The 72,089-nt window shown below is 44.1% G+C and overlaps 3 protein-coding genes and 1 pseudogene across 3 annotated transcripts; 2 read left to right on the top strand and 2 right to left on the bottom strand.

Annotated features, from left to right (window-relative positions):
• Positions 1 to 40,882: 40,882 nt before the first annotated feature.
• Positions 40,883 to 61,283, top strand: LOC136478177 (ATP-dependent DNA helicase At3g02060, chloroplastic-like). Its single transcript, XM_066476524.1, is given in 16 exon segments — positions 40,883 to 41,570; positions 41,904 to 42,129; positions 42,888 to 43,133; positions 43,639 to 43,773; positions 44,141 to 44,265; positions 56,079 to 56,218; positions 56,812 to 56,882; positions 57,469 to 57,630; positions 57,806 to 57,892; positions 58,505 to 58,678; positions 59,424 to 59,468; positions 59,585 to 59,665; positions 59,667 to 59,756; positions 59,837 to 60,022; positions 60,403 to 60,764; positions 60,864 to 61,283. Coding segments are annotated over 15 exon segments (2,475 nt in total). The 5' UTR covers positions 40,883 to 40,965; the 3' UTR covers positions 60,505 to 60,764; positions 60,864 to 61,283.
• Positions 49,974 to 51,186, bottom strand: LOC136474990 (uncharacterized). Its single transcript, XM_066472548.1, has 2 exons — positions 50,519 to 51,186; positions 49,974 to 50,449 (listed from the first exon to the last, which is right to left on the bottom strand). Exons 1-2 carry the CDS (start codon positions 51,156 to 51,158, stop codon positions 49,974 to 49,976), a joined length of 1,116 nt encoding a protein of 371 aa, XP_066328645.1. The 5' UTR covers positions 51,159 to 51,186.
• LOC136474991 (L10-interacting MYB domain-containing protein-like) lies at positions 51,578 to 52,607 on the bottom strand. The gene is made up of 2 exons (XM_066472549.1): positions 52,274 to 52,607; positions 51,578 to 52,178 (listed from the first exon to the last, which is right to left on the bottom strand). Exons 1-2 carry the CDS (start codon positions 52,577 to 52,579, stop codon positions 51,627 to 51,629), a joined length of 858 nt encoding a protein of 285 aa, XP_066328646.1. The 5' UTR covers positions 52,580 to 52,607; the 3' UTR covers positions 51,578 to 51,626.
• A 1,165-nt stretch (positions 61,284 to 62,448) lies between the features above and the next one.
• On the top strand, positions 62,449 to 65,294 carry LOC136474988 (uncharacterized; annotated as a pseudogene).
• The last annotated feature ends 6,795 nt before the right edge of the window (positions 65,295 to 72,089 follow it).

Genomic DNA, 72,089 nt, shown 5'->3' with positions numbered 1-72,089 from the left:
ACATACAAGTAATCTCAAGCAATCACAACAACAACAAGCACGCGGGACACAAGGATTTATCCTGAGGTTCGGCAACTCCACAAAGGAGCTCCTACGTCCTCGTTGTTGAGGTGACCACTAAGGTCAGAGTCTTTTCCACCTCCTTGCCTCTCTCAAAGCGACTACAAAGGTCACTTGAGCTTTCCACTAAGAAATCGAAGGGTGATACAAACTTCCCAAGGCTCTTCCACAAGATGGAAGCTCTTGGGCAACGCCTAGCCGGCTAGGGGCAAAGCCCCAAGAGTAATAGATGCAAAGACAACCGGCTTGACGAAGAAATCAAGTGCTCAAGCTTTCCAAAGTGATGCTCTCACTTAATCCACTCTCCTTTCACTCAAAAACTAAGGGAATCGAAGATTGGAGCAAAGGAGGAAGGAGAGGGGTGCTTTAGTTGCTTAGGAGCTGTTCAGCATGAAGTGAGTCAACTGTGAAATGAGTTCGTAATGGTTAGAAGTGAAGAGAGGAGTATTTATACTCCAAGTGAAAATCCAACCGTTCAGATCTATGTCGGAACTCCCGACGCAGATCCCAGGACTTCCGACGTAAGCAGAAAATACTGTTCATAATGGGTTAGAAGTCCATGGGTGAAAGTCTGTGTCGGAACTCCTGGCAAACGTCGGGACTTCCGACAGTCGGAACTCCCGACGATCATCGGGACTTCTGACATGCACAGTTAAACAGCCAGCCAGCATCGCTGATGCCGGGACTCTCGGCTAGGGTCAGGTCAGTGTCGGAACTCTAGGCGAACGTCGGGACTTCTGATGGTCGGAACTCCCGATGAACATCGGGACTTCCGACGTGCACAGATAGCGAGCAGTCAGAAGCACAGGTGCTGGGACTCCTGGCTTAGGTCGGGACTTCTGACACCGAAAGTCACAGAAAATTATTCTATGTGCTCGTGAAGTGCTAGAGTGACTCTCTTTTGATTTTATTTAAATGCTTGAGCACTCTATCTTCCTCAGACCAACTAAACTTGCATTCCTCTTTATAGTGCGGCAGATCCTAAACTCAAAAACAAAATTAAAACCTTTGGAGATCATTTTGAGTTCATCCACCTTTACAACTTAAAGAATTGAGAGATACCATTTCATCTTTATCAACTCTTTGAATCTTTCATGGGACTAATAGCTGCAACATATCTCATTAAGATCACATTAGTCCCTAATTTGGATGTCATCAATACACCAAAACCCACATAGGGGGCAAATGCACTTTCAAAGACCCACTTGGTTCCAATCACATTATGATCCTTAGGCCTCTCAACTAACTCTCATACTTGGTTTCTTGTGAAGTTGTTTAGCTCTTCATGCATAGCATTGACCCAATAAATATCCTTCAAAGCTTCATCTATCTTCTTAAGCTCAATAGATGACACAAATGAGAAATGCTCACAAAATGAAGCCAATCTTGATCTAGTTTGTACACCTCTTGAAATATCACCAATGATAGTGTCCAATGGATGATCTCTTGCAACATTGATTGGTTGAAGCACTTGCACTTGATTGCTAGCTTTTGATTGATCACTTGGTTGAGATGATAAACTAGCCACTTGTTGATCTTGCCCATTGCCATCACTAGTGCTTGCTTGGATTTAATCATGAGAACCACTAGCTTGCACATTTGAGTTAGAGAGTACTTGATTCTTGTCATCTTCAATATCAATCACCTCTCTAGGCCTTAACTCACCAATATCCATGTTTCTCATTGCCTTGATCAATTGAGTGCCTTTCACATCATCTAGATTCTCATCTTCCTCTTGAGAACCATTTGTTTCATCAAACTCCACATCATGAACCTCCTCAAGAGTACCACTAGCCAAATTCCAAACTCTATAAGCCTTGCTAGTAGTGGAGTAACCAAGCAAGAAACCTTTATCACATTTCTTTTCAAACTTGCTTAATCTAGTGCCTTTCTTCAATATGTAGCATTTACAACCAAATACACAAAAGTATGCTATGTTTGGCTTTCTTCCATTCAATAGCTCATAAGGTGTCTTCTCCATCATGGGGTGACAATAGAGTCGATTGCTATAATAGCAAGCCGTGTTGATTGCTTCAGCCCAAAATGAATGACTCACATTGTACTCACTCAACATTGATCTTGCCATGTCAATCAAGGTTCTATTCTTTCTTTCAACTAAGCCATTTTATTGAGGAGTATACTTAGCCGAGAATTGATGTCTAATTCCAAATTCATCACATAATTCATCAATTCTTGTGTTCTTGAACTCACTACCATTGTCACTTCTTACTTTCCTGATGGTTGTTTCAAACTCATTGTGAATGCCTTTGACAAATGATTTGAATATTGTAAACACATCACTCTTGTCACTAAGAAATAAGACCCATGTGTATCTAGTGAAATCATCCACAATCACAAATCCATATTTGTTTCCACCAATGCTAGTGTATGTGGTTGGTCCAAACAAGTCCATGTGCATCAACTCAAATGCCTTAGATGTGCTCATCATGCTCTTCTTAGGATGTGTGTTACCAACTTGTTTTCCGGCTTGACATGCACTACATAGCTTATCTTTCTCAAAAGTGACATCTTTCAAGTCTCTAACTAAGTCATGCTTAATCAACTTGTTCAATTATTTCATTCTAACATGACCAAGCCTCCTATGCCATAACCAACCCATGCTAGATTTAGTGATCAAACATGTTGACAATTGAGCTTCTCTAGCATTGAAATCAACCAAGTATAGATTCTCATATCTAAATCCTTTGAATATCAAGTTAGAGCCATCTACACTTATGATCTCTACATCATCCACACCAAATATGCACTTGAAACCAAGATCACATAATTGAGCTACCGATAAAAGGTTGAAGTTCAAGCTCTCTACTAGTAGCACATTGGAAATACTCAAGTCATTGGATATTGCAATCTTACCAAGCCCTTTGACCTTGCCTTTTCCATTGTCACCAAATGTGATACTATCAAACCCATTGCTCTTATTTTCATTGATTGAATTGAACATTCTTGAATCACTAGTCATGTGTTATGTGCACCCACTATCAAGCACCCAATGCCTTCCTCCGGCTTTATAATTCGCCTACAAAAGAAGATCAATTCTTTTTAGGTACCCAAACCTGCTTGGGTCCTTGTAGGTTAGTCACCAAGGTCTTTGGTACCCAAATGGCCTTCTTCTTTGGGCCTACAATTGGTGTACAATGAACTTAGCCTTCACACCATTGGCACCCTTATAAAGCATGTAACAAAAATCAAATTTGATTGAGGATACATTAGGTAGCTTATTCTTGTTAGTCTTGCAATTTTGCTCTATATGCCCAACTTGCTTGCATCTATTGCAAAACCGACCATTGTCCTTCATAAAGCTAGATTTGGGAGTGACAAAGGCCGCTTTGCCTTTCTTGGGGGTATAGCCTAATTCCTCTTTGTTGAGAGAAAACCTTTGGCTACCCAAGCACTTTAGCAAGCGGGCTTCTCCACCATGGGCATTGCCTAAGGCATGAGTGAGCTCATTCACCTCCTTCTTAAGGGTCTCATTTTCCACTTTTAGTGAGGCATCACAAGTGGTGGTGCTACAAGGAGTGTTAGTGGGAGCAATAAAAATAGATTCATCAATAAGATCACATGTTAGTCCCACATCACATGATATGATCACTTGCTCCTTCTTGGCTTCCTCCACTTTGACTTGCTCAATGAGAGAGGAGTGAGCCTTTTCAAGCTTAGAGTGAGCTTTGCCAAGCTTCTTATGGGCTTCCATTAGCCTCTCATGAGTGGCATTGAGCTCATCAAAGGATTGCTCACACATGTCCAAGAGCTCCTCCTTGGTGTACTCTTCATCTTCATCATCATCATTATTCCTACAAGAGTCACTTTCACATTCATCATCATTACTCTCATCATATTTTACCTTGGTAGGCTTTTGCCATGAGGCATGTCGATGGAGTGTCGAAGATGGAGAGCTTCTTGTTGATGGCGATGCTTGCTAGTGCTCCTTTGATAGATTTCTTGTCATCATCACTAGAGCTATCACCATCCGAGGAACCATCACTATCCCAAGTGACTACATAGCCTCCACCTTTCTTCTTCTTTTGGAATGTCATTCTCTTCTCCTTCTTCTCCTTCTTTTCATTTTTATTTTTCTTGTGCTTCTTCTTCTTCTCATCTTCATCATTATCACTATTGTTGGGGCAATTCGCTACAACATGATCGGGGCTCTTGCAATTATAGCATCTTCTCACATATTCTTTGCTCTTGGTGTGATCTCTTCTCTTTTTTGCACCATAGCCTTTCTTCTTCATGAATTTGCCCATCTTGCGCACAAATAGGGCCATGGCTTCATCATCAATGTCACTAAGATCATCATCATCACTCGATTCTTTCTTGGACTTGCCCTTATTCTTGGATGATGATGAGCTAGCCTTGAATGCTATACTCTTCTTCTTCTTATCATCTTCTTCCTTCTTGTCATCCTTGTCATCCCCCTCCCTTTCCACACGGTATGTCTCTTGTGTCATGACATCACCTAGTACTTGGTTGGGGGTAATGTCCTTCAATCCTCCTCTTATGATGAGCAATCTCAACATCTCAAATCTTGGAGGTAAGCACATCAAGAATCGATGAGAGACATCATCATCCTTGATCTTCTATCCCAATACCTTCAAGTCGTTGACAATGACTTGCAATCGATGGAACATCTCCGGAATGCTCTCATCATCCTTCATCTTGAAACTTGTCAACTTGTCCTTGAGGATGTACAACTTGGCACTCTTCACCACCGGTGTGCCCTCATATGTTTCCTCTAATCTCCTCCACACTTCATTTGCTCTTTCACAATCTTTGATTTGCTCAAACACCTTGGAATCAATAGCATTGTATATGGTGTTGAGAGCCATTGTGTTACATTGCTTGTTGATCTTGTCTTGGTTGGTGGGATCATCGGGATCGATGATAGCATAGTCATTCTCGGTCACTTCCCATACTTGATCAATTATTGAACCAAGATACATTCTCATCTTTCTCTTCCAATAACCGTAGGATGTGCCATCAAAGAATGGTGGTTTGCCCCCCACATGGTTGAACACAACTTGAGCCATAATTTGACATTGAGGTTGTTAAGCCTTCAATCAAACAGTGACCATGGCTCTGATACCACTTGAAAGGTCCTAGTATGGCTAGAGGGGGGGTGAATAGCCTATTTAAAAATCTACAAATCAACTAGAGCAATTTGATTAGTATGACAAAAGGCAAAATGTAAACATGCTCTAGCTCTACAAGGGTTGCAAGCCACCTATCCAATAATTCTAGTTGCAATGATTTCTAAGTACACAACTTGCAATGTTACTACTCACCAAGAGCTCTCAAACTTGCTACTCTAAAGAGCTCCACTAGATGAACTTAAAACAACAAAGCAAGCTCTCAATTCTAATTACACTAAAGAGCTTGCCACAACTAGTTTGCAAGAATATAAATGAGTGAGTAGGATGATTATACCGCCGTGTAGAGGAATAAACCAATCACAAGATGAAGATTAAGCCAATCACCGGGAGAATGCAAATGACAAGAAACAACTGATTTTCTCCCGAGGTTCACATGCTTGCCAACACGCTACGTCCCCGTTGTGTTGACCAATACTTGGTGGTTCGGTGGCTCAGAGGTGTTTCACAAATCTCGTCCACATGATTGGACACCGCAAGAACCTCCCACAAGTGAGGTAACTCAATGACACGAGCAATTACTAGAGTTACCTTTCGGCACTCCATCGGGGAAGGTACAACTCCCCTCACAATCACTGGAGACGGCCATGAACAATCACCAACTCATGCTGATTCTCCACCGCTGCACCAAGCCATCTAGGTGGTGGCAACCACCAAGAGTAACAAGCGAAATCCGTAGCGCAACACGAATACTAAGTGTCTCTAGATGCAATCACTCAAGCAATGCACTTAGATTCTCTCCCAATCTCACAAAGATGATGGATCAATGATGGAGATGAGTGGGAGGGCTTTAGCTAAGCTCACAAGACTGCTATGTCAATGAAAATATGCAAGAGTGTAAGCTTCAACTGGCCATGGGGCTTAAATAGATGCCCCCATGAAATAGAGCTGTTGTACCCCTTCACTAGGCACAATACGGGCTGACCGGATGCTCCGGTCAGTTGACCAGACACTAAGCCCCCAGTGTCCGGTCGCTCGTAGTCAGCCACGTGTCCTAACTTCAACGGTCATCGGTCTTGACTGGACACTGTGCTTGAGTTGACTGGACGCTGAACACCAGCGTCCGGTCATTTACAGTAAGGTTCCAAAACCGACTTTAGCCGACCTATCATGCTCGACCGGACCCTGCCAGCGTCCGGTCACACTTGTGACTTCTTACTATGCTGACCGACAACACGACCGGACGCAGCCCTTCAGCGTCTTGTCGCTTAGCGACCCAGTATCTGGTCAGTTGACCGATGCCAGCATCTTTGCGACCAACTCCATTTCACCTCTAACTTCTTTACCCTTTGCTCAAATGTGCCAACCACCAAGTGTATCACCTTGTGCACATGTGTTAGCATATTTTCACAAACATTTTCAAGGGTGTTAGCATTCCACTAGATCCTAAATGCATATGCAATGAGTTAGACCATCTAGTGGCACTTTGGTAACCGCATTTCGATACGAGTTTCACTCCTCTTAATAGTACGGCTATCTATCCTAAATGTGATCACACTCACTAAGTGTCTTGATCACTAAAACAAAATGGCTCCTACATTTTATACCTTTGCCTTGAGCCTTTTGTTTTTCTCTTTCTTCTTTTCAAAGTTCAAGCCTTTGATCATAACCATGCCATCACCATTGTCATGATCTTCGTCATTGCTTCGACACTTGGAATAGTGCTACCTATCTCATGATCACTTTGATAAACTAGGTTAGCACTTAGGGTTTCATCAATTAATCAAAACCAAACTAGAGCTTTCAACCTAGTGGACTGACACATCCCTGTCGAGTCGCTCTGAGGGCGCATGCTAGCTAGCATCTCGGTCTGCTATGCCGCCGCACGATCGAGTAGCGTGCGAATCTCACGATGGGCCCGATGATCCTCGGGTGTCATAGGCTCTAGAAGCCCCTGGAGCAAGGTCATCACAGCAACGATGTTCTAGCTTGCCCAGGTGAAGTGTGGGAGGGCTTCATCATCCTCAATGATTCTCTGGTTCACGTCACGGGCCATAGCATGTGCACGCCACCGTCTCCGTGGTGCTCGATCTCTCGCTCAAGCTCCACGCATTTCTGCTCGAGCTGGAGTTATGCTTCTTCAAGCTCTTGGTGCCATGCCCTCAGCTGCTCTACCCATAGGTGAGGTGGGCCCCCTACATCCCCCTCGACCTCATCGTCGAGGTCATCTGTTGGGGTAGCCCCTCCCTCGTGGATGCTTTTGATGTATCCCTAGGGGTACCTACCATAAAACATTTTCGCGAGGGGTGATGGCTCCTCCGCTAGAGTTAGAGTCAGAGGGTGACTCTAATTCTCCCATGAGAAGGTCGTGGAAAGATTCCATGATGTATTCAGTCATCCCCATGAACTCATCGTACGTAGGGATGGGGGCATGTGCTGCACCACAAGGTGGCCAACGGTCTTTGTGGTGTTGCGTAGACCAAATAGGAGCGCTATCGGGGTGCTCTGGATGAGGTATTCTAGGGAGAACGACTCTTCTCTGGCTAGCTGTGTCATGACATTGGCAAACGAGAAGGTGAGACGGCGCAGGTCCTCTTAGGACGGTCAGGGTCCTAGGAAGGCGCCGAGCTGGCTCTCTAGCCTCCCATAATTGAAGCCGAGGAGCTAGTCGCTCTAGGGGGCGTGGGCCTCTGGTGTGTGTAGTTGTAGCTCCTCAAGCGCCTCGGTGATCGCGTCGAGACCAGCGGAGTGGAGAGGTTGGACGGCGGCAGGAACCTGCACCAACTCTCCCTCCATCATAACAATGAAGTCTAGGTTCCTAAAGCATACATGCGTGCCCGAGACCCAGCTAATGCCATGACTAGCCATCCGAGGCCTGATGTGGACATTGAGACACGCAAAAAGCTCCTACCTGACGCACCAACTGTCGGTGTTTTCGGACCACCGACGAGTAAATTTGTATTTGCACGTCTGGCTCGGATGGTGTGCTTGGAGGACATAAGGGTTTATACTGGTTCGGACGGAACGTCTCTACGTCCAGTTCGTTGCTGCTCGTGTTACCAACACTTCGTTTGCAATAGCGGTTACAAACATGTAAGAGAGGGAGAGGATCCCAAGTCTCTGGTAGAAGGAGTGAACGGGTGCTAAGAGCTTACTTGCTGCTTAGCCATGTTCTCATGTCATGCTCTTATGTCAAGATCCCCCTTCATGGGGTGCCATGCTTCCCTTTTTATAGGCGAAGGGAAAGCGTGGGTTACACAGAAGGAAAAAGAGAAGAATGAGAGAGAGAAGAAGGCTTCTAGGGTTACCGGGTCCTTCTTCTCCTTCATACGGGTCCCGCCGATTCTGTAGATGTCAATAGAGACGGCTCCATGTTGTAGCCCTATTCATCACAGGCATTATCTGTCAGTCATGGCTTTTCACTCCATCCCAGTGGATGTCGTGGTGAACTGACATGTCTGTCAGCGTCTGTACGAGGATTAGGCAGAACAGCACTAGCACGCCCAACACTGTTCTTGATGTGAATCCCTAGGTATAGCCCATCATGCCCAAAGGTTATATCGAGGCATGCCAGCCTCTTCCCTGGCATCAGAGTTTTGACTCAGGCCCATACGCTTGGACCTAGAGTGGTTGGCGGCGGTATGGGTCTCCGTCGGACGAGACGAAACCCACGTCCTCGAGGTCGGGCGAGACGGAGCCCTCGACCTTGGGCGAGACGAAAACCGTGTCCTTGAGGGTCGGGCGAGACGGAGCCCGCACCCAAGGGGTTGGTCCAGACGGAGTCCGCACCCAAGGGGTCGGGCGATAGTTACTGTATTCAACAACAGAGAAAAAAGAAAAGGAAAGTATTAAACCTGCTCTAAAATGACAAGTATAGAATAGAGTCTAAAATGAATTCGTCAGAGAGACATAGGAATAGTGTTATAGGTTTAGGTGTAATTCAGGATAAGCTCGAGGTCTCTTTTACAAAAGCGCCATCGTGCGCCCACCGTGGGCCATCTTGTGCGTGGGCTGCTTCCTCGTGGGCTGTGCGTAAATGGGCCACGCGGTTGAAATCATTTTTTTCTTAGGAATTGGTTAATGCTTTTCTAATTTAGTTTCTGAGCTAAATTTGTAGACTTAATATAAAATCGTATGGGTGTCCAAAAAAATTATGAAACCAATTTTATTAGGCTCCTAAAATTGTGATCTACCTATTAGTATAATTCGTTCATACATATCTGTGTTGGTACTAAGGTCTATTAAATCACTTGAAAGTGTTTAATATTATTAGAATAATTATTATAGGAATTTTTATGGTAAATTGGTGATAGCTTTAATACTAAAATTTTTATCGTAGCTTCATTGTATTATTATGTGCTCACTATAATTTTTGTGGCCTTAGACTAGACTAAACATTAGGGTAGTTAAATGTTCTTTGTTTAAATATACATAAATCTTTAATAGAGATAAAGGCATACCATTGATTTGCAAAACTAGGTGCTTGTTAGTTGAACACAACACTTTGCTTGATGAAGATGATAATTAACTTAGTATCTTAGTCATTAGAGCTAGCTTAGTAGCTTAACATATGTATTCTTATTTTAAGAATTGCTGTTGCCTAAATACTAAGTTGTTGCATCATCATTATCGCATCCATATGGAGAATGAGTCGGCGGAGATCGTGACCACCGGCGATCATGAGTTCGAGAAGATCGTCGAGGAGTATGAGGAGGAGATTCTCATGTAGGAGGAGGTCCTAGAGCCGCCACTGACTGACTCAGCTAACACCGCGCCAGCCCAAGGCAAGCCTCGGTGCATAACCTCTATTTTTCATACCCACCGTATATATATGTGTTGTGCATTTATGTTGCAGGAAAATTTTGTGGAAACCATATATATATATACCCTATGAGTTCTACTAGTGCAGGTTCGAGTAGATGCTATGCTTAGGTCGTCGGTAGCGTGAGTAATCTGCTGTTGCTCAGAATAGGTGATTATTATTACTCTCATAATAAAAGGATGAAGAGAAAATGGAGACCGAGTAGGGATATTGCATGGGTTACTGGTGGGCATAACAAGTTGTGTCCAGCGGCAATGAGGCTTACCTTGGTTACACTATTTTCTTGTCCATGTCAATTGAGGACCGTCCGTTGCTGTGGATGGTAGTTAGGTCACAAACTTATTATCCTAAGCATATACTTGCTTATGGGAGTGGAAAGGCTTGTTGCGCTCTTGTCGTTGATTCTGGCTCTTTCTGGACCGACTGATTGGAGGCTAGGAAAGGTGGAGATTTAAGCACCACACTAAGATCGGGTCTCAAGTGTAGGGGCTTGGAGTCCAAGTTTGCACGAGGACCTAGACCCCTCGACAAGAGTGAAATGGGTTGGTCTTGTTTGTGTCTGGGGTACAAGCGATGCGTGTGTTTTGGGGTACCCAGCTAGGATACATTGGTTCGCAAATCGTAGTTTCTGTGAGACGGTATGACTTGGCTATGGTCTAGCACCGTAGTAAGAACTGGAATATGAAAGATGGTAAAATGGTTCTGATTGCTCAACCCTTGCTTGAAGGTAGAACATGTGTTTACCTAGAATGGTTAGCTAATAAAGTAATCATGACTCCTAATAAAACTTGGCCTTAAGGACGCACTATCAGTAACGCATTCCGCAAACAAAAGAAACCAGCAGACCATATTGCCTATCATATCCTTGAGAGTTGGGAAATTATTCCCACTAGTCGGGTAAGTCTTGCGAGTACATTGTGTACTCGGAGTTTGTTTTACCCTGTTTCAGGTGCAGCTTGAGGAGTTAGCTCTTGTGTGGAGGATTCTTCTGGTGGGCACAGATGGATCCACGTATCGTTTCCGCTAGATGATTATTACATTTTCTATAGTTTAATTATCGCACTCTGAACTCGGGTATTATAATAAATAATTTTCAAGGCTCTATGTTGTATAAAATGGACTAAGTATTGTAAGCTCATACTCATTATTGGATTTTGGATGTAAAACGTGGATTGTTTCGAGTTCTCCCATGGGGTGTGCTCGATGGAACTGCCCATTTTAGCCTACTTCTGGGGTGCTTAGTGTCTAGTGGAAGACGAGCGCCTCTGAAAGTGTGTTATTCCAGGCGGTTCTGCCACAGGTGGTATCAAAGCCAATAATAAGTATACGGGTTTAAGAACTTTTTTCAAAAACCTAAGATTTGATCAATAAAAGATTTGTGAAAAATAGGATGCGGTAAATTTATGTAAGTATAAGCCCTAGCAATATGGTCTATCTAGGATAGTGGCATTGATTTTATCTAATCAATTTCTGAAGATACACTAACTTACGCTGCGTAAGAATCGTTAGTGTACGGGAAGTGAGTGTGCGTTGTGCTAAAATTTTATGCGAATGCCGCTACATTCTGGCTTGAGCGAACGAATAGGTCGATGCATGTATCATAAAAAAAGAGAATCTTGTTTAAGCTAAACTCTCCTTCACATATAATTTTTGGGTAGTTAATATGATAGGTTAATAAATAAAAAAAATGCTTCCCCTCTTAATGAAAAGTCTTATCATTCCATAACTTATCAAGCCCTATCATTTCTCTAATATTTTGTTCCTAATCTAGGGCCTTGTCCCTAACGGTGGGTTCCTATCTGTTTACAGATGAACCTGTGGTCTAGTCATGGGAGCACCAGTGCTGGGATGGGTCGTGGTCTTGGTGAAGATCAAGGCGAAAATGGTCATGATGAGGATAATGACAATGCCAATGAAGAGGGCCATAAGGCCCCACTCCTTGGTCCTCCTCCTCCGCCACCACCACCTCGTCCGATGACTCATGCGGAGATGATGGCCAAGATGTTGGTTGCTCGTCACGAGTCGGCCCATGCCTTGGAGATGCTGGCACAGGCTATTGATGGCTTCGCCCGTAGAGGCCCCAGGGGCAATGGCGGGAACGGGGGTGGTGCCTGCGGTCCCAAGAGGCCCTGTTCCTACTAGGACTTCTTGGGGACGCACTTGCCCTTATTCATGCTGACTGCTAATCCTCTAGACGTAGAGCATTGGCTTCGTATTCTAGAGCAGAAGTTTTAGCTGCTCAATGCGACTGACGAGCAAAGGTGCGCTTTGCCGCACATTAGCTTCTAGGATCTGCCAGTGCTTGGTGGGACACTTTTAATGCCATGCAACCTGTGGACCACCATGTTGTCGCAGAACCGACCAATTTATAAGAATACAAGTACAATGGCAATCCGCAAGCGGTCGCACTGTCATACTTGAACCCATATAAACCCGGTAGTCCGTCGAGTACCACGACGGGTCTCGATAAACGATTTACAACAACCAAGATCGTACAGGATTCAACATACACGCCACATATTACATAAAGTTCGTAGATACATTTCATCATCAGAGTACGAATAAAAGTTATTACAAACCAAGTTTGATAAATAAAGCGGAAGCAAATAAGTTTGAAGATAAAGTTTCCAACATAGTTTGATATAGTGCCAAGGAAGATCACGGTCCACAAAAGCAAGGATAGGAATTAATAAAGAAGCCTGCCCAAGGCTTACTCCTCATCCATAGCGGGATAGAAGCAACTCTTGCAATAACCATGATACACAGTGCCATCTGCAACAATGGGAAAATAAACCCTGAGTACGAGAAGGTACTCAGCTAGACTTACCCGTCATGAACCAGAAATAAAATGACTCCAAGGATTATGCAAGGCTGTATAAGTGGATGTAACTTGACAACATTTTGCGAAAAAGGCAACTTACCCGTTGTACAATTATGATTCCTTTATCAAGTTAATTATAACTATCCATTTCTAGATTAGCAACTATCCTATGCCAAACATGTGGTAAATCATTTAGAAGCATACAATAGTAACCATAGCGGTATTGTAATTCCATTTTCATCCGAACCATCATGTTTCATAACACAGTTACTACGATGTTGGGACTAGCCAAGTTTCTCACTATCCGGGAGAGACGGCGATTCGAATCGATTTCAACCAGCTAGGAATTTATTCCTAACACAAACCCAGGTCTACCAGCCACGATAGCCTTAGGTCACCTTTGGTACAACTCCGGTACACATTTCGTGGGTCTGTACTGCGCCGCACAATCTAGAACACCAGATGCCAGGATGCTCAGGCCAAGCCTGCCCTTGGGCTTAGTCTGATCGTTCCTCGGAAGGAGCGCACAACAGAACGGTTCCCGGCCTGAGTTGAATTACTCGGCTTCGCGGTCGGAACGAGTTATCCAGCTAGCTAAGTGAGAGGCATGCGTTCAATCTTGTCAGAAGCGCCAACAACGGTATGGTCCTTAATCGACACAGACAGGGATAAGTCCACACCCAAGACCTCCATGTCTTGTTGCTTCGCTATCGACTTCCCATCCGGTCTCAATTTACTTTTACCTCATGGTTCTGTTCCACGATAGCAGATATAGCCAACCGTGCTCTGATATCCACCTATATCTCGCAGGTGATAGGACATCACCCGACTTCTACCGGTCTAAGCATGGCTAAGCATATATATTCGATCCTAGACCTATACCGATTAAAGGTGTAATATTTGGACAAGGAATGTACATGCATCAATTGGTTTCATTCAATTCTTATAACCTAATGCATCAATCATAAATACGTAAGTAAATATTTGCAAAATACTGGGAGACTTATAATGCTCCAGGGCTTGCCTCGCAGAAAGGAAGTAGGATGGTGGTCAGGGTACTCCGGAAGCTCTTCAGGGTTCTGCTCCACGCCTTTGGGAGCTGCGGCTTGCGGATCCTCCTGCTGGTTCCCTTCCTCTGCTTCTTCGAATTCCAGCAACGTGATCTCTTCCTCCGATCCTAGATGCATGAGTATGGTATAAGTATTACGAATGCATATATGTTAACAAGTGCATCATGTTTATTGAGTAGGTGCATATCTCTTCTTGGTTATTTAATTATCTACTTCCATAATGCATCGATTATACCATAAATTAGCAGCTACTTGTTTCACCCATAACTGGAGTTCTACAAATCCAAATCCAGTGATCCTGGACTTTTTGGAAAGCTTATCAAATTCTCTACAACTTTGTTATTAACCATTTTTACAGTCACATCAGTTTCAATATGCAACTCATCAAACTCTAGAATCAGTCCGGAAATTATTTAATATGCAATATAAAGTAATAATACTTCTACTTCATGTAATCATTCCAAATTTGACAACTTAAAATCTACCAACAGTGTAGGCATACCAAATACATTTTAGATATTATAATGGTGAAGCCCAAACTATTTATTAAATTGCCTTTATTATTTTATTTAGATATCTAGGTTAAATAATAAATATATATCAGATGTGCTTAATAAATTCTCAAAAATTTACAGAGCCTTACTAATGCTATCAAAGGACTACTATAAAAATTTCATGTCATTTTACTAAGTAGAACATCCTATACAAAAATGATAAGGCAGCAAGGCTTGAAATAGCATAAATGGAAAATCCTATTGAAAAGTGTCAAGCAATAGATTTCCTATTTTTCTTAACATACATATGGTACTAGGATTACCTCCAACAAATTTCATGAATTTTGAACTCATAAATAATTTATAAAAATTCATGCAAGGATTGACTAGCCATAAAAGAAAAATCTATAACTATAGTTCTACACATGCACTGGTCTTCAAATTTTTACCAGAGTTCATATATGACAAGAATAGCTTACCACAAAAATTTCATAATTTTTGGAGCACAGAAACTCTAGATATAAAATAAATAAATTTGAATGCATTCAAAAGCACATTTCAAATCCCTATTTAAATCTCCAAAAATTTCTACTGTATAAGTCAAAAACATATTTTTCCTAAATACTACATTTCCTAAGGAACACTCACAAATTTATTTCACAATTTTAGGAGCCATCAAACTAAAGATACAAAAATAACAAAACACACTTGAATCTGGAATTTTTGAACTATCCCTAAAACCTAGAGTCGCTGACAGCAGGGACCCACGCGTCAGTTGGGCCCACCGGTCAGTGAGATCAAAACAGAGCTGGCAGCACAGAGCAAGCCCGCGCGACCACAGCTCGTCGACGGCGAATCCGCCGGCGGTAACATCTTCACCACACGATCTACGTGACCTAGCGAAGCTATTGAGCCACTTGGCCGGCCTTATCGTCGACTCTAGAGCTAACGGCGGCGACCATGGCGGAACGGCGGGGCTGGACGTTGGCGGTACGCCGGTGTGGGCTACGGTGGCTCGAACGGATGCTGCAGCGAGCATCACCAAGCTGCGGCGGAGCTATCTAGTGCCCTAACGCGGCCTGGGATTGACGGTGGCGACGTGGCCATGGAGATGGGGCTCACGATGGAACTCCGGCAAGCTTGCATGTGCTGCGGCGGCTTACCAAGTGCTATCAGTGAGCACAGGGAGAAGCAATGGGGTGCTAGGGAGACGGTGGAGCTATGGCGGTGGTGCTGGAGTGGCCAGGCGCGAGCTGGCATCTCCAATGGCGACGGCAGAGGCGGGGAGGAGCTTGCTGCTGCGCTTGCGGTGAAGAAGGAAGCCAGAAGCAAAATGGGAGCGCTAGGAGGGAGCGGGCGGTAGCTGGCGTGATGAAGGCGCGCCCAGGCGCATCGTGGCCTAGCTGGGCAGAGCAGAGGCGACGCGCGGCCGTTTCTCCTCCACGCGGCGGCCAAGGCCTAACGGCGGTCGGCCACTGAAGCCAATGTGCCGGATTTGATTCAGTTCGTCAGTTAGCCTCGGTACCGATCCTGACGACGAGTTTTGGTGATGATTGATCTTCCAATCCGTGACGAATTAGCGCTAGGTTACTAAACCAACTTTGTAGACCTAAGTACCAGTTACAAATATTGTTCAATGATCGTGTTCCAATTCTCAACGTAAACCGAGTAAAAACATGATCAAAGTCGGCTTATCAGGCTGTCAGTGAACTGGACTTAGAAAAAATTTGTTAAGTGTTGCAATGAGTGTTTTACTGATTTTTGTGATCCAATTTCAAACATGTTAGGAGCTGAATCAGTCCAAGACCCAAAAATCAAAGTTGTTCCTTATGGAAAACACTACAACATTGCTTTAGTGAACTCCTCCATGCAAGGTCTCTAACACCTAGTTCCAAGTTGGTCAAACATGTCACATTTAAAATAGGAAACACATCAAGGCATGGCTTAATGACCAAACTAGCCCTAGCACTAAATACCAAAGTTGTTCATAATGATATCCTAAGCATGTTCAAGCAATTTGCAAGGTCACTTAAGCATTTCATGTAGTAGTCACTCATAGAGCTATTTAAATTAATCACATGAAATATGCCTTAAAGGCTTGATTATGAAAATGACCTTTATGACCCATGTTCTAATTGTGAACCTAAGCATTGCCCAAAATATTTTGGTGACTCAATCTACCAAGTATATGTTTACATTCATGATCATTTGCATATGTACAAAGAAACATGCAATAACAAGCAACGTTGCATATGTTTCAATTCAATGTTCCAATTGTAAATGCTTGTTTATGAATGCGTGATGATCATGCTCATGTTATGCAAGTCAAGTTATGCAAGGCTAACACCCGAGGTGTTACAGCCCCTCCCCCTTATAAAAATCTCATCCCGAGATTTGCAAGACCTACCATTCTTGGAAAAAGGCGGGATAAACTTCTCGTAGATAATCTTCTCTTTCCCACGTAGCATCTTGTTCACTATGATTGTTCCACACCACCTTATAGAACTTAATAATCTTACTCCTCGTTACTCTCTCCATCTCCTCTAATACTCGAATTGGCTTTTCTTCATAGGTCAAATCCGATTGGAGCTGCACGTTGGTGGGTGCAATAGCTTCTTCAGGTACTCGAAGACATTTCTTTAACTGAGAAATATGGAACACATCAAAGATTGCACTCATCTCTGGTGGAAGTTGTAACTTATACGCAACATTTCCTTTTCGTTCCAAAATTTTGTATGGCCCTACATATCTTGGTGAAAGCTTCTTTTTCATCCCAAATCTTTTCACACCTTTCATGGGTGATACTCTCAAGTATACATAGTCACCCACTTCAAAAGTCAGTGGTCTTCTTCTTTTGTCGGCATAACTCTTTTGCCTTGATTGAGCTGCCTTCATATGTTGTTGGATGATACGTACTTGCTCTTCGGCTTCGTTGACAAAATCAATACCAAAGTATCTCCTTTCACCGGGCTCAATCCAATTCAATGGAGTTCTGCACTTTCTGCCATACAAGGCTTCAAATGGAGCCATTTTGATACTCGCTTGATAACTGTTGTTATAGGAGAATTTAGCTAAATGTAACCATTTCTCCCATGAACCTTTTGAAGATATAACACAAGCTCTAAGTAAATCTTCTAGGATTTGGTTCACTCGCTCTGTCTGTCCTGAAGTTTGCGGATGATAAGCTGAACTTCTGATTAGCTTGGTTCCCAATGCCTGGTGTAAGTGCTCCCAGAAACGAGCTATGAACTGTGGTCCTCTATCTGAGATTATGGTCCTGGGTACTCCATGCAGTCTCACGATCTAGGAAACATATATCTCAGCGTATTTTCCAACTATATACCGTGTGTTCACGAGTATAAAGTGTGCTGACTTGGTGAGACGATCAATAATGACCCAGATTGAATCATGACCTTGTGGCGTCGTTGGAAGGCCTATGATAAAGTCCATGCTGATTTCCTCCCATTTCCATCCTGGAATAGGCAATGGTTGAAGTAATCCAGCAGTTTTCATATGGACAGCTTTCACTCTACTGCAGTTATCACACCTTGCAACATAGGCTGCGATCTCTTTCTTCATCTTGGTCCACCAAAAACGAGTTCTTAGATCTTGATACATTTTACTACTACCCGGATGGATAGATAATTTGGACGAGTGAGCTTCCTCTAAGATTTGATTCCTTAGCTCACGGTCTTTTGGTACCACTAGCCGGTCCTCAAACCATAATACACCTCTTTCGTCCAATCTAAAATGTTTGGTTTCCTGCTCTTGCATTTTTCTCTTGATGTGACTTATTCCTACATCTGTCTGCTGTAGCTCTATGATTTTGCCCTCAAGCAAACAACTGATTGTGATATTGTGTAGTACAGCAGGATGTTGCAAGTTGAATCCATCTTCCAATAGTGCCTCCACAGTGTTGCAATGGGACTTTCGACTAAGTGCATCGGCTACTACATTTGCTTTACCCGGATGGTAATACACTTCCAAATTATAGTCCTTAATCAATTCTAACCATCTTCGTTGTCTCATGTTCAGCTCTGGCTGGGTAAAGATATACTTGAGGCTTTTGTGGTCAGTATAGATATGACATACATTGCCCAACAAATAATGTCTCCATACCTTCAATGCATGAACAACGGCTGCAAGTTCCAAATCATGTGTAGGGAGTTGACTTCATGTTTTCTCAATTGCCGTGAGGCATATGCAATTACTCTCCCATCTTGCATAAGCACACATCCCAAACCTATTCCTGATGCATCACAAAATACATCAAAAGGCTTTTCAATGTCTGGTTGTGCTAGCACAGGTGCTGTAGTCAACAAAGTTCTGAGGGTGTGAAAAGCTGTTTCACATTCTGGTGTCCATTTGTACTTCTCATCTTTCTGAAGTAGTCTGGTCATAGGCTTAGCTATCTTTGAGAAATCTGGAATAAACCGGCGATAGTATCCTGCTAACCCTAGAAAACTCTGAACTTCATGCACCGAAGTTGGGGCTTTCCAATCCATGACCTCTTGTACTTTTGATGGGTCTACTGAGATTCCATCTCTTGATAAAATGTGACCTAGGAAAGGTACTTTGCTCATCCAAAATTCACATTTGCTAAACTTGGCATATAGCTTATGCTCCCTCAGTCTGGATAGGACAATCCTCAGATGCTCCTCATGATCTGACTCATTTTCTGAATAAATCAATATGTCATCGATAAACACGACCATGAACTTATCAAGTTCGGGCATGAATACCGAGTTCATCAGGTACATGAAATAGGCTGGAGCATTTGTTAGTCCGAAAGACATAACCAAATACTCGTATAAGCTGTACCTAGTAGAGAAAGCAGTTTTAGGTATATCCTCCGGTCTGATCTTTATCTGATGGTAACCTGATCTCAAGTCAATTTTGGAGAATACCTTTGCCTTCGCTAGCTGATCGAACAAGATGTCGATGCGGGGCAATGGATACTTGTTCTTGATGGTCACAGCATTGAGTGGTCTGTAATCTACACACATCCTTAGTGACTTATCCTTCTTTTTCACAAACAATGCTAGACATCCCCACGGAGATGAGCTAGGTTGGATAAGACCTTTGTCCAATAGATCTTGCAATTGAACCTTAAGTTCCGCTAACTCATTGGGTGGCATTCTATATGGCCTTCTGGATATGGGTGCGGTACCTGGCACTAATTCAATCTTAAATTCCACATCCCTATCCGGTGGTAGACCTGGTAATTCCTCTAGAAATACATCCGGAAACTCACAAACCACTGGGATATCACATATTGTGGTGGCTTGGATGACACAGGCTAAATGTTGGGGTTTGAAATCACGGGAGAGTGGGACTAGAAAAGCATTCCCTCCCATGGGTTCTCTCAACATGATAGTACGGGTGCTAGTGTCAATAAGAGCACCATGATACTTCATCCAATTCATGCCTAAGATTACACTTATCGACAACCCCGGCAATATTATCAAATCTGTTGTGTACTCCCTCCCTTGTATCGAGATGAGTACGTTTTTTACTATCTTTTTGGTAGTAACAGTTCCCCCTGCTGAACTTATGTTAAAACCCCCTTTGCTTACTTCAATTATCTCTTGATCATGTCTAGATGCAAATGCTTGACTCATAAATGAATGAGAAGCTCCTGAATCAAATAAAACAACAGCGGGATACTTGTTGACAAGAAACATACCAGCCGTGACAACTTCTCTGGCGGGCACCTCTTCTACAGCGGTATAATGCACTTGTCCCTAACGTGCCCTGGCATTCACCTGCCTCTGATTATTCTGATTTGGGTTGCCATTCCTCTTGGGGTGGGGGCACTCCTTGGACCAATGTCCCAGTTGGTTGCAGTTGAAACATGGTTGATTACTTCTGAATCCTATGGAGCTGTCCTAATTGCCATTTCCTTTTGGTAAGGCAATAGTGAACGCCTTACGGAATGGTTTATGTGGCCTATTATTCTGAGCTTTTGGTGGTGGAGGCCTAAACTTGGGTGCAGGTGGACGGAATTGTGGCCTAGCTGTGATAGGCGCCTTCGACTGGAAAGATCCGGATGCACCGGCCTCATATGCCCTCTTGCGACCTTTAGCAACTGCATGCATGTTGTTGTGGTTTTCTTGGGTCAAGGCATCACTAATAAACTCATTGTACGTGGCACATCTAGAATTTGCCATAGTCTTCATCAGTTTAGTACCCAAACCTCGCTTGAAACTCTCTATCTTTTTCTCTTCAGTATCCACGAAACTTGGAGCATATCTTGACAAGTTGTTGAATGCGTGCATGTATTCTGTGAGTGACTTTGTTCCCTGAGTGAGCCTCATAAATTCGGCTGCTTTCATGTGCATCAGGCCTGGGGGAATATGGTGTCCCCTAAAAGCCAGCTTGAACTGTTCCCAGGTAACTCGCGCATTAGCAGGCAAAGACGATAGGAAATGTGTCCACCAGATCCCTGCTAGTCCTTGCAATTGATGAGAAGCATACTCTGCTTTCAGGTGCTCTGTGACCCTCAACAGATGGCATTTCTGCTCAATGGTATTCAGCCATTCATCGGCCTACAGTGGTTCCTCCGCCACCTTGAAGATCGGAGGCTTCGTATCCAGAAACTCCTTGAACATACTGTGCTGATTTGGCTCGGCCCCTGGTTGATGTGGGTGGCCACGAGCAGTGTTTTGCACGATAAGGCACAAAGCTTCTTCCATGGTCCTCTGGCTACCCAGGAACTAGGTAAAGAATTCCTGAGCAGACGGTGGCGGTGGGGGTGGCAAGTCATCGTGGTTGCCATCCTGGCTGCTACTAGCTCCTGCACGGGTGCACGTCATCTGCGAAGTTGCAACAATAAGCGATTATTGGTTGAGGTCAAGAGATTGCAGATGAATTAGGTACTCATGCCAAACTGAAATTACTGGAGAAAATTCTCAAAAGCACAATAAAAATAGAGGCATAACAATTCATTCTTGCAACATGACATCACCAATTTGACCACTTATCGTGCTCATAGCGCATGCAATTAAAAGCGTGATTACCGACAAGGAACTGGAATAACATTGATGTTCAACCAAACGTGCGCTTAATCAACATTACATGATAGTCTGGTTACTAATGCCAAATTCGAGCTACAGGTCCATTACATGAATAAAGGCGATACATTAGTCCTTCCACTAAGTGCTAAGCGATCTAATTCTCATCATGATCACTATCGAGGTCAGACGCAGAATCATCTCCGTCCTCAGGTTCTACTTCTTCTTCAGGCTCCACTTCTTCTTCTTCCTCGTACCCTTCTAGATCCATTTTTGCGGCTCCAGGTGGGACATAAGGGTGGAGCTGATTGTTTAGTAGATGAACCTCTTCATGCAGATTATCATTGTATTCTTCCGCATTGGCCAGCTGCTGTCCCAGCTCAAACTGTCGAGCTCTTAGGACATCTTCCCTAGACCAGGCTGCATTCCGCTGGTGAGTTAACTGAGTCATTTCTTCAGTGAGCCTTTCAATCTCGGCATCATGCTCTCTCTGAAGCTGACATCGATCCTCACGGGCATGACCAAGAGCACCAGACACATGTCTGAGGCTACCTTCTACTCCATCTAACACTCTCATCATTGCGAACATGGCGCTCATGGCAGGGTTATCGCTGTTCTGCCCTTCTACTGCACCAATCTCCAAAGATCTTCCTCTTGCCTGCTGCCATGAGTCAGTGGAGGGGTTACCTCTTGGAAAAACTCCAACCAAAGCGGCTGCTAGCTCCTGAGGAAAACGATCCATTATATCTCTCAGGATCCCAAAGGCTGCCCTGCCAGCTGCTTCTTCAGCAGTTCTGCCAGTTGACTCATAACACTAGCCTGTCCACTCAGAATCGTCACCTCAGGGACGAACAACGGCCTCCACAGTAACTAAGAGACCTTCTCCCAATCGCTCATTCGCCCAGAAGTAGCGGGGTTCCATTCCATCAGGATAGCCTACATAGCTGAGCACTCTCCACAAGAGTGTAGGCATCCCAAACTCTCCAAGGAACGTGTGACGTTGACGGGTACGTGGAGCAAGCTGTCGGCTAGGAGCTCTGCCTCTGGTGGACTTGCGAGCAGTCTGCTTGGTGTGTGCCATCTGCACCATTAACATGTACCCCTTGGTGAGACAATGCCATAATGGATAAGAGTTACATAACTGAGTAAGAATTTTATAAGGGGCGGAACAATATAATTATGTGAATGGTAATTTAACATGATGCATGCTCGTGCCGTACGTCCTCACAAACTTAGGAATTTTTTTTTCTAACGGTAGACACGGTGGCATACATACGTTCTCTCATAATTAGCGTAACTAGTCGAGCTACACGTTTTGTTGTTAGTGTACCTGCATAAAAATTTCATTTCAGCCCTAAACTCGTAATGAAATATGCAGAAGGTACTTGTAAATACTTCCATATATGTATACCCATACATATACTTCCGTATCAATCTACCCGACAATAATTTAAACCCACAATTAAATACGTACCATATACACATGTAAGCATGCATACATAGCCATACCACAGCTAACTCTTCCCGACTGCACGCTCACATCTTGCGGTCATACACTCATCTTACCTTGGCGTAGAGGCATTTGATCCATACATTACCACTCAAGTGAATGGCATCCATACTATAGCACGCCGTATGGACGACGAAGTAAAAACCCCCATGTTAGTATTTAAATAGCCACCTAATAGTCCTTAATTTGGGCATAAGGAAAGTGATCATTGGCATACTTTAGATTTCAAATACCTATTATATAACTATTAGTTGCTAGAGAAGGGTTTTTGGAAAACAAAAACTTTTGTTTTAAATACACTTGTGACAATTAACGTTGAATCTTGCTCCGATACCAGCTATCGCAGAACCGACCAATTTATAAGAATACAAGTACAATGGCAATCCGCAAGCGGTCGCACTGTCATACTTGAACCCATATAAACCCGGTAGTCCGTCGAGTACCACGACGGGTCTCGATAAACGATTTACAACAACCAAGATCGTACAGGATTCAACATACACGCCACATATTACATAAAGTTCGTAGATACATTTCATCATCAGAGTACGAATAAAAGTTATTACAAACCAAGTTTGATAAATAAAGCGGAAGCAAATAAGTTTGAAGATAAAGTTTCCAACATAGTTTGATACAGTGCCAAGGAAGATTACGGTCCACAAAAGCAAGGATAGGAATTAATAAAGAAGCCTGCCCAAGGCTTACTCCTCATCCACAGCGGGATAGAAGCAACTCTTGCAATAACCATGATACACAGTGCCATCTGCAACAATGGGAAAATAAACCCTGAGTACGAGAAGGTACTCAGCTAGACTTACCCGTCATGAACCAGAAATAAAATGACTCCAAGGATTATGCAAGGCTGTATAAGTGGATGTAACTTGACAACATTTTGCGAAAAAGGCAACTTACCCGTTGTACAATTATGATTCCTTTATCAAGTTAATTATAACTATCCATTTCTAGATTAGCAACTATCCTGTGCCAAACATGTGGTAAATCATTTAGAAGCATACAATAGTAACCATAGCGGTATTATAATTCCATTTTCATCCAAACCATCATGTTTCATAACACAGTTACTACGATGTTGGGACTAGCCAAGTTTCTCACTATCCGGGAGAGACGGCGATTCGAATTGATTTCAACCAGCTAGGAATTTATTCCTAACACAAACCTAGGTCTACCAGCCATGATAGCCTTAGGTCACCTTTGGTACAACTCCAGTACACATTTCGCGGGTCCGTACTGCGCCGCACAATCTGGAACACCAGATGCCAGGATGCTCAGGCCAAGCCTGCCCTTGGGCTCAGTCTGATCGTTCCCCGGAAGGAGCGCACAACAGAACAGTTCCCGGCCTGAGTTGAATTACTCGGCTTCGTGGTCGGAATGAGTTATTCGACCAGCTAAGTGAGAGGCATGCGTTCAATCTTGTCAGAAGCGCCAACAACGGTACGGTCCTTAATCGACACAGACGAGGATAAGTCCACACCCAAGACCTCTATGTCTTGTTGCTTCGCTATTGACTTCCCGTCCGGTCTCAATTTACTTTTACCTCATGGTTCTGTTCCACGATAGTAGATATAGCCAACCGTGCTCCGGTATCCACCTATATCTCGCAGGTGATAGGACATCACCCGACTTCTACCGGTCTAAGCATGGCTAAGCATATATATTCGATCCTAGACCTATACCGGTTAAAGGTGTAATATTTGGACAAAGAATGTACATGCATCAATTGGTTTCATTCAATTCTTATAACCTAATACATTAATCATAAATACGTAAGTAAACATTTGCAAAATACTGGGAGACTTATAATGCTCCAGGGCTTGCCTCGCAGAAAGGAAGTAGGACGGTGGTCAGGGCACTCCGGAAGCTCTTTAGGGTTCTGCTCCACGCCTTCGGGAGCTGCGGCTTGCGGATCCTCCTGCTGGTTCCCTTCCTCTGCTTCTTCGAATTCCAGCAACGTGATCTCTTCCTCCGATCCTAGATGCATGAGTATGGCATAAGTATTACGAATGCATATATGTTAACAAGTGCATCATGTTTATTGAGTAGGTGCATATCTCTTCTTGGTTATTTAATTATCTACTTCCATAATGCATCGATTATACCATAAATTAGCAGCTACTTATTTCACCCATAACTGGAGTTCTACAAATCCAAATCTAGTGATCCTGGACTTTCTGGAAAGCTTATCAAATTCTCTACAACTTTGTTATTAACCATTTTTACAGTCACATCAGTTTCAACGTGCAACTCATCAAACTCTAGAATCAGTCCGGAAATTATTTAATATGCAATATAAAGTAATAATACTTCTACTTCATGTAATCATTCCAAATTTGACAACTTAAAATCTACCAACAGTGTAGGCATACCAAATACATTTTAGATATTATAATGGTGAAGCCCAAACTATTTATTAAATTGCCTTTATTATTTTATTTAGATATCTAGGTTAAATAATAAATATATATCAGATGTGCTTAATAAATTCTCAAAAATTTACAGAGCCTTACTAATGCTATCAAAGGACTACTATAAAAATTTCATGTCATTTTACTAAGTAGAACATCCTATACAAAAATGATAAGGCAGCAAGGCTTGAAATAGCATAAATGGAAAATCCTATTGAAAAGTGTCAAGCAATAGATTTCCTATTTTTCTTAACATACATATGGTACTAGGATTACCTCCAACAAATTTCATGAATTTTGAACTCATAAATAATTTATAAAAATTCATGCAAGGATTGACTAGCCATAAAAGAAAAATCTATAACTATAGTTCTACACATGCACTGGTCTTCAAATTTTTACCAGAGTTCATATATGACAAGAATAGCTTACCACAAAAATTTCATAATTTTTGGAGCACAGAAACTCTAGATATAAAATAAACAAATTTGAATGCATTCAAAAGCACATTTCAAATCCCTATTTAAATCTCCAAAAATTTCTACTGTATAAGTCAAAAACATATTTTTCCTAAATACTAAATTTCCTAAGGAACACTCACAAATTTATTTCACAATTTTAGGAGCCATCAAACTAAAGATACAAAAATAACAAAACACACTTGAATCTGGAATTTTTGAACTATCCCTAAAACCTAGAGTCGCTGACAGCAGGGACCCACGCGTCAGTTGGGCCCACCGATCAGCGAGATCAAAACAGAGCCGGCGGCGCAGAGCAAGCCCGCGCGACCACAGCTCGTCGACGGCGAATCCACCGGCGGTAACATCTTCACCACACGATCTACGTGACCTAGCGAAGCTATTGAGCCACTTGGCCGGCCTTATCGTCGACTCTAGAGCTAACGGCGGCGACCATGGCGGAACGGTGGGGCTGGACGTTGGTGGTACACCGGTGTGGGCTACGGTGGCTCGAACGGACGCTACGCCGAGCATCACCGAGCTACGGCGGAGCTATCTAGTGCCCTAACGCGGCCTGGGATTGACGGTGGCGACGTGGCCACGGAGACGGGGCTCACGGCGGAACTCCGGCGAGCTTGCATGTGCTGCGGCGGCTTACCAAGTGCTGTCAGTGAGCACAGGGAGAAGCAATGGGGTGCTAGGGAGACGGTGGAGCTATGGCGGTGGTGCTGGAGTGGCCAGGCACGAGCTGGCATCTCCAATGGCGACGGCAGAGGCGGGGAGGAGCTTGCTGCTGCGCTTGCGGTGAAGAAGGAAGCCAGAAGCGAAATGGGAGCGCTGGGAGGGAGCGGGCGGTAGCTGGCGTGATGAAGGCGCGCCCAAGCGCATCGTGGCCTGGCTGGGCAGAGCAGAGGCGACGCGCGGCTGTTTCTCCTCCACGCGGCGGCCAAGGCCTGACGACGGTCGGCCACTGAAGCCAATGTGCCGGATTTGATTCAGTTTGTCAGTTAGCCTCGGTACCGATCCTGACGATGAGTTTTGGTGATGATTGATCTTCCAATCCGTGATGAATTAGCGCTAGGTTACTAAACCAACTTTGTAGACCTAAGTACCAGTTACAAATGTTGTTCAATGGTCGTGTTCCAATTCTCAACATAAATCGAGTAAAAACATGATCAAAGTCGGCTTGTCAGGCTGTCAGTGAACTGGACTTAGAAAAAATTTGTTAAGTGTTGCAATGAGTGTTTTACTGATTTTTGTGATCCAATTTCAAACATGTTAGGAGCTGAATCAGTCCAAGACCCAAAAATCAAAGTTGTTTCTTATGGCAAACACTACAACATTGCTTTAGTGAACTCCTCCATGCAAGGTCTCTAACACCTAGTTCCAAGTTGGTCAAACATGTCACATTTAAAATAGGAAACACATCAAGGCATGGCTTAATGACCAAACTAGCCCTAGCACTAAATACCAAAGTTGTTCATAATGATATCCTAAGCATGTTCAAGCAATTTGCAAGGTCACTTAAGCATTTCATGTAGTAGTCACTCATAGAGCTATTTAAATTAATCACATGAAATATGCCTTAAAGGCTTGATTATGAAAATGACCTTTATGACCCATGTTCTAATTGTGAACCTAAGCATTGCCCAAAATATTTTGGTGACTCAATCTACCAAGTATATGTTTACATTCATGATCATTTGCATATGTACAAAGAAACATGCAATAACAAGCAACGTTGCATATGTTTCAATTCAATGTTCCAATTGTAAATGCTTGTTTATGAATGCGTGATGATCATGCTCATGTTATGCAAGTCAAGTTATGCAAGGCTAACACCCGAGGTGTTACACATGTGACTTGGCAGGAGTTTACCACTGCTTTCCATCAGTATTATATTCCTGCTAGTTTGCTGAACAGGAAGCTGTTTGAGTTTCTAGAGCTAACACAGGGAAATATGACTGTGATGGAGTATGTGAACAAGTTCAACCATCTTGCACAATATGTTGTGACTCATGTGGATACTGATGAGAAGAAGATGGACCGTTTCAATCATGGTCTCTCTTGTATCTTGCAAGAGAAGTTATATACAGGAGGCTATCAGACCTTTGGAGCATTAATGAATGCTGCTATTGCTATGGAGGGACTTTAGTGTGACTCTCTAGCTAAATGGAAGCGCAAGAGGGTGATCTTTGGATCTTCTAGTCACCCATAGTCTCAGAAGGTACAGGTTGTGAGGAGGGTGTCCTATCACTCTCTGGGAGGATAGTCGTCCTATTAGACTTAGTAGATTCACCAAGCACTGCCCACTCAGTGCCGTGCACCTACTTAGCAGGTGCAGCAGCCTCAGGGATAGCAGGTTCTGCCTCATTAGGGATAGGAGAACAAGCCTCATGCCTATTTCAAGTGTGGCAAGGAATGTCACTATGCCCAGGAGTGCCCCTAGAACTAGCCTCCCTAGTCTTCTCAGCCTTCGGCCAACTCTTGTCTGGTCAAGAGGACTAACATCAAGCAGAAGGTGCCCATGAGCCGCTCTAGACAGGTTAACTTCACCGAGGTTGAGAAAATTTCACTGGGTGAGCATGTGATGGCTGATATGTTTACCATTGATTCCCATAACACTATTCCTATGCCTACGCCTGCCATGGGCCCAGCCAACGATGGCCCCCTCTCTTGGCCGCCTAGCCACACACGGTGATGGGCGCTTACAAGTGGAGATGGATGATGCTATGGAGATGGAGGATGGGGATGTAGAGGATGGGCGCGGCGGTGGTGAAGAGGAAGGTGGGCGAGAGACGAGGTGGAGAGAAAGGCGGACGGGAGGTGCAGCATAGTGCAATCGCATCAATGCATGAGTTTTTTTAATAAACTACGGTGACTGGAGAGGAGCGGATATGAAGAGATAGGATGGCCTTCTGGACATCAGGGTCCACCAATAGGGGCGTCCGACACGAACGGACATCTACTTCGAAGCATTACCCTTTTAACTATGTAGTTAGATCATGACCTAAACCATATAGATGCCTAAATAGACTGCCTGGACCTAGCCTTGTGAAAGCATGCCTTAACGGGCTGCCTAGACCCAGCCTGGTGAAAGCATGGCCTGATGAGACCAAGCCAGGCATGGCACGTCGGGCCACTAGGTTGTGCCTAAGGGGGTTTCATGCTTGGCTGTTGGTCTAGGCATGGTCCGTCGGGCTAACTTTTGAGTCGGCGCGACCTGATGATAAGCATGGCTTGGTGTTGCTTGGGCCAACCCGAGGCCCATGTCTCCATCGCCGATGATAGCCGACTATCAGGTCGATACGGTTAGAGTTTCACTATCGTTTGTTTTGGAGCCAACAGTGATAGAGTCACTGCCGATTAGTGGCTATAATCCACAGTAATAGGACACCGGCAGTAATATCGATCATGACTGAAACCAACAATAATATACTATATATGAACCGACTGCAACCAACAATGATAGACTGTATATTATCACTAGGAGACACGAACCAACAATAATATCATAACTTTTTTATATGAAGTCGGATAAATATAAACTTTAATAAAATTGTAGAGTTTAAAGGGATCTAACCTAAACTTTATAGTAGATAACTTTTAAATTTGAGATGATTTACATGTCTAAATACATATCAAATTTGAGATGATTAATGATGTCAAATGAAGACAAAGTCAACAACAAAACTATAGTACTCGACGAGATCTATAACTTTACAGTTAACAACCTTTTCATCTAAAATTGTTTGGAGTGTTAAATATACAATATAAGATTTAAATAGTATAATTAAAAGAATAGCGTTAGCTATGTAATCACGTATATCGCGAACTTAGATGTCTTGAGTTCGAATCTTAAAAACATTTTTTACCAGTTATCACTATCCATATGGTAGTGATGGGAGTTACAACTCGGTAGTGATTTCCTGCTCTGACATAGTGAGATCAAACATGTGATTGAAGATTATGAACATCTTATTAGTGGATTAATTTCAATTTATATAACCTATGCATTTACTATGTCCTTGTGGTAGGCACAGGATCTAAAATTGACATCAAAATTTGTGCATCTGTACAGATGCATCTATCCAGGAGTGAAAGAGTTGTAGCCTTAGCAGCAATGGCCATCAAAATTGACAAATTGTTGGCCACTTGGCCTTGATATTGTCACAATAATGAACTCAATTCTTGTTGGCTGCTAGATTGAAACATTGTAGAAATCAAAATATTGTTTTGCTGCGAGAGAAAAACACTATACCATGCTGATAAGTTCAAGCGAACAGGGCCATTTCTGAAAGTGTTGTCCATTGATTTTTTTCTTTCAAGCTTTGTAGTGAAATAATTTCTAATGCAAATACTGTAGCTCAAATTTTCTTGTTGTCCTCTCTTACTTTTACATCGAGTAGAATATTTTGTCAGGTGTCATTAACCATTGAGAATCTCAGTGGCGGTTTTTGTCAGTAACCAGTCTTGCTCCTAGGCAAAACATCATGCACATGGTGTGCATGTTCATGACTGAGGCACCAGTGGCGAAAAGTACGGCTGTCTCGAACAACAATGAGCGTTTAGTGTTGCCACCGCCGACTCCGTCGACGTGCTTGACACCACCACTGCCCCGTTGTTGTGTCCAGCTGACCCTTGCATACCAGCAGGCAGCAGCCAAAATTCAGCAAATATTTCCCCTGCCCGTGCAACCGGTCCACGCAAACCCCCAAGAATTACCCGTTGCCCATCGGCCACTATCCAGCATCCACACAACCCCTCGGCTTAAACCCCTCCTTCCCCTTCCAATGCCCTGGGCCTCCCCATAGCCTCGACGTCCCTGTCCCTCCATGGCCGCCCCACCACCTCACACCCCACCAGTGATGGCTCCCTAGCCCCACCTCCACCACCACCACTAGTCCTCCACATCTGCATCCGCCTCTGACCCCGTGGCCTCCACCTCGCGAGGGCGCCCGCGCCCACCGCCACCGCCACGGCGGTAGCCATGGCCTCCGTCACCCCCAACAACATCTCACAGCTCAACCACCACCTCCACACCATCGCCCGCTGCCACCTCCGCCTCCCCGTCCTCCTCCCCCGTCGACCCGGCCTAGGCCGAGGAGTACCTCCGCCTGATCCGTGACTAGCAGCGGCTTGGCCGGCGCCAGCTCCACCGGGACGGTGAGGGCGACGGCGACGAGGACGGCGCCGGCGGCGAGGAGCAGGCGAGGAAGGGGGTGGCGACGATGAGCTTGCTGGGGCATCGGGTGGACCCGAGGGAGCTGGAGCCCGATGAGTACGTTGTACACAAGAAGGCCGGTGTCGGGAAATTCACCTACATCAACACCGAGGACGGCGTCGACTACGTCTTCATTTAGTACGCCGACGACATGGCCAAGCTTGCCGTCGACCAGGCCACGCCCATGCTCTATAGATACAACCTGTATGATCTCCTCCTTGGTCCTCAGTCCTCAGTTCCTCACCCACCCACCATCTCTACATACGCGGCTTCTATGCTTTGCAACCATTCCAATTGGAAAAATGAAATTGCGCTCCTTCAATCACTGTGCTCCAATTGGAAATCCTAATGGGTCCAAGAAACCAAAATTTGAAACTGTCACTTTCGTGATGGACGCGGATTTGCAATTTCGATTGGTGGAGCCCTCTCCATCTTCGTCGTGCCATCCTGTCGCCTCCGCCGCACGCTCTCTTCCCACCAGCGCCATGCATCATCAACTAGCCAGGGGCAGCCACGTCCAACAGTGTGCATCTGACAAGCATCTGACAAAGGAGCCGGTAAAAGCTCGTTTTTTTGCTCCGACGGACTGCACTCGCCCCTGAGAGCGCAAAACCCAGGGCTTCTTTGTCGCAGCACCTCAGGTTGTGCCCGTTTGGCAGTGGGACCCAAAAAATAGCTCTAGGAGCTGGTTCACAATCCCTACCAAAGGGGCTCTAAAACAATGAGGTACTGCCTCCGTCCCTAAATGTTAGTCGCCACGATTTGCGTGCCGATAACTTTGACTCGATTTATAGAAAATACGTGCAACATTTCTATCTCTAAATAAATTTATTAAAAAACTAGATTCAAATATCTATCCAATAATACTAATTATGTGTCATAAATATTAATATTTTTTAATATATATTTAGTCAAAGTTGTTTCTCGGGAAGCGAAAATGATAGACATTTAGGGACGGAGGGAGTACATATCTGTGATAGCATTTATTGCTTAGAGTTACCTTTATCGCCCTTGAACATCGAGAATCTTTAGAGGCAATTTTTTGTCAGTAACCAGTCTTACTGTTAGGCCAATCTTAGTGTTGGTTTCATAGCCCAGTTTTTAACACATCTCTATTTTTAAAACAGTGCAGAAGAGTTTTATCCACATGAAACTATCTCTACTCCCATAAAATTTTTATCATCTCTCTTCATTAATATAGTGCAATATCAGCATATTTAATGGTTATGAAACTCTGATGAAACTCCATTGAGACCAGTGACTGGTTATATGTGCATGAATGAATGAGGACCGGTGAGTGGCTATCTTGAACAACAAGAAGCATTTAGCATTGCTATCGTCAACTCCGTCGACGTGCTTGACACCACCACCCCATTGCTACGTCCAGCTTCAGCCCCTACCCCGCATATACCAGCCAATTTTTTTTTTATTTTTAGCCCTTTTTTATTTTTTCACAAATATGCCCCTGGAGGTAAGATTTCAAAATCTGGACCCTTAGCTCGGCGCCACCATTGTTGGCGCCATGGACGCTGACATGGTAGCCAGCTCAGTGTCGTGGATCTTAGCGCCGAGCTCAGCGCCAAGCCCTCTTACGTATGGGCCCGAGGTTCCTTTCTCTCTTCCTCTCTCTTTCTCTCTGCCATCCCCGCCCACACCGTTCGTGCTGTCCCTGCCGCACCGCCCACGCCACCCCGGCCGTAGCCGCCGCACTCGCTTGAAAGCTCTAGTTTGGTTTTAGTGAATTGATGAAACCCTAAGTGCTAACCTAGTTTATCAAAGTGATTATTAGATAGGTGGCACTACTCCAAGTAATGAAGAAATTGTGAAGATCATGATGATGGTGGTGCCATAGTGATGATCAAACACTTGGACTTGAAAAGAAGAAAAAGAAAAACAAAAGGCTCAAGGCAAAGGTATAAATGGTAGGAGCTATTTTGTTTTGGTGATCAAGACACTTAGAGAGTGTGATCACATTTAGGTTCGATAGCCGTACTATTAAGAGGGGTGAAACTCATATAAGAATGCGGTTATCAAAGTGTCACTGGATGCTCTAACTCATTGCATATGCATTTAGGATCTAGTGGAGTGCTAACACCCATGAAAATGTTTACAAAAATATGCTAACACATGTGCACAAGGTGATACACTTGGTGGTTGGCACATTTGAGTAAGGGTTAGGAACTTCACTGGCGGAGTGTCCGATGGTGCCACCAGCATCCTAGACAGAAAAGACAGAGGTCACTGTAAGTGACCGGACGCTGATCTCAGATGGACCGGCGTGTCCAGTCAGTGGCAGCAGAGGGCATAGCGTCGGTCTCTGATCGGACGCTGGTCACTTAGTGACCAGATGCTGATAGGGTGCGTCCAATCCTGCTGATGTGGCAGCGCACAGGGGAGTCGTCATGTGACCAAATGCTGGGTGTGTTCGGTCGAGCATGACCGGACACGTCCGGTCGTGAAAAATCATTTCTGGATGCTTACTAGAAACGACTGGATGTTGAGGCCCAGCGTCCGGTCACTTTGTAGCAGCGCATTCGGTCATCACTTGACCATTGGAATCGAGCGCTCAGTATTTGAAGAGAGGGGACATGTGGCACGCATCACATGATCGGACGCTGAGGTCCAACGTCCAGTCGATATGACCGGAGCGTCCGGTCACCCCGTGTTGTGCCCAGTGAAGGGGTACAATGGCTCTATTTCATGGGGACTTCTATTTAAGCCCCATGGCCGGCTCAAGCTCACCCTCTTGGCCATTTGTATTGACATAGCAACCTTGTGAGCTTAGGCAAAGCCCTCGCATTCATCTCCATCATTGATTCATCATCTTTGTGAGATTGGAAGAGAATCCAAGTGCATTGCTTAAGTGTTTGCATCTAGAGGCACTTGTTTGTGTTTCACTGTGGGATTCGCTTGTTACTCTTGGTGGTTGCCGCCACCTAGATGGCTTGGAGCAGCGAGGGTCATTGAGCGGAGGGTGGTGATTGTCTCTGGCTTCGATCTTGGTGATTGTGAGGGGTTCTTGACCTTTCCTCAGCGGAGAGTCAAAAGGTACTCTAGTGGATTGCTCATGGCTTGTGTGATCCTCATCTTGTGTTGGTTGTGCGGCACCCTATTAAGGGTTTGGCATGTGATGCCAATTAGCTCGTGAACCTCCAAGTGAGTCAATCACCACAACGAGGAGTAGCTTGCCGGCAATCAAGTGAACCTTGGTAAAAAATCATTGTGTTCATCATTTGATTCTGAGGTGATTGGTCTTCATTGATATTCATTCTTGTGATTGATTGGCTCCTTCCTCGACATGGTGGTATAAACAAATTGCTCACTCTCTTTACTTTACCACAAACTAGTTGTCAAGCTCTTTAGTGTTGCTAGTTGTGAGAGCTTGTTAGTTTGGTTAATATGGCTCTTTAGTTAGTCTTTGAGAGCACACTAACTTAGTGTAGTGCCATAGCTATTGTGTGGTTAGAGACAATAGAAACTAAAATTGTGGTAGGTGGCTTGCATTTTTAGTAGGCTAGCGCAATACTTGCTTTGTCTCATAATTGTCTAACCGGTTTGTCAAGTGTTGTTGTAGAAATTTTTATTAGGCTATTCACCCCCCTCTAGCCATTAGGACCTTTCACCGCTCCCGTGCCGGCGTCCACGCCCGCCATGCCACTCGGCGCTACGGCCCTGCCCTGCCCTACCCGTCCATGGCCCGCGTGCCCTCGCCGGCTGCCATGCTTGCGTGCCCTCGCTGGCTGCCATGCCCTCCCTGCCTTCCACGTCGTGCGCTGTCCCACCCAGCCCAGCCGCGACCCATTGCGCCCTACCCTACCACGCCACTTGCGCTGCGGCTCGCCCCGCCCCACCCATCCGTGGCCTGCGTGCCCTCACCGACCGTCTTGCCCACACGCCCTCGCTGGCCGACCATGGCCTACCCCACCCTGCACGGTCTACCATGCCATGCCCGCCCCTACCCGCCATGCCAAGGCGCACGGGAGCTCCGGCCTAGGCACGCCAAGGCACTTCGGTGGCTTGCTGTTGCACTCCACCGACTGCACAGTAAAGTAAGTTACTTTATTCGTTTGAATTGGTAATTTAGTACTTAGTTAACAATAGTTAGGGTGTAATAGGTAGATAGATATTTAGATAGATATATAGATACTTATGTTGGTATAACTAGTTTTCATATATAGTTATTACATAGTTAGATACATACATAGGTATATATTTAGTACTTAGTATATATATGTAGTACTTAGTACATAGTATACATTTACTTATCTAAATACTAGAGACCTTCACGTTAGTAGTTAGCGTGTATTTTTGACTAAAGGACATGCGTTTCGATACGTGTTTGAAATAGATGGACAACCTAGTGACCATATATCATGGAGGCACCGTTGAAAGTGATCGCTATGGATATATTGAGTTTGTTGACATGCAAAGCATGCCTGTGCTATTCAATGATAGGCCTTCATTTAGTGAGATGGTTGCAAGGGCTTGGGAGGAGATGCATTGCCTTGGAGATGATGATGATGGCATTGCAGTTGAGGGTGTACTACACCTAGGTTCTCCTCCCAACATCCTCAGGCGAATGATCCCAATTGGATGTGTGAATCAGTGGGAGAACTATGTGAGATCGACTATAAAGAGCCAGCTGTAATGTTTGGACGTGGTTGTGCGTCGGGTGTTAGTTGATCCTATCCCTTATGGGTTTTCCCCACCAATGGGTCAGCAGGCACACTTTGACCCTCCCATCCTGAAACATGATATGGATGTAGAGGTTGCACCTACGGTTCCTGATGCTCAATCTGCCCCCAATGAGGTAGTTGGAGATGCTTGTCAGACTCATGTTGTTGTGGCAGATCCTCCTCATGAGATCCCTTTAACATAGAATGATCCAAGTAAGTGTCTTATCAGCATGGTTATTGGGAGCTTACCCCCTTCCTTACATCTATTTCTTTCATTCTTTCCTTATTTCTCTACTTATGTTGTAGGAGACATTCCTAATAATGTGGATGTGCCCCCTATTGCTGCGTAAGTGCACTGTGGAGATGGATTCCATGGCTCCAATAGTGTTGAAATTATGAATGATTTGGAGGCATATGAGATGGCAAGGGCTCTTGATTCTGATGATGATCGCCCTATTGGAGAGTTAATAGAGAGTGATGTTCAGGGGCTGAGACGTATCTTTCCTGGCCGTCGTGATCTAAGAGTTCATGAGTTCAACGATCTTGCTTATTCCGATCAGACATGTGCAGAAGGACGTGATGATGAGCTTCTAGAAGCTCCTGAGGCCGGTCCTAACATGGTAATTGAAAATGGGAGGGTATTCAAGGACCTCCCTGCATTGAAGAGGTGGTTGCATGCGTTTGCAGTGATACGAAAGAGACCTTACAAGGTCTTGCATTCGTATGCGGAGCGCCGTTACACAGTTGTGTGTGACAAGGAACGCTGCCCATGGAGGATTTGTGCAAGGAAGCAAAAGGTCACCGAAAAGTGAAAGATCACAAAAGTTGTCAGGCCACACAATTGTGCTGACTATGAGCTGACACTGAAACATTGGCAGTTGGCATCTACCCTCATTGCCAAGCGGTTGATGAGAATATTCTAGGGAGAACCCAACATGAAGGTTAGGACAATTATCAGGACCGTTGAGGCGTTGTATGGAGGTTATGTGATAACTTATGGTCAAGCTTGGAGGGCTAAGCAGCGAGCGTAGAAGATAATATATGGGGACTGGGAGGATGGGTACGAGCAGATGCCAGTACTTTTCAATGCAATCGAAGCGGTGAATCTAGGCATGCATTATGAGTACATCCCAAAACCAAATGCATGGAAGGTGGGAGGAAAATATTCTTCCGTGCTTTTCTGGTGCTTCCCTCAGTGTGTCGAGGCCTTTAGACACTATCATCCCGTCTTCTCTATTGATGGTACATTTTTGATTGGCAAATACTAGAGCACACTTCTTATAGCTATATCCTGTGACGCGAACAAGTTGGTTCCTTTGGCATTTGCTTTGGTTGAGAAGCAGAACAATAACAGTTGGGGATGGTTCTTGAGGCTAGTACGAATATATGTGGTTGGCCCTGGCAGGGAGGTTGGCGTCATATCTGATAGGCACTAGGGCATACTTAATGTTGTGTGAGAGCAGATAGAGAGGTATGCACCTTTGCACCACTGTTGATGTACTCGGCACTTTGCCAAGAATCTACTCCAGAAAGATGGTGTGAATGATAACTTTGACCTGTTCCAGGAGACTGCTCGATAGCTTGAGGACAAGTACTTTTAGAAAAAGTTGGAGCAGGTCAGAACCACATTAAATATATAAGGTAGACAATGGCTTACAGGTTTGATGAGGGATTTGGAGAAATGGACAAGAGCTCATGACGCCGGTGGATGGAGGTACAAGTTTTAGTGCAGCAATATGGCGGAGTCATTCAATAAGTTGCTATTGGGGATATGTGGTATGCCCATGAATGCAATCATTCAATTCACCTTTTACAAGCTTATTGTCTGGTTCAACGATAGACACGCCCATGCATTGAAGTTGAAGAGTGATGGAGAGATATGGGCTTTGAAATCAAAGGCACACCTAGAGAAGGCAAATAAAAGGGCTGTCACACATAAGGTTACATGCTTTGACCATGCCACATGGACTTATCAGGTCGAGCATAGGGGCGGTACAACGTCCGATGGTGAGGTCTGAGAGTCGAGGATGCATGTGGTTATTCTCTAGGATTTCAAATGCACTTGTGGTAAACCAAGACAGTATCACTTTCTATGTTCCCATTTGGTGGCAGCAACTAAGCATCGCAACTATAATATCAAGAGCAGGATACCTCATGAGTTTAGTGTTGACACGCTTGTGCACACATGGAGCCCCCGCTTTGTGCCTTTTTGGGACCCTAGAGAGTGGCCTCTATATAAAGGGCCAAAGTATATTGTGGATCTAGCTTACTGTTGGAACAAGCGTGGATCAAGAAAGAGGATGAGGCACATGATGGTTATAGATTAGATACCTGGAAGAACGAGGCATGGGAGAGGTACCCCATTTCTTACTGACCCCGAGCAGTACGAGTGTGGCAAGTGTGGTAGACTTGGCCATAATTCACGCAGTTGTCATTGGTAGATTAGTGAGGTGCGACTATTGGTTGTTTTCATTATTTCATATTTGTCGTATTCATTTAATTAATTATGCATGTCTCAATTTATGCATGTAATTGTGTCAATTACTTGTACATTTCTAAGTTCATGTTCATTGTATATTGAATTTTTAATTCATTAACTTTTTTGGTAGGATGGCTCAATTCCACCTGCTCGACCCGACGTATGAGGCGACCCACCGAGGATGTCTCATAGCGGCGGGGCAGGTATTAATCTATATGTTTTGTTCAAATTTTTATGAGCGTACATGTGTTCGTGAAGTAACAGGAGACTATATTTTATTTCATACAGGACCTTCCTCTCCTTCATCCTAGAACCCACAATGGGTTCTTGGACATGCAGTACGACGACATGTACACACCTTTCCTGTAAAAAGCTAGCCTGGATGTCATCTCTTTTTAGGTTTGTCGTGGGTTGCCCAAGTTCAACTTAGCGGCCATAACTATGTTGTATGATAGGTATTATCTTCAATCATTGCCTCCATTCATGGTCATTTATTCATGTGCTTGCCTTTTTGACATGTAATCTTGCTTTGTCTAAAATATAGGTGGCGGCTGGAGACTCACAGCTTACCGCTACCTTTCGGGGAGATGATAGTCACACTCCAGGTCTGTTAGAAGATGCTAGGAGTGAGGATTTATGGCAACACAGTCACCGGACAGTGCAGGTCAGAAGACTAGAGAGCATGAGTAGAGGCCTTCCTTGAGCATGAGGTTGGTGAGCAAGGGGCTCGCACTTCTGGAGTTTTAATCTCCTGGCTCTGGCAAGAGTTTGCACAATACCTCGAGGAGGTAGATGAGGAGACAGTTGGGTACTACTGCAGGACGTGGATCCTACACCTGTTTGCCTGCGTTCTCTTCCCAACGCTACGGGTGACACTGCATTGTGGATGTGAGTCCACTGTCTCAGTGACTAGGCCTAGACGGGTCGGTACAGCTAGGGCTCTATAGTCTTGGATTTTCTTTACCGGCAGACGTGGACCAGAGGCACAAGGAGCTTGGCCCCTCTCAGCTCTAGGACGCTCCCTTAACTTAGCCTACACAGCCTCCAGGCACTAGGCGACATCGTCCATCTGACCCTTACACTCCAGGTACCAGCATTCTCGGTTACAAGGGTAAAGGTAAGACTAGGAGACAGTGAGGGTTTGTGGTAGATGTTAGTATATATTATTATGGATTTTGTAGTCATTTTTCTGTAATTATTTGGGATTATATGGACATTGTGGATTATTTGGACTATGTAGGACATGTTATGTTGATTGTGATGTTCGTTGTGGTTGCATTGTGCTCTTTGGACGATTAAATATTTGGATTATATAATGATGTCTCTATTTATAACTGTGGATGCTCCTGAAACAAGGGAAACTCTTATGAATTTTTTCATGAATCATTAATTATACTATATTGCTAAAAATGCATAAATGTAGTACACAGATTAAATATAAATTTATTAGAATGTGTATCGTCCAATCATATGGTACAGACTGTCGGGAGTTCCGACGTACGTCGGGACTTTTGACGTGCGTAGACAGCCGACCAGTAAAAACCCAGGTGTCGGGACTCCTGACTTGGGTCGGGACTTCCGACTCACGTCGGGACTTTCAACAGCCACAGTCACTACACAGGCTAAGTGACTAGATGTCAGGACTTCCGGCATGAGTCGTGACTTCCGACGATCGGGAGTTTCGACCTACGTTAGGACTTTCGACATCAACAATCACTAAAACATATTCTACGTGCTTGTGGAGTGCTAGAGTGCCTGTTTTTTGATTTTTTTATGCTTGAGCACTCTATTTTTCTCAGACCAACTAAGTTTGCATCCCTCTTTATAGTGCGGCAGATTCTAAACTAAAAAACAAAAATAAAATCTTTGGAGAGCGCTTTGAGTTCGTCCGCCTTTATAACTTCAAAAATTAAGGGATATCATTTTATCTTTATCAACTCTTTAAACCTTTTATGGGACTAATAGCTACGACATATCTCATTAAGATCACATTAGTCCCTAATTTGGATGTCATTAATACACCAAAATCCACATAAAGGGCAAATGCACTTTCAAATCCTCAGTCTGAAACATACTGAGTAAGCAACTCATCATCCGGATACCAGTCCTCTGCCACAACCTGCAACTCATCATCCGAAGTAATAACGATTCTTAGGTTGAAAAATCCGACTAATATATACCGAATCGATGCGAAAAAACTAGGAGGGGAGCGAGAATACCTTGCTCTCGAAGATCTACGGATCAAATCAAAGTTTTCAAGGTCCAATATGTCGATTCCTGAGGTAGGACGAAGTGGGGAGAGAAAAAACCTGAGAGAGAAGAAAGAAGAGAAAGAAGGCTCGAACAAAAAAGTTGAGGTCGGGGTTAAAACACCACCTCGACACCATAGATCATAGCGTCAAGCTCGACGTCAAGATCTATGACGTCAAGCTGCCTGCCAAGTCACCTCCACGTCTACACCGAGCCCAAGACCTCGGCGCCAGCAACGATAGCGCTGAGCAGTTGCTGACGCCGAGCTAAGGGTCAAGATTTTAAAATATTACCTTTAGGAGTATATTTGTAATTTTTTTTTTAAAAAGTTAAAAATAAAAAATTCGGATATACCAGCAGCCAAAATTCGGCAAATATCTCCCCCGCCCGTGCACCGGTCCACGTAAACCCCCAGAATTATCTGTTGCCCCGCCTCGTCCACCGCTATCCAGTATCCACACAACCCCCGGCTTAAACCCCTCCCCCTTCCAAGTTCAACCCAAATGCCCCGGGCCTCCCCGTAGCCTCGGCGTCCCGTCCCCGGTCCCTCCATCTCCATGGCCGCCCCACCGCCTCACACCCCGCCGGCGGCGGCTCCCCAGCCCCTCCTCCTCCTCCTCCTCCACCACCCGCCAGCACTGGTCCTCCGCGTCCGCCTCCGACCCCGCAGCCTCCGCCTCGCGAGGGCGCCCGCGCCCGCGGCCACGGCCACGGCGGCAGCCGCGGCCTCCGTCGCCCCCGACGACATCTCGCAGCTCAACCACCGCCTCCGCGCCATCGCCCGCCGCCGCGAAGCCGCCTCCGCCGCAGCCTCCCCGTCCTCCTCCCCCGTCGACCCGGCCCAGGCCGAGGCGTACCTCCGCCTGATCCGCGACCAGCAGCGGCTCGGCCTGCGCCAGCTCCGCCGAGAGGAAGCCGAGGGCGACGACGGCGGAGGGGAGTGGGCGAGGAAGGGGGTGGCGGCGGGGAGCTCGCTGGGGCATCGGGTGGACCCGCGGGAGCTGGAGCCCGGCGAGTACGTCGTGCACAAGAAGGTCGGCGTCGGGAAATTCGCCTGCATCAGTGCCGAGGACGGCGTCGACTACGTCTTCATTCAGTACGCCGACGGCATGGCCAAGCTCGCCGTCGACCAGGCCGCGCGCATGCTCTACAGATACAACCTGTATGACCTCCTCCTTGGTCCTCAGTCCTCACCCACCCACCATCTGTGCATACACGGCTTCTGTGCTTTGCAACCATTCCAATTGAAAAAATGAAATTGCGCTCCTTCAATCACTGTGCTCCAATTGGAAATCCTGATTTGTCCTAGGAACCAAAATTTGAAACTGTCACTTTCGTGATGGATGCGGATTTGCAATTTCGATTGGTGGCAAGGAACACATTCGCTTCAATTTTGCATGCTATGTTATGACTTATTATATGAGCCATTATCGCGTTCTCAACTGGAAATTAAAATTTCACGTTAACCATTTATTCAGATCGATCTCTTTTGCAGGCCTCACGAGAAGACGAGGCCACGGAATTTGAGCAAACTGAACGATCCTTCCACCTGGGAGAAGCGGAGGCTGAAAGGGAAGCTTGCTGTTCAGAAGATGGTTGTCAACCTGATGGAACTGTATTTGCAAAGGATGAGGCTGGGAAGACCTCCGTACCCAAAGCCGGCATCCATGGATGACTTTGCTGCTGAATTCCCTTATGAGCCTACTCCGGACCAATGCCAGGTCAACTTGAATCAACTACTATTGTTTTTTCTTCTAAAAAGTTGCTACTCACATTCCTTGTGTTTTTCAAGATGTATACAAATAGAAATAGGAATATTGCAGTTACCCTCTCACTGACATCGATGATAGACAAAATTACACCCTGATAACTGCTGCGATGTGTGTATGTACTACTTTAGACACTGTTCAACATCACAGTATTTTCTGAGCAAAAACCATCTCCTGCCTGGTGGATGCATAGACCAAGGGTGAAATGTTTGGAAATTGCACATGAAGTCTCTTCATGCCCCATGAATATGCAGTTAGATTGTTTCCTTAAATATGACACACATCTATATGGGCTGGGCTTAGAAGTCTTTCAGTTCCCTTTATAGTTGTTTTTCATACCTGTGAAAGACTCATTTCGTGACTAGCTCAGAGATGATCCACTTTGTATGGAATAATATAAGGCATGCACTACTGCTCTGTTGTCAGAGTTGAGGGTCTCATTTGCTATATCCTAGAATTCTAATTGTAGAGCTCTTCAGATGCGGATCTGTGTGGGGTCTAAAAGAGATAGAACCAACTCATTCTGATCACTGTACTTCTCCCCAGGGTTCTTCTATCCGAGTCCTATTAACTTGAAAAACTACCCGGAAGATCAGAAATTCAGGATTCTGTTGCATGTACACACAGTGCAAAACATTATATGGTCCACAGTACAATACATTCTAAATAAACTTGAATGCTGGCTGAAATGGTGCTCATTCTGATGACAGGCCTTTATAGATGTTGAGAAAGATCTGACAGAAAGGGAAACACCAATGGATAGATTAATCTGTGGAGATGTGGGCTTTGGCAAAACAGAAGTCGCAATGCGCGGTATATTCATTGTTGTGTCTGCAGGATTTCAAGCTATGGTTCTCGCCCCAACAATAATACTTGCCAAGCAACATTATGATGTAATGACTGAGCGTTTTGCGAACTATCCAGAGATAAAGGTCGCCATATTTAGTGGTGCTCAGGTATGCCGTGGCAGAAGTTAGTTTAGCCTACAATTTTTCTTGAACGCAGTTTAGCCCACAATGCAACACATTTCATATTTCCCCCTTTCTTTCGGAACAATCTATGTTTGTATTTAATTCTTGACCCTAAGAAATGTTGCACCCTGATCTCCTGATTCTTAATAGACATTTAGCATGAAAAGAATCCTTATATATATGACTTGTATCATTTGCAAAGATAAGATATGTAATGGGTTGCATAGCTGTGGCAGTACTGTCTTGCAACTTAATGTTATTAGTTGTCAGATTATTGTACAAACTTGTTTTAAAGAAGAATATTTTACTCATCCTTCCTTTCTTTAGTGATTTTATAACTTTTGGAATGTATAGAGTTGTGTTGATGTGAAGTGTGTTTCAGCCTTGCTGACCCCCAGCTATCAAAGAGTTATTACATATTGAAATTAATTTACTTAACCTATCAACTCTATCAATTGCACTGTATAACATGGTGACCTCTTCTTTGCAGAGCAAAGAGGAGAAAGATGAGCTAATAACAAATATTAAGAATGGAGATTTGCACATCATTGTTGGCACTCATGCTCTTCTTACGGAAAGGATGGCCTATAGCAATCTTGGTCTCCTAGTGGTGGATGAAGAACAAGTACCTCTGCGAATCTTGCTACATCTTCTTTTTCAATCCTTGAAATTCTGTCTTCTTTTGTTGAGTCATTTGTGTGTGTGTAATTGCTGTTCTAGTCTGGTGGTGTTGTGGGTGAAGGGCAAGTGCCTAGAGAAGAATAGAATTTTGAAAGCTAAATTAGTTCCACTCTTTTCAAAGTCTACTATGTTAAGTTGTCATAGCTTAATGCTGTGATTGGCATCTTGCAAGAAAGTTGAGTCAAATCAAAAGTTATCATATATATATATATATTTTTTATGCATATATCTTCATAGGCCACTTTAAAGGCTTTGTTGTTGTTGTTGTTGTATGCATATATCTTCATATACTCCGTTTAAAATATTTACAGAAGTTTGGTGTTCAACAAAAGGAGAAGATTGCCTCATACAAGTCTTCTATTGATGTTCTTACACTTTCTGCAACACCCATTCCACGTACACTGTATCTGGCTTTGACTGGTTTCCGTGATGCAAGGTAAGGTGTGGTTACAGTAGCATGTTCTTTTGTACCTCGTCCATCTTGTTGAGATAAGATATTGTGTCATCTAGAATTTAAATATAGATGATTTATTGCAGAACGTGATGGTAATCGCTACCACTACTTTAAGACCATTATCAGCTAATGATTACCACTAGACGTTTTTTTGAACGGGAAATACAGCAGGGGAGTCCCCCACTGTTAGAAATTATATTAATAGGAGAAAAAGAAAAAAAACTGTTATCACTAGACGCCAACACGAAATTCAGCTTCTTGGATATTACATGCTATCTGCTCTAGTTTTGCTCTATTTAGTCTGTACCACTCTGCTGATACTGCTCACTGGAGTGACATCCATCTGTTGTTAATAACAACATAAAAATATAAAGGACGTGGCTTAATGATATTACTGTATTTTATTTGCACTTGTTCAAAATTAGAGATATAAAAGCATGCCGAATAGGTGGCCTCCCAGGGTGTCCACGTACGTTCTATTTAGTTGGGGCGTTAGATAGAAATTCCACGGCTCAGATGAAGCGTGTCACAACCAGTCTTCCTCCATGCATTCGACAGTGGATAGATGAAGCAAGTGGACGCCTTCAATGAAGCAGTGCTTCCCTGGTGATTGTACGTGGCACGCAAATGGACGGTGGCGCGTAGCAGGGGACGGTGGATTCTCGGTATGCATGGCCGGTGCCTAATTATCACGGTGGTCGGCACGCATGCGAGTACGCGTGTGTGCATGCTGCTGTGGGGCCTTGCTTGCTTTGCATGCATGCATAAGCTATCTGTTTGTGTGTGCGGGTGCACTGCTGACACTTGCTTGCTTGTATGCTTGCTGCTACTACGTGCGTGCATCTGTGAGCCGTGGGTGAGTTTCCCCCCTCCGCCTCCATGCTACCATAAGATAAAAACAAGTTGGGCAGGTGGGCACATTTAATGCCTCTCTTCCTTACCATCAGATAAAAATAATTCACCGACCATGTAGGAACATTTGTACTTACACATGCATCCATGCATCTAAGAGACGGCTTGGGTTGTGTGCACGTTGCTACCGAGGTGGTCGGTGGTTGGGGTTGGTCGCCATTAATACGGCTACCATACTTACATCTGCACCTTGGTGGCCTCTGGTAGTCCCATGATACCCTAAGCAATGCTGAGCACAGGACCATAAAAGAAGTAAGACATGCATTAATGAGTATATTTATTCCCATATCAGAGGGGCTTCGGTTCCCAGCTTGGCTTTGTAGGTTATACGAGATCTACAGCAACAATTTGGATGTTACTACTGATGATCCAGAGGACAACCCAGAGAAGGGAAGCAGCTGCCATCAAAAGTTCAGAAAAACCAACGTAGGCATCAGGCAAGAAGATCCTACAAGCTCCACTATGCTTCTGTTCTTGTAGTGCAAACTGCATTGCGAACAATGGCAGCACGAAAGGAGTTCAGATTTAAGAAGCAATCTACAGGAGCAGTTACAATTCAGGTGGTTTTGGGCTATTTTGATGAGTACGATGGCAGCAGCGTAGAATCTTACGTCTAGAGTCTTTTCAGGATAAAAAAAGAATTTTGCTCTAAAATACCATATATGTATACGTGCTAAATTTTTTCTAAAGATGTTGGATATGGTCGAGAGTACCCAATCGTAGCTGTATGTATATGCACCCCTAGCTTTGTTAGTCGAACATTTGTATATTTTAAACCATTGATCTCCATCAAAATTATATAGATTCATGCCACTATTTATTTGGTGATTCTAGAAATTGATTTTATTACTCCCTCCGTTCCTTAATATAAGCCATATAGATTTCTAAAGAAAATTCCAAAATATAGCATATGCCCCAACCAATCCCTTAGATTTTTCTTAACAGAACAATTGATACTCCGTAGCTTTGTTTCTATGTACATATGCATTCCATCTGAGTCTGGCACGCGCAGTAGCTTTGTTTCTCTCCCTCTCTTTCACGCTAGACTCCATGGACAACTGCAACTCATCTTCCATGCCCAAGGAGAAGACAAAGCAAGTGATCTCGCTTCCAATGGACAAGGACACGAAGACGGCGACCTCGCTTCCCATGCTGAAGGAGGAGATCAAGCTGGTGCCATGTGTGATGTGTCTTCAATTGCCCGGAACGAAGACTGACTTCTCGCATTGGTTCAGAGAGATGGCAAAGTATGAGTGTTCCGGGTGCGGCGAGATGCGCGCTATGTTTGAGCCACCCTCGGATGTTGACGATGGACCGCACCCGGTGCGCAAAACCATGGCGACCACCGAGTAGCGGGCCACCGAGTCCTTCGCGGACGTCAAGGACATGGCCGTGTCCGTGAAGTGCTTGTCCCGCGTCGCCGTGACCACCTAGTCCGGCGTGGCCGTCCCCTTCTTCTCCACCGTTGCCATACGACTCTGTCACTTCTACCTCTGTCAAGATAGCAAATCCGAATTATGCACAGATCGCGAAACGAATGAAGAATCTATTGCACAAACGATGAATCAAAGTGGGAAAACCTGGTTCAAGCCACTCGTAGTCGTAGTTCAACTCGGCAGCATCCTCTGCCTCGTCGCCGAGGGCATTCCAGTTGATCCACCCGGAGCGGCGACCAGCCATTAGAGATGTCGAGCTCGAGCGGGAGACTGGTGAGAAAGCGATGGGGAGAATTTATAGCTCCAGGGTCGCTGTTTACAAAACGAAAATTTCTGATCATTGGCGCCATTGTGATTCCCTCCTCTGCTGGAATTTTTGGATGAGCCAAAAACTTCCATCGCTTTTCAACTCGCCGAGGCTTTTCCCTCTGCATGCCGCGCGGGAGAGAGAGTAAAATACTCACATTCAAAATGATGCTCGTCGGTGTCACTGAGTCCACTGCCTGTCCTGCGCTTCCCTCTGCATGCCGCGTCGTCGCTCGCGGGAAAGGTAGGCGGTGGGTCCAGCGATGAGGGGAAACCAATCGGTGCGTGTGTGATTTTCCTTTTTTTCCTCGGTCCCACATACTTCCCCAAGCCGTGCGTTAATATTCGTGCTAAAAACTATATGGCTTATATTAAGGAACGGAGGGAGTATTATACAGCGGAGGCAATATATTTTTAAATTCACTATGAGAAATGATTTCATAATATATAATTCATAAATTGTGAAACAAAAAAGATATTTAATGATGATAAATGATCATAATATTTGACTTAGAACAAATCTAATGTAATATGTCAAATAAATAACAGAAGTACCCTTGCGTCAGGAGTGAAGGTGTAACACCTCTGGTGTTACGAGCTCACTAATCATTGAGATTATGACCTGAGAGATAAATCTATTAATATAGTGAGTTAGTTACGTAAATGCCTATATGTGTTAATGAAAAAAATCATAACGCGAAGAGTAGAATAAGTAGTTCTAAACATTGGCACAGAAGCAATTTTTATAAACAAAATAAAATATAACCTGTATTTAGTACTTGAATAAAATTTGGAGCGCAAGTTTAATAGATGAAAATGCAACTTTTGTTTCGGTAAATAAAAGTCGTTCGATAGTATTTTGATAGATCATGTTTGTGCATTGTAGTGCACGTATTGCTTGCAGATACGCCATCCATAGGTGTCACGCGTGTCGTATGGTGCACGACTGACTCGTTCCTGTTCTAGAGTTAATGCTAAACTGTGGATTTATGCTTCGCGTCGCCTGTGGTTCATGCCTGCCGTGACCCGCGTCTCCCCGTACTCTTTTCTGCGCTCTTGTCGGAATCTTGTCCGACAGCCGTATTAGTCATTAATGGCCTCGGACATCGCTCGCCTCGAACGCGCGAAAAATTCGGTCGATTCATTTATAGTGATCTCGTGCTGGAATCTTGGTGGACCGCACCAGGACCACTGATCACTCAGCCTTTATAAGCAGGGTCTAGCTTAGCCATTGGTACCACCACTCGGTGCACTTTAGCTCGCCTAGCTTTTTCTTTTGAGCCAGCTTTTCGCTCAGTCATTCCTTACAACCATCGCCAGTGATGGCAGAAGCCTGGGTTAGTAGTTACTGCCTGAACACTGAGGGTTTTCCCAAGATCCTGTATGCCCCCCTGCAAAAGCTCGGAGTCAAAGATCGTCCCGAGTATGAGGGCCGTGAGTATGAAAAGCATGACACTGAGCGGTGTGAAGTTACCGTCTACATTGGGAAGAGTGAAGAGTTCTCCGACATCACTGAAGCCTGGAATGTGACCGCAACCGGGTTTCGCTTCGTCGACACCTACCAGGTTGTGGCTCGCAAAGCCTTGTGTTACCTTTGCCAGATCTATAAAGAGCCGATTGCCCGTACCCCCATGAGGTTCTTTCCACCTTTGGAAAAGAATCGACGGGCATGGAGGGCTCGCATGGAGGCTTTGCAAGGGCGGGATGCGCAAGAAGATAGTCCTACCACGGTGCACTTGACCATGTATCTGCTTGCTCTGGATGAGCAGTATGACCGGCAAGCCTCGGAGCTGAGGAAGTGCCTTCGGCGAGCCGAGGAAGCTGAGATCTTCTCCAGGATGCTCCAGGTGCAGCTTGCCGAAGCGCATGCCAGTGCGGCAGCCGCTGAGAGTCAGGAGACTGCCATGTCGGAAGCTCTGAAGAAGGCTGAAGATCGACATACCTATCAGTTGGGAGAGGCCTACCTTGTCACCAGGGCCAAGCGGAGGACGTTGGCTGCTGAACGGCAGGATCCCTTGATCGTGGAGGGGATCCCTGTCCACCCGCCAGAAAGAAGAAGAACCGGTGTTGCAGTACCGCCAGCACCTCCACCCTCGGAAGTGTCAGAAGTAGAACCCTTGATTCCTCTCGCACAGCCATTGTCAAGAGAGGAGGCCGATCCATAGCTAGGGTGGTAGAAGAATCCATAGAGCCCGGGAATGAAGATGCGTGGTCCAAAGTAGATTAGTTGCCTTGGGATGATGTACCCGTAGTTAGTAGTGTCTTTCGTCGCTGTCCACCGGTATTGTAATCTTTCCGTTGTATTTCGTCCGTAGTTGTTGAGGTAGTCCGATCTTAGGAAAAGTGAACGATGTGTCGAGAATGGGAGAGTAAGTGCTTGTATGTTGTACCAGCATAAGGACGTTCGGAATATGCATTTTATTTATTTCGCTGTGTTATTGCGTCCATCTACCTTAAGGCCCTGTTTGGCATGACTCCAACTCTGGGTAGAGCTGCTCCACTCCAGAACTCCTGGTGGAGTCAGCTCTGGGTAGAGTTGGAGTTGTCTGATGGAGGTGTTTGGCTGGGAGGGTGTCCTCAGCTCCAGACAAGAGGAGTTTAAGGGTAGATTGCCATTGTTGCCCCTGGTTCGATTTGAACTACTTCTCACAAATATGAAATGAAAATAAACGCGGTGAAGTACTACTGTTGTACTATGCCAAGAAGATTTTAGAAGGCACACTTTCGTTTGACTGTCATCGATCTGTGGCAACTACCGTGAAAAATGAAGAGGGTAGCTGCTGCACTAGCTGATTGGTGAAAAGATCTGTGGCAACTACCGTGAAAGTACATGCACTAGCTGATTATTGAAGCTGGCGGCCGGTTCAGAGTGGCAGAGCAGCATTGCATTGCATTTGCATTCGGATTTTCAGATTTCGATTCAAAATTGAATAGAACAAGGCAGTTCAGCAAATGGTTGCAATGATTGATCTGAGTACACATAGATCCAAAATAAGTTCATAGTTCCAAAATAAGGTCGTTACAATAATTATTGCACTAATTCCATGCTAGGGCGACGGATGTAGCCATATTATCACGAAATGTGTCCATAGTCACAAAGCTTGATTCCGAAGTTGATCCATCAGAGGCATGTTGAGACACGGCATACTTGTTGTACCTTTCCGGAATAGTAGGCATGAAGGTAGGATCTCTATCAAAATTAGCAAAGTCCACATCAACACTAGCATGTTCACGTATGAAATTGTGTAGGACCATGGTAGCAGCAACAATCTTCTTTTGTGTGGCCATTGAATAACCGGGCATCTTGTAAAGGATTTGCCATTTCATTTTTAATACTCCAAATGAGCGCTCAATAACATTACGGACAGATGAGTGTATACGGTTGAACTTCTCTTTTGGAGTATTTGGTTCCATACCTCGATGCCACTCGGGTAAGTGGTATCTTTCACCCTTGTATGGAGCTAGGTACCCCGGACGATTAGGATAGCCCGCATCTACAACATAGTACTTGCCTACACATATGTAAAACAAGATAAGTTTGTGCATACAAATATGAAAAAGAACGTAAGCAAAATATTTACCTTGAGGTGGATGTGGGAAGACATCTACATCTGCTTCCAATGCATGATACAATACACTAGTGTCATGCAAAGAACCCGGTTGACCCGCAGCCACATACGTGAAGCGCATATCAAAATCACAAACGGCAAGCACATTTTGAGTTGCAATTCTAGTCTTACCAATATATCTCACTTGTTCTTCAGGTGATAAAAACACACGAACATGGGTTCCATCAAGTGCACCAATGCAATCCTTAAAATGTGGATATGCTCTCTTGTCATTCCTAATCCTCTTATGCACATTGCGGAAATTAGGATCTGTTGGTCTCAAGAAATCTTGTGCCATGGCAACCACACAATCTAAAACTTCATGAAATTTTCTACTAATGGTTTCACCTGAGTGTTTGAACTTATTTTGTCCTCTTCTATTTGACTCACACCCACCACATGTGAATAGGAAAATGGCCAACATCTCATATGTATTAATGTGTTTCGATGGTTTTAATCCGTACCTCTCAACCAACACATCATGAAGATCATGAAAAATAACCTCATTCATCCGAAGCATTCGATGACACTCCCCTGGAGTGTTAACCGTCTCCATCAGCCATCCCATTCCACTTTGTTGTGAAAACATAAACCTCGGCGGTGCCTTGTCCATATACAATTCATGATAACTTTGTGCTAGTTTTGCACTGCTCTCAACCATTTTAAAAAAAAATTCCCCATCACTAGAATCATCAGACTCACTTGAAGACATCTGTGAACATTGACATAAATGAAATGTAAGATACAACTGCCATACAACTGCAAGAAAATGAACTACACAAATATGAACTGCAAGAACTTGAAAACATCAGTGAACATTGGCATAAATGAAAATGAACTACAGAAAGCTTTTTACTTGTCATACAGAACTGCCATACAGAACTACACAAATGAAATACAACTGCCATCGATGGGGAATTTTTCTGTAGGATACAGAAAGTACAGAACTGCCATACAAAAAAATAGAATGTAGCTAGAACGCCATACAAAAAAATAGAATGTAGCTAGAACTGCCATACAGAAAAAATAGACTGTTTACTGCCATACAGAACTGCCATACAGAAAAATCTCACTACCATTTCTACTTGTCATATTTATCATTGTACTTCCTCCTAAGCCAAGTGAACCTAATCTCATTAGTAGGCAAGGTCATGAACATCTCCCTTTGCTCCTTCTTCACAAACAGTTCAGTTGCAATGTAATGTTCATTGCTATCATAGCCGGCCCCACAAGCAATCACAACCTCCATCACTTCATCAATAGAGTATTTTCCATGTCTCTTCGAAACATATTCATTGGCTGAACTTGCCATACTGTTTACTGCTTCTTGAATTAGGAGTGCATTTCCAGACTTCGCCTTCTTGCCACTTTTTTCAACAGGCCTAGCCAATCTCTTGCCACTTGCAGGTGGAGGAGAAATACCAATATCCTCCTCTTGTGTTTCAGGACTGACATCATCATCTTGTGGATCAAAATTGGTTGCCTCCTCTTGTGTCTCATCAACATTTTCAACATTCACAACATGAGGAGACCAATGATCAATACCAATAGTAGTGATGTCAGCAAAACACTTGGCTAAGTCATCTTCATTCTCAAGGCCCTTCTTTTTGAACTTTCCACAACCCGGAATGTCCTGAAATAAGCAGAGCAACACATATTATTATAAAGTATTACAAACAGATTTGTCATATGGAAAACAAATATAGCAAAAATCTTGAACCAACTTACAGCTCTAGCTTTTTTCCACCATTCATCATCCATAGCAATAGTCTTCTTTATAGGATCCCAACCAGTCCCTGTTTGCCTCAGCATTAGTTTCTTCCATGCCTTGAAATCTTCCTTCAACTTGTCCCATTTGTTCTTGATCTGAACCTTGGTAGCCACAATTCCAGTCCTTTCTTTGAACCCTTTCTCAACCTCAGCATAACCAAGTGCATTCAAGTGTGTGTTTGGCCGATTTCCTTTTTCAACTTGTTCGGCAAACAACATACACAGTACTCGAGTGTTCTCCGAGTTCCAATCAATTTCAGGCATCTATCGAACTCACAAATTTCATATTAGACTCTAATCTATCCAACAGGTGATGCCATGATGGGCAATAGAACTTTCACTTCAAACAATTTCATAACAGACAACCAACTTATGGTATATAAATGATGAAAAAACAGTTTGTGTGTAAACAAGAGAGTACTCCATTAGGTACAGATATCATTATAATGCAGTTAGGTAAATGCGTGATGGAAGGATGGAATTTCATCATTGCCAGAATGACACTTCCCAGTTCCCCTACTAGGTGAGGTGAACCGTGAACCACAGCATGTGTTTCAACTTTCAATTCCCCCAACAACCTAAATTTCATTCAAGTTTCAGAAACAATTCCATGGCTACCACTACCACTACCATTCAAGTTTCAGAAACAATTCCTAGGAGATTCGGAGACCTGGCTAGGCGTATCCATTCAAGTTTCAGAAACGAAGACTCTGATTTCCATGGCTACCACTACCAGCAAACAAAAAAGGCCGCCCCCTCACCCCGAGCAGAACCGGTCCCGGACGGGAGGGGGAGGGGGCGCGGCCACGGTGAGAAGACGGAGGAGTTACCTTGGATCTGGATCGAGGTGGGCTCAGCGGGGGAGGTCCGGTAGCCACAGGCGGGGTGAGGGGGCGGTGGCAGCGGACGGGGTCGCCTAGTCGCGAGGAAGCCGCGTGTACGCTTGCTGGGGACGGCGGGGGGCTTCACGTCGCCCTCTTCTCCTTCTTCTCCGGCAGAGATGGAGGCGTCCTTCTTCCCCTTCTCCTCTAGGGTTAGGGTTGGGGATGGAGGAGACCTTCTTCTCTTCTCCACTAGGGAAAAGATGGGGGATGGAGTAGAGGGGGAAGAGAGGCGGGGGAGGGGAGGGGAGGGGCGCCGGCCGGCGATGGCGTCGCTGGGCCGTGGCCGGCGGAGGGTGCAGTCGCCCAGCGCGCGTCGCCCGGTCACGCGGATTCGCGGAGAGAGGGAGGGAGGGAGGGGGAGTCGGCCGCACGCAGGTGTGGGAGGCAGAGCGAATAGAAAGAAAAACGGTTCGAGTTGTGTAATCAGTGGCAATTGCGGGTAATTTCACCCTAACTCCACGTCTATATCTATTTTGGCCAGTTCTAGAGTAGGAGAAGAGGTGCTCCGAAACTCCACCTCTATTTGCACTACAGCTTCATGGAGTTGGCAGCTCCATGGAGTTTTAGAGCTGGGGTGTTTGGCTAGAAAATTGGTTGGAGTTGCTGGAGTTTAGCTCCAGAGCCATGCCAAACAGGGCCTAAGTCTCGTTAGACGTGCTTACGGTTTTCGAGGGCGATGTTAAGTGGGTTACAAGAGAAATTACCATTCGGATGCCAGCAGACCAGCCGTGATTGGATAACATAGGACACGGTATCGACTAATTGTGGATGTCCCAGCAGAACACTTGAATCTTTTTAAATTAGATCCGTTGTTGGATTTGAAGTCCGTGTCCCTTGTTGCGAAAGGAACCCTGGTTTCAATCTTCCCTTGCAATACTTCTTTGATTCTATGGTCTATGACCCTACCGTCTTCATTGCGTGTAAGTTGGTAGTAGTTGCCTGGTTAATAGCTTATGGAGCCGCGACGAAACCGAGGGCCCCTGTGGAACAGCTGCCACATGGTGACGTTGCTCGGCACACGCTGATATCGAGGTTGTTGACTAAGTACCTTTACCAAGTTATACCGCCATACCATTTTTGATACAAATATTCGGCTGTTTGAACGGGAATCCACAACGGGTTGATGAAATAGTGTTCTCTCAAAGTAAACAAGAGGAGGTGGTTTCGGAGGAATCATGTATGTTGCGATCTCACTTCATACAAAGGTTGGCGCATATTGTGGACAAGGAAGGGAACGAAAGAAGAACACCTGGGAAAAGTTAGCCTTGGGTAGTAGGGAGTGCTTAGAAAAGCCTGAGTGGATACCAAGTCCCAAGCACTATGCCCAGCTCGACCACGCTACGCACGTCGGGTCGCTATCACCGCGTGCCCCGCGGACACCGTCGGTGTCGGGCCCATTAGCACCCTGTCCTCGCATGGCCGCAACATCGTGCCGCACTTGTCGTCCTCGTGCACTGTGCGCTTCTCCTTTTCTCGGCCTCTGGTCCGCTCTTGATCCTCGCCCTCGTCCCCGTACCGGACCCCCCCTCCCTTCTTAATTCTTTTGGGGACACGGCCGCCCGCACGCCTCTCGTCGAGCGAACCCTCTCTCCTCTCCTTTATTCCCCCCTCCGCTCGCTTGCGCAGGGAGAGCGCCATGGCCGACTTTATCCCCACCGCGTGAACCGGCAGTGTATCCCATCCATGTCGTCTCCACTTCCGGTGCGCTGCGCCCCATCTCCAATCGCCACTATAAGACGTCCTTGGTCCTTGCTCTTCTTCATCCCCATCCCTCTTGAATCCGAAGCAGAGCTACAAGATCCAGTCGTCATTATGAAACTAGGTTCGTCTGACAGAGGTGATGGTGTAATCTGAGAAGAAGGGATCTGGTTTTCGAAGAAGTTCAAGTCTACCGTTGGTTAGTTTGGTCTTAGGGTTCACGATGTTTGACTTCTCAGTCTTCTGTTTCTGGATCTGTTGGTTATACACCATGTTTTGGATAATCATTATCTTGTTGTTTCTTCATTGCCCTCGTCTATCCCGACTTCTGGAGTAAGCTTTGGTTGTACTAGGTTGCTCTTAACCATGTAACTTTAAATCCCGGTGTAATTCAGTGTTCGACGCCGTGTAATCTTTTGTGTAATTCTAGATTTACGAAATGTGTTGTAGTTTCGCCTAAGGGGAGTGGATCCTAATTTACTCTTTTGTAAACCCTCGCGTTAGGAGACGTACTTGTGTTGTAGTTTTTGCTCTTTCCACCTATAATGTAATCCTAGCCAATGTTATGCTTTGAATCTAAGTGCGTTAGTTGCTTGAGCCCAACTCCATCAAATACTTCTTTCCACTAACATGTCATTGATTTGCTGGCCTAGAATATGCACCATGTAGTGACAACCAACCTCTATGTTGGTTTACAATATTGTAATGAAAAAAGCCATGTTACCTTTTCTTCCCATATTTTCTCATTTAATGTACCAAATAGACGAACCTTTCGTAGCAACGCGATGAAAAAACATATTAGACATGAACCATATTTTCTAAGATTTTTCCTATACCAAGCATATCACCCGCAGCGAAGTGTGGGCAGCAATGGCTAGTATGAGTAATAGCTAGCACTTCGACCTTATTGCTCAAAATAAGAAACCTCTACCATCTATGGATTTTCTTTTACCATATTAGATTCCATGGACGAATGGACTGTTATAGCTTGCAAAAGATTAATAAACAATTAATGCTACTGTGGTGCAGGTAGATTATATGCTTGACAAATTAGTGTTATCCTATAGTAGACTAGTAGTTTTTATGCTTGCATGGTTCTCCATAATGTAAACACTTTAGTTGCATTCAACTTGTATACTTTATTTTCTGTTTTTCCTATTGAAGTGTATTTCTACTTCCAGTTTGATGTCTACACCACCTCCTGAAAGAGTTGCTGTAAAGACATATGTGTCAGCATTTAGTAAAGAAAGGGCCCTATCAGCTATCAAGTTTGAGCTGCAACGTGGTGGTCAAGTCTTTTATGTTGTGCCTCGAATAAAAGGTCACAATTCTGTTAGCTTCATATGATTTTTTTCATGATAGATCCTCATGATGCACGAAGTATGTTTCTTAATAATTCAGTTTACTTTTCTTTAAGTTTGTTCTGTAAACATTTGACCTGCTTGAGCTAAATTCTTTTTTTTTTCCCTTCTCGGAAACGCTGGAGAGCTGCGTTTCCTTGTATTAAGAACAAGGGGTGAGAACCTTTACTACACACACATACACACGAACACACACCAAAACGTATTCCGTTGACAAGGTTACATAGATCGCCGATGACACATGTCAAAGCGACCTGACCAAGACTAAGCCTAGCTAAATTCACTGAATTATGCTGTTAACAAGATAAATTCTGGCTACAAATCTGGCTTGGTTAAATTGTATTTAGTAGTTAGCCTGTTTAATAAATATCTCATTTGAATGGTTGAACAGTATGAACCTGACGCTTGGTTAGCCGTTTCAGCTGAATCGCTAGAAGTCTAGTCTTACAACTACGCATATGATTTGTCTCTATATGGTCCTTTTGGATAAACAATGCACTATTACATTTTAAAATACATATGCATGTCTCATATTTAATTCATCATTCAACAGCAATAGACGATGTGTTGCAGTTTCTCAAGGACTCTCTGCCTGATGTACCAATTGCTGTTGCTCATGGAAAGGTAGGTTGACTAAGTTGTTCAAGAAGTTGGGCATCCATTTCACTGTGCCATTTTGTAACTCCTTAGTTCTCAGTAGACATTATCTATATTTGTGTATCTTGTGTTGTATTAAAAACCAAGATGCAAATGAGAATTTCCTACTATTTGATTTAACATATTCCACTGTGGGCACAAACCCTGTGTCACTGGCGGACCCAGGGCCTGGTGACCGTGGGTCTCCACCTGGGCTTCTCGCAGTTCGTGTCTATTAGGTCCAATTATTAAGTAGCCCACATATAAGGAGATAAGGTCTAATTCATTGCTTAGCCCATTAAATCGTACGGGCTTCTGAAAATTCTTGGGCTCACCATTACCTGTGTGGTTGGTTATTGTCCAAATTAATTCAAATGGAGATTCTGTCTGCTCCTATAGTTCATATCATTTTATGCTTAATTCATTTACTTCAGCATAACATGCCAACTTTTTTGAAGTCATTATCTTAAATTATTAAATATTGCCTGTAAATGTGTTTATATTCCAGTTGCATAGATGAATGAAACATTAACCTCATTGACTAATCTTATTTGTTAAAATTTATTTCCTACAGAAAATGTCAAAGAACATACAACTTGCTATGGAGGATTTTGCTAGCGGGGAAGTCAAAATTCTTGTATGCACACATATCATTGAAAGTGGAATAGATATTGCAAATGCCAATACAATGATTGTCCAGTTTGCTGAACTATATGGACTTGCCCAGCTGTATCAGGTAGCTTTTATTTCCTTGTATGTTTTTTCTTTGCCTTGTTAGTAGAATTTTTTAATGCATATGATTAATTCATTAAATGCTAAGTCATGCTCAATTGACAAATATTCTAATAAGAATATAAGATGCATGTATCTACTCTCTAAATTTCAAGTTCATTGTTTTGCCTTTGCTTCAGTTACGAGGAAGAGTAGGAAGATCGGGTAGAGAAGGCTTCGCATACCTTTTCTACACTGATAAGTCTTTGCTCTCGAGAGTTGCAACGGTGAGCTCTACAGTACACCTTATAGTTTGTTATTGGTATCCATCATTTAATTTATTTTGTCTCATACTGTTTTACTGTATGTGATGCTGAAAGCATATTTGGGGATGTTGTACAAGATGTTGAAGTCCCAATAAGAAACAGAATCTGACTTTTGATTATGCCAACATAGTTTGTGCTTGTTACTTGTATTTTACTAAGGCCAATTCACAGTACAGGTGGTACTACCTTATTAGCTGTTTGGGCATTTTTGTAGATGAGACCTACTCTCACAATCGGTAGAATACTGACACTGCGACAACCCCTCCTGCAGCCGCTTAGGCAGGATGTGATGTCATTAAGATAGAGACAGGCTATTTAGTTGGTGAGAGCAGATGGGAATTGCATCTGTTGTTATTCCTAATTGAGAGATTGGATACAGAGTACATTTTATAGAGACTTAAGGCTAAGAAATAAAGAGGCAACACGCCAGGGGGAGAACTGTGTGTTTGGGAGACTCTACAAGGAGGAGGTTTATGGTTGACAGAATCATGCACAAATGAACTTCAAAAGAGTTCATGTATACCCAGCAGATCATGGACTTCTACATTTGTCACTTAATATTTTCGTCTACAGGACAGACTTGGAGCTATTGAGGAGCATTCAGAGCTTGGCCAAGGTTTCCATGTTGCAGAGAAGGATATGGGTATCAGGGGATTTGGAAGCTTGTTTGGTGATCAACAGTCTGGAGATGTTGCAAATGTTGGCATTGATCTATTCTTTGATATGCTTTTTGATAGCTTGTCAAAGGTATCTTCACTCATCCGGACACATTTACTAATGATTTCTTCTCATTTTGTTTTCTACTTAGTAATCATGGCATTGGTTATCTAATATTATGGTGAGCCTTAAGCTATTAAATCTGCTGCATACGAAATTTCTTTCTTACAAATAGTGTTACTGATACAATATGGTGGTGCAAATGCACTTGTAATTGAGCTTTTCTGGGAGAGAGAAGATAGAAACGTCTACGTGGCTACCAACTTCTGAAAGGTTTCTCTTACCACATTGGTAACACTGAAGTCAGATATGACAAACTTCACTAATAATTCATCTAATCATCTGCTACACATTTGCAAATTTGCATCAGTAGAGCTAACTGCTTCTCAGAATTGTGAGATGCATCTTACATGGCCGAGAAGATAATTCCTGTTCTGAACTACTAGCTTGTGTACAAGTCTCCTTATCATGTCCTCCCCTTTGCAAGGCAGTCTATTCTTTGCTTGATTCATCACGGGTGCACATTATTGTATTTAGAATCTTCAGATTACTTGAAGGATAGTTAAAGCAGTTTGGCTAGTCCTTCAGATTACTGAAAGGATAGCTAAGAATATTTGTATTTTGCTATTTCAGTTTCCAACAGTACAACTATTGGGGATGATTGCTTTCCTTTATAAAGCAATTGAGTAATTTCTTAGCTAAGTTCTAGCTATAAGCTCTTCATGACATGCTATTGCCCATGATAATTCTGATAGGATTACTCTAACTCTTTCAGGTTGATCAGTTTTGCCTTGTCCCCGTTCCGTACAAAGATGTTCAGGTGAACCTGAAAATACTTCTCAATTTGAGTTGCATAGCTTTCTAATGCAAGCATTACATAATGATATTTTGCAATTTTGTACGAGCATTGTTTGAGTGAATCTTTTCTTGGGGCAGCTGGATATAAACATTTCTCCACGTCTCCCCTCTGAATACATAAGTTATCTGGAAAATCCTGTTGAGTTGCTCAATGAAGCAGGCAAAAGCTGCAGAGAAAGACCTATGGACCTTGATACAGTTTACAGAAGACCTCCGTCGACGATACGGAAAGGAGCCCCGTGATATGGAGGTTCTTCTTTATGCTATGATCAGGGCTCATGATTTCAGTTTAGTGGCTTACTTTGTTGTGTTATGTGCTTTCTCTTGCAGTTACTACTGAAAAAGCTCTATGTAAGACGGATGGCTGCAGATCTTGGTATCAGTCGGATATATCCATCTGGCAAGATGATATTCATGAAAACAAACATGAACAAGAAGGTATTTAGGCTCATGACAGAAGCAATGACTTCTGAAACACATCGGAATTCCCTATCATTTGCTGGAAAGGAAATTAAGGTAAGGGTCCATGTGCCCCAGTATGCAATTTCCTGGAGCAGATGAAACTGAGGAAAATCAGTCCTAGTAATGATTTTGAAATACTATAAGCAAAGCAGTATTTTAGTTGTGATGGATAGGATTAAATTTGGGATCTTGTAGGTTTTATGCCCAAAATCCAATCAAACAATATTCTTAAAGTACATGACCTTGTCTATTATCTATATAGCATAAATTAATGTGATCTTTAGTGTTCGTGCACAGCTAAGTGGTTAGTGGTTTAGTGCAAATTCTTCTATTAACCATAAACCATGTGCCTGGACGCACGTCTCTCTTGTGTCGTTCAAGAAAAAAAAAATTTCCATGCGTCGCCTTTCTTACAATTGTACTCTTTTCGACAGGCTGAACTCCTCGTGAGCTTGCCAGATACCCTACTTCTGAACTGGCTTTTCCATTGCTTATCAGACTGCTATACTGTAATACCAGCCCTTGTGAAGTACTAGATTATTATTATTTCATAAGAACTGAAGGCTTTTGCCACCACCATGAAAGGGGACAATTTATCCATGTTTGAAGAGAATGGTCTGTCCGAGAAAGCAGTCTTGGCTATTTGATTCATCTGCGAAGGATGGCTCTTCATTATGTTGGTATTGGCAGTCAGGCTCTGGCAGGCCAAAGCAAGCCCATATGCACTATTGATTTAGGAAAAGGTCTGTCAAAATTGTCAACATAACGAGCATACTTTAGTCCTATACATAAACTGGTATTATCTTGAGCCCCAAAGTTCCCTTTTTTGCAGTTCTTCACTAAATCCTTCTCACACTATCTTCTTTATTGGTTGTCGTCCTGCCAATTCTTTCAGGAGAATGCTCAACACAAAGCCACATATTGCAGTTTTCTACATTCGCTGATAGCAATGGGATGATTGCCTGATGCATAATCGCTAAATTCAGGTGCAATGCAAGTATGAAACATGAAATCAGGAAGCTCAGAGAACTAGTTCAGAATACCTGACAATAGATACGTTCAAAATTCTTCTAGGATTTTTGACATGAACTATTGAAATATTGCTCGATAAAATGGTAGGTATGGAACTAGGGATGGCGTTAACCATACACCATTTGTCTGACAAAAATCATTAGGAAATTTGGGGCCAGTTAGTCTGTGAGTTAATAGTTGTTGTAAATGCCTATTCAAACAGATTGTGACAGACTGACAGAGACAATATTAGTTGACAAAATTTCACGGAACTACAAGTATTTTTACATAATACACGCAGATCCATAATATTTGACACGTATCACAAAACTTCAACTATTTTGGGCCTTTTGGCACTTGGACCACAGAACCTGGTCCCTAAATAGTTGGTATTTTTTTGCAAGAAAATTGTAGCTTTGTGGTAACAAGTGCCAAAGTAGTTCTATGGTACATGCCAATTATTGATCAACTCATTTGGTCAAAGTAGTTATGTGAAACTTGATGTATTGGTTTTATACAACTAAGTTGTGTAGCAGTTTAAGATTTGTGCTTTAACATTTGAAGCTTAGCATAGTTTAGCCGAAGACAAAAAAGTAATAATCAGCCTGTTCGGCAGGTCGTAAACAATCGTGGATTATTTACTCCTGGCTGGTTTGATGTGAGAGAAAAATACTATTCCAGCTTATAATCCACGATCGTATACGAGCAAGCGAACAGGCTGAATATCTCAGGAAAGCTCTGATATGTTAGAAGAAACATTATGCTTGATAAGTTCACCAAAATGTGAATTGAAAATAACATCTGGATATCCGATGTGAAATCAAATCGTGGGGTCTCGGTCTTCATTTAAGCAACACTTCTGTCCAAATGTACAAAATGGTGCAAATGAAATTCATTGCAAAGCATGTCTAAGGATCTGCTTGGATCACTGTACTAAACTCTATAATCACCTAAAGTTTAGTCCTAGGCCATCTAAACGGGTAAATTAAAAGGTGACTACTATTTGGTCCAGTCTAATTTACCTTCAGTCGATTTCAATAGTTTACGTATTCAAAATATAGGACTAAACTTTACTTGACTGAGTTGGGACTAATGACTAATCTAGGTGATTCAAGAAAACTCTAAAGGCCTATATGTTTTCTTGGAATTGAATATTTTTTTAAGAGTCAAGAATCACATTACGTTTTAGATCTTAATTAAAGTGTTTCTATCAGTATGGAGTTTTTTTTTTTTGGGTCCACACTACGGAGAGATGAGCGGAAGGTGTGGCGACAAATCGCTCTTTCTATTTCTTACCCTTTCAATTTGACGTAGGTGTGTAATTAAGATTTGAAATGCGGTGGAATATGGAATTCTAAGCCAAATTATTTGATCCAAATAGGCCATAAACGTTTTTGAATTTGTTGAATGGCTTTGTACTCCAATGCTTTGGCATCAATACTGTTAATGCTTTACAATTGTAGATCCACTCTGGCAGCCTGTAGGTGAGAATTTGAGACCCGTTCATTCATGCGCACGTTCACGCAAACTCGCAAGTTCATGTTAGTGTGTGCTTCCGGAGAAAACCGGGTCCATGCCGGGACGACCGAATACCGGCGGCAACCGGTGCCCCTCTCCACCGTCCTCGCGGGCACGGGGCTGACCGCGCCCCCGCCGCATTTCTCGCCGCCCTGTTCCCTGCTCCCTCCTCCGCTACCGTGCCCAAAAACTCCGGCATCGACCGCTCCTCCTCCTCCTCGGAAGCCCGGCCGTGCTCCAACTGACCCCAATGGCGGAGACGCTGCTGCTCGCGTGCCACCTCGCCCTCTCTTTCGCCCTCCTCGCCGCCTCCCTCTCCCACCTCGTCGTTGCCGCCGTCTCCCACCTCTCGCCCTCCTCCCTCCACCACCGCCTCATCCGCCTGCTCCGCCACCCGCTCGTCCGCCTCCTCCCGCCGCTCCTCGCGCTCCCCTTCGCCTTCCTCCCGCTCGCCTCCACGCCCCTGCTGCCGCTCCTCCTCCTCCCTCCGCTGCTCCCGCTCCTCCCGCTCCCCTTCCTCCCTCCCCACCTCCCGCTCCTCCTCCTCCGCCCGCTCCTCCTCTCCCTGCCGCTCCTCCTGCTCGCGCGCGCGGCCGACCTCCTCGCCGCCTCGTTCCCGGCCTCGGACCTCCAGGAGCACGCGCTCGCTGTCGCGCGCCTCCTCCTCCTCGCCGCGGCGGCGGCCTCCCTCGCCTCGTCGCTCTCCGCCGCCGCGCCCAGGGGCTCGACGGCGGCCGGCGCCCACTTCGTCGCCGAGGCGGGGCTCGCCTGCGCGGGCGCCGTGGGCGGGCTCTGGGCGGCGCAGAGCGGGCTCAGCCTCTACGTCGACGCGTGCGTGCCCGCGGGGTGCCACCGCCTCCTGGACGCCGGCGGCGCCGCGCCGCCCGCCACGCGGTGCGACGTCGAGGAGGCTAGGCTCAGGGCCGTCGCCGTCATGGATCTCGCCCTGTCCGTGCACTGCGTCGTCGTGGCTGCCGTCGTGGCCGGGGTGCTCCTCGGGGTGGCGAGGTGGTTCGGGGTTGACAGCAGCACTGGTGTGGGGAGGAGGCATAATGGATCCTCCTATGATGCATTGCCCACAGTGGCAGTCTGCTGGGGCAATGGCGGAGATGGAGCATTTGCAGGGGAAGGGTGTCGGCAAGAGCGTGGCGCAGGAATGAAAATCGTGCAATGTATTGGATTAACTAGGTACATTTCGAATGACTCAAGTATATGTCCAGAGGTGAACCCTTGAAATGGGTGGGGTTCCAAATGGTGGCAGAATTTGTTCTGTAGAACGCTGATCTTTAGTTGCAATGAGAGGGCACTAGTCACTGCTGCTGCAGACGAATTGCATTGTCGATTGGCCCTTGGAGCCCAATCTATGGCTGGACCATTGATGTAGGTCGCTGCACTGATCTCAATGATTTGTTTATGTCCACAATTTGATATTTGGTAGTTCTGTCTACTTCAGGAGAATTTAATTTGCAATATTTTTTTATTTATTACTCCCTCCATTCTAAATTATAAGACAGTCTTGTCTTTTCTAGATACATCGTTTCTACTATGCATCTAGACATAGTGTGTATCTAAGGACATAGCAAAATTATGTATCTAGAAAAGCCAAAACGTCCTTATAATTTGGAATGGAGAAAGTACTTGATTCTTAGTAGCATACATATGCCAAATCTCTATGCCCACCCATATAACTAGCTAGTGAGCTCTTGAGCTTTTTATACTGACTTTTACATTCACATAGTACTATTTAGGGATTTATTAGCTATATTTGTTAGCCTGTGCTGCAGTTGTCCTTGGACAATTCAGTCTTGCATATTCTTTCGTGAAAAAACTTAAATATGTGGTACTAGTTTTCTAAGAGAGATATTGAGAGAAGCTGAAGGAATTGCATGGATGACCTCATGATGATGATAGTTCCATGAATCAGATGTTATGTAAGTCTATGTGGTGTAACAAATGAACTGTGGAACCAGAAGTCAGAGAATGCAGAATCCCTTTGCAGTTTGCACCAAGAGATTATTTAGAATCAGAACCTTAGGTTGTAGGGACACCTCTTCTAGGTTCTCATCTTATGATTTGTTAAATTTGATATCATTACTTCTCAATTATTTGATTAGAACGTGAAGGACTGAAGGGGTTATCCAACATACTGAAGCTCATTTGGAAAGGTTGACAAGAACCATACTCAGTTTTATTGTGATTCACTGAATCTTATTGAGACTACACCCAACTAGTTCAAAGGAGTATATCTGCAGTATGCTAGTAGTAGGTTTGTAATGATGTGGCAGTGTCAAACTTAAATGCTACTAAATGACGACCATATTCTTCTTCCTTCGTGGAGTTAGCCAAATGATTTTTTGCTTTTAGATTTACCCTTGAATTTTGCAAATGAATTTTACTATTTGTATCTTTATGCCTTTGTTTTGTTAAAAATCATTATATAACTGAATTAGATAGCCAAGAGTCGCAAACCTATGCTGTTTCCTTCTGAACTATTTTATGATTTTGGCCAAGCTATTCTTCTTCTGCTAAGCAAATCCAAGTAATGGTGTGTTTTCAATTTTTCATATGCTTCTTCAGGTCACTGTGCTGCCAAATATTATTTGGTAGCTGCAAGAATCTTCTATTGACTTATCAGTGATATGCTGGGCAGCAAAAGATGTTCTCTAGAGATTCTGACATTGACAATTAACTACTTGTTGTTCCAACTATGATCCATATTTACACCTTTGTAAATCTTTCGCTTAGTGCTTCTTTAGGAAAAGCGAATTGGCTACTCCTTAAACCAAAGGTCACTTAGGACATCTATATTCTATATCTCTGTCCAATAGGTGATTCTTGTCATTTTTCATTTAGTCTGTCTGTGGGTGAATACTGCTGGACTATGGTTGAACTTATGCAGATGTGACAACCGAATTGCCTGGTTCAGAACATCTTCAACTGTGTATGAATATCTGCTATGTGATTTCTCGTTGTTGTATGAATACAGACACAAAATTTCAGTTGGATGACTCTTTTGATGACACCAATAAGCGCTTTGTGCGGAGAATCCAAGAATCTGAGGTCAGAGAGGCGTTGAAAAGGATGAAAGGAGGTAAGGCGATGGGACCGGATGGTATCCCAATCGAGGTGTGGAGATGCCCCGGGGACATAGCTATAGTATGGCTAACCAAGCTGTTCAACCATATTTTTCGATCGAACAAGATGCCTGACGAGTGAAGGAGAAGTATATCGGTACCGATCTAAAAGAATAAAGGAGATATTCAAAGTTGTACTAATTACCGGGGAATTAAGTTGATGAGCCATATTATGAAGCTCTGGGAGAGAGTTATCGAGCATCGTTTGAGAGCAATAACGCGGGTCTCTATGAACCAATTTGGTTTCATACCCGGAAGGTCAACCATGAAAGCCATTTTCTTAATAAGACAAGTTATGGAGCGGTATACGGAGGAGAAGAAGGACCTACACATGGTTTTTATTGACTTGGAGAAGGCTTATGATAAAATACTAAGGAATGTTATGTGGTGGGCTTTGGACAAACATAAAGTCCCAACGAAGTACGTCGGACTCATTAAGGACATGTATAACAATGTTGTGACTAGTGTTCAAACAAGTGATGGAGACATGGATGACTTCCTGATTAGGATAGGACTACATCAAGGGTTAGCTTTGAGCTCTTGTCTGTTTGCCTTAGTGATGGATGAGGTCACAAGGGACATACAAGGGGACATCCCTGTGTATACTTTTCGCGGACGATGTAGTGCTAGTTGATGAAAGCCGGACAATAGTGAATCAGAAACTGGAGTTATGGCGGGAGACTTTGGAGTCCAAAGGTTTTAGACTCTAGAACTAAAACTGAGTATATGAGATGTGACTTTGGCACTACTACTCGGGAGGAGAAAAATATTAGTTTGGAAGGTCAAGTAGTGCCTAGGAAGAATACATTTCGATATTTAGGATCAATGCTATAGAGAGACGGAGATATTGATGAAGATGTTAGCCATAGAATCAAAGCAGGGTGGATGAAGTGGCGCCAAACATCTGGTGTTCTATGTGACAAAAGGGTACAACAAAAGTTAAAAGGCAAGTTTTATAGGACGGCGATTAGACCTGCTATGTACAAGAAGGGATCGAGTTCGGAATGATAATATACGTGATAGATTAGGGGTAGCACCAATTGAAGAAAAGCGTGTGCAACACCGGTTGAGATGGTTTGGACATGTCCAACGGAGACCTCCAGAGGCACCGGTGCGTAGTGGAATCCTAAGTCAGGATAGTAACGTGAAGAGAGACAGAGGAAGACCGAAGTTGACTTGGGTAGAGACAATAAAAGGAGATTTAAAAGGATGGAATATACCCAAAGACTTAGCCTTAGATAGGAGTGCTCGGAAAATAACTATTCACGTGCCTGAACCTTGATTGTTTCTGCTGGGTTTCAACTCTAGCCTAACCTAACTTGTTTAGGACTTAAAGGCTTTGTTGTTGTTGTTGTTGTTGTTGAGTGAGATTTATAAGATACTAAAGATAGTTCCTTGCACCAAACCATTTCATATGGCTATCCAAGTACGCTACTTTGATTAGGGCAGCGCATCCACTCCTTTGCAATTCGATTAATTATGGAAGTGCTTGCATGCTTTACGGGTAAAAATTGTGACTCATCTTCAAAGAGGCTACTGAACCTTGTGATGCGGCTCAACTGTTAGCTCTACCCAACTTATCAAGAACTTCTGCTGGCATGTACTATTATTTTTCTTATGCATAGGTGTCAAGACTATGAATAAAGACTGGTGAACATCATATATACAGGAAAGTGAGCATTTAGCTTTCTCTTGATACAAAGCTGGTTAATTTGTTGTATCCTTGTGATACTAGGTGATCAAGCATGAAAGATGGTGGTTAAATAGCAAATGGGAATCAAACATAACCATGAGTTGGACCAATTGATAGGCATAGTCAGATGCCATTGGACAAAAGTTGTCTTAAAAAAGATAGCTCCACTATGGTAAAGTATCTGGTCTCTTTCTAGGTGGTTGAGCCTATGTTTATCTTACCTGTCTACAATCCAATAACACCTTATTGTTTTAATTATACCTCAGGTGTTGCCTGTCTTGGTCAGATTAGTTTAATAGTATGTGTTAACTGCATCATGCATATATAGTAGGTTCTGAACACTATATAAATGTTCACCAAGTTCTGTCAATCATCCCTTGTGCCTACAACTCCAATGTTGTCTGAACCACCTAGAGCTAAGAGTGACAAATGGCATGGCTCTCTTGGTCCCTCTCTCCCTTGAAGGCTTTCTCTGGTAAATCTGGTTGGCTTGCACAATGAATTTCCACCAGATCTTTGTGAGAAAGCCTTCAGGAGGGGCGGGGGATCCAAGTGAGCCACAGTGCCTGTGCCCAGCAGCCAAGATGTGTACTGTTTAGTTATTTGTGTATTTAATTCATTGTTTGTTTATATGAGAACTTGGTTAATCATTTGTTGCATTGATTGTTTGAAATGATAGCTAATCCCAATCAAAATCAGACAACGGATGTATGAGAAATGGACAGTGGGCGAGTAATATGCTTCTTATCTTTACAAGGCAGTGGGCATTACTGATCATCTATCTCACTTGTATCCAGGTAAGGACAATTGGGGGTAGGTTGCCAAGTTTTTCTTGGAGCTCTCACGGTCTCAATACAACTGAAAGCTGCACGTACACAAGGAAAGGTATGGGCATCGTCATCACAATAAAGATCAAACAATTTCAAGAAGCTTTATTAGCATTAAGCATGAGAAATTCCTTAAAAGAACATCTTGCATAAATTAGGAGCTGCGCACCTGGCATAATATTGGCAACAAAAAATTCTTTTTGTAGGAGCTGGATGAGTTTTGGGTCTTTGATTACAGAAATGCACGAGATGTTCTCCTGGTCTTGGGCTTCAAAACATTCCTAAGAACAAATATTTTGAGTGTAATTCTTTTTAACGATATTTTTCCTGATAAATGTCGCTTCTGGTATCTGAGTTGTACAAAGCTGACATTTTCCTACTTTTTCTAGTGTAGATTCATATGGTTCCTTTCAGTTGGTGGTCCTCATGTTAGGTTTTATCTCTAGCGTACCCAACTTGCTTGGGACTCAAAGCCGATGTTGATGTTGTTGTATTGCAGACGAAAGTTTACTGTTGTTGCGCATGCTCAACTTTCCTAATAGATGCATTCATTAGCAACAATTGGATATGACTTTATGGGTGCTTGCCAAACCGCCAGTTTAGCAGATTGCATCAATCATGAAATAGACCTTTTGTTGATTGAGCACACAGTCAGATACCAACCACAGATGAAGTCGATTAATCTATTCCTTGTTTTGTGCTAGTACTTGTTAACTGGTAGTGAAGCCAGTCATTCTTTATTCCACAGTCGAAAGGCTTGATTTATTTGTTGTCAACTGTCATTCTTGGTTAATTATGGAGTGAATTGTCCATACTTTTTTCCCCATCAACTTAGGTTTTATGTCGTTTTTCTTTGTTGAAATATGATTGAATCCATATTTTTCTACTAGCTTAAGTTTTATTGAGATCAAAGCAAAATGCCTCGAGCTAAGGTTTGATCAAGGCAATTAATGCAAATAAAAATATTGCAGGCGACTCTTGCGCCACGTTTGATAAGCTTCCTCTCTCTTCCCGTCAGTTTATTATAGGTTTTTAGTAGCTCAGTAATTTCCATCCAGATGAATATTGCTCTTATTCTTGATGCATTTGATGGAGCTCGAGGGAGCACAAAATGGGACACCCATGCAGTCTGCAGTGCAGAAATACAATACTCTTCATGCATGTGCTTGCAGATTTCGTTTGTGACTGTGGTCCATAATGATTGTACAGGCTATACCGTAAACTTGGAAGTAGGAACCCTTGGGAAATAAAATTAGTTCATCCTTGTAACATAAAAGCACATCATAAAAGTGAGCAGCATACGTATGCTATCATTGTGAACCTAGGACACACGCCTCTTAACTTCTTATTCTTATGCCTTATTTGGATGTATTCGTATCCATCTTAATCCATGTGTGATGGAGTGAATTAGAGTGAAACTTAGTTTAATTTTATCTTAATCTACTCCAAGACATATGGATTGAGATGGATACAAGTGTATCTAGACAAGCCTTAAGTAAATAGTGAATGACGGAGGGTCAGTGCAGGAAACAATCGTGTTTTCTAGGACCATGAAACACTCGATTTTTCCACCCATTACGTGAAGATCAAACGGCCTAGATTAATTTAGTCTGACTCTGACATAACAACCCCAAGTCATCTTTTGCCTCCACCCAAGCCACAGCTCCACCGCTGCCAGCAACATGGCACCTGCATCTTGCCTCTAACCTCAACATGCCATTTTAGTGAACTCTGCCATCACCCCTTCCTCCTTGCCTCAGGTCTTGTTTGGATGCGCATGTATTCGTCTCAATCCACATGTATTGAAGTGGAACTAAACTAAATTTCATTCCAACACATGTGTATTGAGGTGAATACACATGCATCCAAATAAGGCCTCAAGGATTTATTTTTCACAATGTCATCGGTCTATCACCCCCACCCCCATCCTTCTTCATCCATGGTGGTTCAGGCTACTGTGCTAACGCATCAAGTCATTCCACTCCCGCCCTTTTTCCACCCAATTGGTCGATTCCTTCATCTCCTGGGGCTATTAGCGGCCACTACTACCGAATTGAGGGATTTGAGAGAGGGTCGCTAGAGCCCAAAGCCCAAAACTTTAAACCCTAATTATGGACCAGACAATGCTGCCGGATATAGAGAAGGTGAGCATCACATGCCTCTTTGGGAGGCTTCATTTGTGGCTTTTTGAGAACGGCTGGTGTCGCGGGGTCGGAACCACGACAAGTATTGTTGTTCGAGTCGATGTCAGAGTACGGGTCTCCGGTGGCTCGGGTTGACTCAAGAACACAAGAATCGCAGAGAGGACACAACGGTTTATCCTGGTTCGGGCCAATCGATGCCCTACGTCCAGCAGCTGATGATCTTTATACTCAAAAGCACCCAAAATCGAGGGTTTACAACAGGGTTGTAGAGAGATTTGGTAGGGGGTTAGCTCGGTGCTAATCCAAAGGTTGCCTTGCCGCTAGTGGAGTCTTCCCCTCGTCGGAGAGGAGGAAGACGGCGGGATGCGGTGGAGGGGCTCTTGGTGCCCCTCTCTGGGTTGCCTTGCTCTCGGTGTTGAGCAGAGGTCATGGAATGGAGTGGAATAATCTGTCTTCTGATGATCCCCTCTCCCCTAGGTCCGACCTTATCCCTTATATAACGAGATAGGTCGGGTACATGGCGGTTTGGGGGAGTGAGTCTATGGTCTATATGCGCCGGAGTCCAGGAGGGCCTTGCAGCGACGCGCTGTGGACCGTGGTGGTGCCGTGGAGCCGAAGAAGCCTTTGGTGTCGTCCGACTGCTCTGTTCTGGCACTTTGCGTGTCAGGCTATGTCGGCTTAGACCGGCCTCCCCCAGGTGGACCTTCTAGAGTCTTCTTGACGGTGAAGGAGGTCGGCTCTAGGGGCTGATGCGCGGTTTCAGGAGCCTCTGAGCCCGTGGAGGGCGCGGAGAAGCTTTGTCTTCTTGTGTCGTGCTCCGTGCGTGACCTTGTCGGGAAAGTGGTCGGCAATGTCATGCCCAAGGGGCAACGTCAGGGAGCCCCCGAGCCTTGGTAGCTCGGGGCGCATCTTCTTGCGCTCGAGCCTTGGCTAGCGTCATTAGCCGGGCAGGAACCAAGGGTCGTGCCAGAGTGTTGGCGTAGATCGGGGGCCTTAGGGCTCGGGCAAGCCCCCAAGCCCCAAGCGGAGGTCATGGCGTAGTCAGGCTCGATAGGACTTATTCTCTGGAGGGTGCATACGAGTGTACTCGATGGGTATAGCCCCTAAGCCCCTAGGCGATCCTGGAGGGGTCGGTCGAGGGGTCTTCTTCGTTTGAGAACCATAGAACCCGAGGCTTAACATACCTATATATTAGGATCTCGTCAGCTGGTAATGCTAGGGAGCACGTGTCCCTCCGTCTGGACAGACCGCTCCGTGCGCCCATGTTTTTAATCCATAAGCCATCAGGTTAATTTGTTTTATGCATCCGGATGAACTGCTCCGCGCGCGGCGCCCCACCTGGGCCATTGCTACAGGTTGCACCGGCTGCTTGATGGGCCTGGTTATATTTTAATCCATGGACGCAATGTAAGACAAATATGTGCATGTACACATATGTACGGAGGCCTCATCAGAAGTTCAGAACGTGAATACGTGACATGCATGTATACAAGAAGAGGACATAATCGACATGTATGGAGAGCTGTGCTGAATGACCAGCTAGAGCAACGTATGGCCACCGTCTATACTTGCATGCATGTGCACTAAAATGCCTTTGGTCCAAAAATAATTATAGACCACAAATATATGTGAGCCTGATCATATTGGGTCAACTTAGCATGTTCCACGTAAATAGCAACCATTTTCCGTATGGGCCCTGATATGGTAGAGTCACGTATAAAATATTTGTATAGCCGACTTAATAATTCATTTTGCCTGATTAACCATAGTCAATACTATACCAAAATTTCATCA

This window comes from Miscanthus floridulus, chromosome 8 (genome assembly GCF_019320115.1).
Source record: "Miscanthus floridulus cultivar M001 chromosome 8, ASM1932011v1, whole genome shotgun sequence".
In the NCBI taxonomy this organism is placed as follows: Eukaryota; Viridiplantae; Streptophyta; class Magnoliopsida; order Poales; family Poaceae; genus Miscanthus; species Miscanthus floridulus.
This window is presented reverse-complemented; position numbering and strand designations above follow the sequence as displayed.

Excerpts from the sequence above, each read along its gene's own strand:
- LOC136474990 (XM_066472548.1), bottom strand. The coding sequence starts at position 51,158 with ATGGACAAGGCACCGCCGAGGTTTATGTTTTCACAACAAAGTGGAATG. Across the intron at positions 50,450-50,518 it reads CTTCCCACATCCACCTCAAG|GCAAGTACTATGTTGTAGAT; the intron begins GTAAATATTTTG and ends ACATATGTGTAG.
- LOC136474991 (XM_066472549.1), bottom strand. The coding sequence starts at position 52,579 with ATGCCTGAAATTGATTGGAACTCGGAGAACACTCGAGTACTGTGTATG. Across the intron at positions 52,179-52,273 it reads GGTGGAAAAAAGCTAGAGCT|GACATTCCGGGTTGTGGAAA; the intron begins GTAAGTTGGTTC and ends TGCTTATTTCAG.